The 72,089-nt window shown below is 48.7% G+C and overlaps 2 protein-coding genes across 2 annotated transcripts; both read right to left on the bottom strand.

Moving 5' to 3' along the window:
- Positions 1 to 25,141: 25,141 nt before the first annotated feature.
- LOC103626653 (uncharacterized) lies at positions 25,142 to 26,252 on the bottom strand. Its single transcript, XM_008647053.2, has 2 exons — positions 26,039 to 26,252; positions 25,142 to 25,949 (listed from the first exon to the last, which is right to left on the bottom strand). Exons 1-2 carry the CDS (start codon positions 26,168 to 26,170, stop codon positions 25,611 to 25,613), a joined length of 471 nt encoding a protein of 156 aa, XP_008645275.1. The 5' UTR covers positions 26,171 to 26,252; the 3' UTR covers positions 25,142 to 25,610.
- A 16,284-nt stretch (positions 26,253 to 42,536) lies between these two features.
- On the bottom strand, positions 42,537 to 44,246 carry LOC100274801 (uncharacterized). Its single transcript, NM_001149077.1, is given in 1 exon segment — positions 42,537 to 44,246. A coding segment is annotated over 1 exon segment (1,275 nt). The 5' UTR covers positions 44,115 to 44,246; the 3' UTR covers positions 42,537 to 42,839.
- Positions 44,247 to 72,089: the final 27,843 nt, after the last annotated feature.

Below are 72,089 nucleotides of genomic sequence, written 5' to 3'. Positions count from 1 at the left end.
AACGGGTCCGGCAGATCACCCGCAGGTACTTTTGGAGTGCGCCTCCGGGCCTCTAGCCGACCCCTAACAAATGGGGCACGAGCGTCCACTCGGATTACCCGCCAGCAGCTCACCGGAGACACCATGTTCGGCACCCTCCGAGGGCAACATGGCGCTTTCCCCCCTCCTCCTTGCGGAAAGGCGACGCAGGGGCGTATATAAAAAAGTCGAGTCTGTCCTTGACCGTCCTCTCGCCCTGTGCAGAGGCTCGGGGGCTGCTCTCGCAAACCCGGCTCTGGCCAAACCGTTGACAGCGTCAACATACCAGCCCGAGAACTTGGGACCCGACCGTGCACCCGGGCTACGGCCAGCTCGCATGAGGGAACAACCAGACCAGCCGAAGCATTGCGCGAGGCATTAAGACCTCGGAGGAGTCAAACCACTCCTCCGAGGCCTCGGGGGCTACACCCGGCGGGTGCGCTCGCGCGCACCCACTGGAACAAAACGCAACCGAGAAAGGCTGGTCCCCTTGCAAAAAAGTGCGACAAAAGCCTCCAAGCGAATATTAACACTCCCTTCGAGGCTCGGGGGCTACTGTCAGGGACCATAATTAGGGGTACCCTCAAGACTCCTTAATCTCAGCTGGTAACCCCCATCAGCACAAAGCTGCAAAGGCCTGATGGGTGCGACTAAGTCAAGGATCAGTCCATTCGAGGGACGCGATCACGCCTCGCCCGAGCCCAGCCTCGGGCAAGAGCACCCGACCCCGGAGGATCTACGTCTCGCCCGAGGCCCCCCTCCAGCAACAGGCACACTTTCGGCTCGCCCGAGGCCCAGTCTTCACCAAGAAGCAACTTAGGCCAAATCGCCACGCCAACCGACCAAATCGCAGGGGCATTCAATGCAAAGGTGGCCTGACACCTTTATCCTGACGCACGCCCTCCAGTCGACAGAGCCGAAGTGACCGCAGTCACTTCGCCGCTCCACTGACCGGTCTGACAAGAGGACAGCGCCGCCTGCGCCGCCCCGACTGCTGTGCCGCTCGACAGAGTGAGGCTGACAGCAGCCAAGTCCGGCCCTAGGCGCCATGGGAAACTCCGCTTCGCCCAACCCCAGGGCTCGGACTCGGGCTCAGCCCCGGAAGATGACGAACTCCGCTTCACCCGACCCCAGGGCTCGGATTCGGGCTCGGCCCCGGAAGACGACGAACTCCTCTCCGCCCGACCTCAGGGCTCGGACTCGGGCTCGGCCCCGGAAGACGACGAACTCCTCTTCGCCCGACCTCAGGGCTCGGACTCGGGCTCAGCCCCGGAAGACGACGAACTCCGCTCCGCCCGACCCCAGGGCTCGGACTTGGGATCAGCCCCGAAGGACGATGAACTATGCTTCGCCCGACCCCAGGGCTCGGACTCAGCCCTGGCATCCGCCGACGGTCTCCGCCTCGTCCGACCCGGGGGCTCGGACTCGACCTCGACCTTGGAAGACAGACTCGACCTCGACCTCGGAGGAGCCTCCACCTCGCCCAACCTAGGGCACGGACCGACCACGTCAACAGGAGGCGCCATCATTACCCTGCCCCAAGCTGACTCAGGCTACGGGGAACAAGACCGGTGTCCCATCTGGCTCGCTCTGCCAGACAAGTAATGATGGCGCCCCGCACGCTCTATGACGACGGCGGCTCTCAGCCCCCTTACGGAAGCAAGAGGACGTCAGCAAGGACTCGACAGCCCCGACAGTTGTCCTTCCGCCAGGCTCCAGCACTCCTCCAACGGCCACGACACCACACGAACCGGGTGCCAAAACCTCTCCGGCTGCCACGATGGCATGTACTTAGGGCGCTAGCTCTCCTCCGCTAGACACGTTAGCACACTGCTACACCCCCCATTGTACACCTGGATCCTTTCCTTGCGCCTATAAAAGGAAAGACCAGGGCCCTCTTACAGAAGGTTGGCCGCGCGGGGAAGGACAGGACGGCGCTCGCGTGAGCCCGCTCGCTCCCTCCCGCGTGGACGCTTGTAACCCCCTACTACAAGCGCACCCGACCTGGGCGCGGGGCAAACACGAAGGCCGCGGGATTCCACCTCTCACACCCGTCTCCCTCCGGCTTCCTTCTCCCCCCTTCGCGCTCCGTCTCGCGCCGACCCATCTGGGCTAGGGCACGCGGCGACAATTTACTCGTCGGTCCAAGGACCCCCGGGTTTCGAAACGCCGACAAATGTGGTGTCTCGACTTGTAATCTGGGAAAGGTGGATGGGATAGCGGCGGAAACAAATAACAGCGACGGAGCGGTTGAACTACGATTACGATACGACCTAAACCAGCAACAAGACTCGAACACAGACACAAATTCAACAAAGCAATCTGAAACGAAATTGCAAGGCTAAACAGGATTATAGGACAGTGGAATTTTTTTTGTATGGCAATTATCTGGAGTTATAGGATAAAAAAAACCTAAACTAAACTAGGGTAAGCCTGACGGTAATACCTGAGTCTTTGAATACCACTTGATAGGAACGGGGGTGCCCGATCTTCCGTCAGGTGAAGGTAACTATCGATTTGGTGGAGATGTCACACAGACGATCCGGCTTCCAATCAACACGACTAGAACTCCGCAATCGCAGCACCACTTCTCCTCTGGTTATCAACCGTGCACTGCGCGATTGACCTCGCCACGAGGGCTAATTCCTTCCTGAGAATCGAAGACACAAGCAAGAACAAGAAAGAACACAATCTAGAATATTGCGGATGAATGATTAAGCTCACAAGTTGGGGTCTCACAAATCGATCTACAACGACTGTTCGTGACAGATCTAAACTTAAGCAAAACCCAACCATAATGTGACGGCGGCTGCTGAATAAATAGAGTATTAGGGCGTGCGTGACCCCTAATGGGCTCCGACGCGATACACGGCCCAACGGCCCAACAGACGGTGTCGCAGCACCAAAACAGAATCTGAACTCTGACTTGTTTCGACGATTCCCATTGAGTCCAGACTAAGTTTAGGATGGAACCGGTTGGGTTGGTTAGATAATCTCCTTATCTTTCCAACCATATCAAGTCCATCACAATCGGAGTCCGGATGCATCTTGGGCGTCCATTTTAATGCAGACTGGTCCTGGAACCCGAGATGGAGTCGCAGCCGAGTTGGACTTGATCTCCTTCCTGTTGTGGGCGCCCTTGCTACTCCTCCTCAACACCTAGGCCTTTCCCAAGTCCTTGCTGGTCGTTGCCAAGGTTCCTAATCATCAAAACATCCATGGCCAAAAGCGTAAGCTCTGAAACACAATTGACTAGGGCAAAACGTACCTGGAGAATTAGCTGTCGTGCACGCGATCGTGTTATCGGTCCATCCATTGTATGTGTAGAAGTGATGTCCTCATCAGATGATGAAGTTGACCTCCCCTCTGCCAACGCACCCATTATCTGGGGGTTGGTTCTTCACAGGGCGGAGGCTCGTCGATCTGCAAATGAGCCTGTCACAGATTTCACTGCCAGCGGAGGGTCCGCCCTTCTCCAGGACATCCAATTCCAAAACCCTACATTGCGTATTCGTGATGCTAGGATCGATGGTAATCGGTTCTGGACCCTCCAACATGTTGATTTTTACAATTCTGTGATTCTTCCCAAGAAGCATCAGCCCATCCTGCATCAGAGATACATCAACTAGGAAGGATGTGAAGCAATTGGTGATCCAGAGATGACACAGGCTTTGAGGGCCTGTGAAAGGAAGAGGATGAAGAACATTATGACATTCCAATATGATTGGAATGATGAAATTATTGCTCAGTTCTATTCTACCCTTTGGATCAAGCTGGCTGATGAGGAAAGTCCTTATAACTTTCCTTATCTCAATTTCTTTATCAAAGGCAGCTGGTATAAGGTGAGCTACCGGAGGTTTGCTCACATTCTTGGATTTTCTGATGGAGATATTTCTGGTGACAAGATTAAGATCCATGACTATCATCCTCCTACCAAGGATGAAGCTAGGGATCTTCATATCTCTGAGACTGACAAATACTGGGAGTCAACCAATCTGCATAAGTTCTACAGATATATTAACTCTCTCTGCAGAATGACTCTCATTCCAAAAGGAGGTAACCAGATGAATATCCTGGGAGAGAGCAAGGTCTTGCTCTCATTTATGAAGCCAAATAGTTTAGAAAGCATCAATGTATTTGACATGATTTGGCAAGAAATTATTCATGATGCCTGCTTCCCTCTCAAGGGATGTCTTCACGCACCCTTCATCATGAAGATGATTGAAGTGGTGACTCAGTTTCGCTTTGAAAAAGGAACAAGACATCTCTCGTACACTCCCTTCTGGATTGATCCAAACAATCCAGTAGGGCATCTGAGGAAAGCTCCCTCCAGCTCTCGTGGACCTGCTGCTGCCGGCCCCTCGCGTCCATCTCCTGGTCACGGATCTCCCACACCACGTGGCCGTGGTCGTGGTAGAGGTCGTGGTCGTGGGATGGGCGCTCGTCTGGCCCATGGTATTGCAGCATTCTTCTCCATGTGCAGGAACATATCTTCCGATGTGCATGAGCTGGCTAGGCGTCAGCGGGAGACTGACGACAACCTCCATCGTCAAGCTTCTTCCATGGGTATGCCATTTGCTCCCCGCTCGCCTGATGTGCCTCTTCATCCTCCGCCACCAGAAATCAATGAATGGCACCAGCAGGCCTATGGGGTGCCCTTTATGTCAGCTGAAGATGAAGAAGAAGATGAAGAATATTTTGATGATCGTGAGCAGTTTGTCCCGCCTCCCCCCCAGGGGGATCCGGGTCAATCCTCTTCATATCCTCCTCCCAGGATCCTTCAGGAAGCTATCCACCCCCAGCTCAGCCTGGGGAAGAAAACTTTGCGGCGAACTTGGCGACTCAATTCTTTGGTCCGCCTCCTCCTCAGTGGTGATGCGTGGCTGGTGGTTCTCTCCTTTTTGGTGCTAGTTGCCAAAAAGGGGGAGAAGGATTCTCATCTTAGCAGCACTTTTAGTTTATGTAATGAACACCTAGTCTGTAATAATTTTATTCGCCTGACTATTGTGATGCATGCGGTGATGGCCTAGAGCCACAAACATTTTAATGATGTGATGACCTTATTGTAATAGCCAGTATCATTTCATATCTTATGCTATACAATGGACTTGTTTGTGTAATGCTATTCGTTTTATCATCACATCTTATTTAATTATGTTGCATCCCTCAGTTTTTGTGTATTGTGTTGGTTGTTCACTCTCTCCAAATATGTTGCAAATTGACATATCGAGTCAATATGAATATCACAAAACTCATGCACATATTTAGGGGGAGCTGCACATACACAAGTACTTTTATCTCGCCAGTGTTCTTACTTTTTAATTTTTATCTCTACTCTAGTATGTTTTGGCATCAATCACCAAAAAGGGGGAGATTGTAAGTACAATCAACCCTAATTGAGGGTTTTGGTGAATAAATGACAAAACAAACAGAGATTCTAACAAGTTTGCTCTTAGCATGTACACAGTTATTCTACATACAGGAGAAGCACAGATCTTATGAGTATGCAAATATAAAGCACAACGGATTTAAATTCTACATCATATGGCGTGCTTCAAGTGCTTGGAAACAACGGCAGTATTCATTTTATAATTCTTGAGTTATAGAAATCGTCGTTCAATTAAGAGGGATCCGTAATAAGTTAAGTAAGTTATACAATGAGCTCAATTCAAATTCCTTCAAAATCATCTAAGAGAACACTTTTCTAGATCATGAATGCCCTTAGAAAAACCACTCTTACTCCCCACAAAAGTCTTCAGAATTTTCAAAACTTGCTCTTCAGCTTCAAAAACCGGTTCAACCGGACCTGAAACCGGTTCAACCGGTTTCTGGACTATTTCTCTGCCACCTCTGTTCTGACCTGTCTGACAGTCAAAAGCTATCAGAAAAGTCATGTGCAGATATTTTTCGAAAACCGGTTCAACCGGATTTGGGCCCGGCTCAACCGATTTTGAGCCCGGTCGAGTCTCCGGCTGAGTAGATCAGTGAACCGAGAACCCCCTGGTGGAAACCGGTTCAACCGGTTTTCGGTCCTTTCTCCCAACGACTGCCATCCTTTGGGGGATCCTTTAAATACCCCCCACACTCTCTCTCTTCATTCACTTCCGCCCTTCCACGAATTCTTGGTTGACCAACCTCCAAACAAAGGCATTCATTTCACCTCTCACACCCGAAATCGCATCCCCTTCAATCATTTGAAGGATCCTTGGTGTGAGGTGAAGTCGATCTAACCCACTGTTGATTTCATCTTGATTCTCCTACTCTCTTCACTTTCGAGCTCATTGCAAACTTAACCTTGTGCGGATTTGTTACTCTTGGAACCTTGTGTTCCTTGACGGTTAGAGGTTGCTTGGGAGTCTCCAAATTTGTGGACGGCCCCAAGAAGTTTGTATCACCCGCTCTTTGAGCAAATTTGAGAAGAGATTGCCTTGACCTTGGTGGTCGGCTTGTGGAGGATTAGGGTTGGAAAAGACTCGGCCCTTTGTGGGCTCCTCAACGAGGAGTAGGACACCTTTGTGGTGGTTGCCGAACCTCGGGTTAAATCATGTGTTCTTGTGTGTTCTTGCGTGTTCTTGATAAGCACTTTAATTGGTTGGTTAGTTCATATTCAGTTATATTGTGTGCAAATCGTGTGAAAACAATTCACACGATTTGTCATTTATTTGAGTGGATTTTCTCTAGGGCAAGACTTTAGCATAATCTCTAACTACTTCGTCACATTTGTTTAAACTGTTTATCTAATCTAAGTTGAGCAGGTTCAAACTTGTTCAGTTGTAAACAAAATCAACTGAACCGGTTTGCACCAGTGCAACTTGAATTTGACACTATTTCGAAGTTTTTAGTCAAAAATTTCAGGTGTAGCCTATTCACCCCCCCCCCTCTAGGCTACTTTCACATGGTAAATAACATGGATAATCATATGACATCATTAGGATATTTTTATTATATTATCATGAATAAACATGAACAATACTGAATTACATTTGTACCTTCGGCTAGACAGAAGGTAAGAATCCAAGTGTGACGAGTGAGTGAATACCAGACTGCGTGAACAGTACAGGATTACTGTTCATCTATTTATAGGCACGGGACGCAGCCCAATCGAAATTACACTCATGTCCTTGATAACTAACTATAAGCGTGACACAAATTATCAAGGATTGATCGGTCTATTCCTCTTTAAGTCGGTGTAGACCTTCGTCTCAAGGCATGTTATTATACCGAAGCTCTCTGGATTGTAGCTTCGGCTTGTACCTTCATGCTATGTCAGTTCGCATATCACACTGTCAAAGGTGTTTTTGCTTGGAGGACCTTCGGCGAGGAAGCAGGCCCCCAACATGCCCTATGGATAAGAACATACGATGAAATACAAATTTTAGACGCTGACTTATTGCAGAAACCTGTTGGAGAATATGAACATGTGCACGGCTCATATCTTAGTATATATTCATACACCTTGATAAATGTGGTGGAACCTACACTCAGTTCTATACAAATCCCTAGCGACAAGTTCCTGTAACGGTCATTGCGGGCGCCAGGCGGAACCGCTCCTGCGAGTCGCGGCTGGATCTGGGCGAGGAGGGTGCGAAGCCGACCATGGCATCCACAATGGCAAGGAGATTCGAGGGGGAGCAGGCTCCCCACGCGGTGGTTAAAGAGATTAGTTAATCTATCTATACTTGAGAGAGAGGAGGAAACCATGTCAGCTATTTATATGAGCCTAAAAGACCTATTTATATGGTCTTATTTCCCTCTGCCTGTCTACCCATAACCTTTATCTTGGGAACCATGTTGAAAGGGGTTAGGGCCACGTCCGTGCACCACACACAGCTAATGTTCGCTCTGATACATCAACAATATTCAAACTGGATTTCTATTCTTGCGCAAAAAATGAATTGGTTTATGTTCCAATTTCCAGCACCAAAATAAAGTATTAGTTGTTAAGGCTTCATAGAAAAAGGCAAGTATAATACTTACACGGACAACATCATTTTTCCTAAAGAAATACTACACATGTAGTTCATCAACAACAGTTTCTCCTTCAGTGAAAGACGGTGTGAAAAATAATGCAACAACTATCACTCTTTTTGACAATGATGCATTGGTAAAACTCATGTTTTGATAATACCCCTACACTCTGTGAAGGCAAGTGCAGTGCATGATTTCCAGAGCCAAGCAAGTGCGGTGTAAAATTGAGCCCGCTTTTGGGCAGGCGGACGATACGGCCCTGTAGGGCAGACGGTCCGAACGGTCCACGCATGCGCAGAATCAGTTAGGGTTCTGAGTTTCTTGCGGGATTTGTTGGCTAAATCTGCGGGATTAATTCGGGAACCGACTTGTAACGAGTCTAAATCTCCCTCTTTATATGGATGAAGGGCTACGACCTTTTAAACCCCCCACAATCGATCAAATCAACTTTACTTCTCGTTTTTACATTATGCATTAGGAATAGATCTAGTTTAGCCCTAGTTTAGCCTCCCGCTACCTCAAATATTCACCTCTCTTCGGCTCTACGTCGACTAGAGGCGTTTTAGGTGGCCTGCGGACGCCAAGACACACCCTAGGATCTCTCCTCCCCGACAGGGTCCCTCCTAGGAGGCGAGATCTAGGCCTGTTGCGAAGAAGACCCTCTGCGCCATCGCGTACCGTTCGAGCCCCAGGCGTGGATCGTCCGAGTCCTAGGCGCGGACCGTCTGGACGTACGTAGAGGAGGAGCCGCTCCTGCGCCAGGTCACGGACAGTCCAGCCATGTGCCGCGAACCGTCCATGCCCCCGCAGAGAGCATCGTCAGGCGGTCCTTTCTAGTGTTTGGCGCCCGTATCGGTGCCAACACATGGGACCGAGAAATTTTACTGAGGTTTTATATGATGTTAAGTTGGGTAAAGTATGAAATCTCACTTCAAGCCTATACATAAGTCAATATTCCAAACACATCAGAGCTAAAAACGCACAAAACACACATGGGATAACAAGCGTGCTACACTAAAAGACATTTGCACCAGGTTTCTTCTTAGTTTGTCTATATCAGAATTCAGAAAAAAGAGGCTATTGGTATAGCACTGAGGAAGCGAGAATTTAAGATTAGTGGATAACCTTGGTCCTTCCTTCACAAGAAAGGACACTTCACATGCTTTGTGTCTCAACAAATCTGTCTCCTTGCTGATGTAGTGGCAATAGAGACTCTTAGTGCAAGACACCTGAATTATTGTAATAAAATATGTACGACTCATGTGTACATTTCTACCTCCCTCTATGTTTAAATGCCTTTTTATAGCTGCTCAAATATCTAACTTCATTTCTTCCCTTGTTTCCCCCTATTTGATGACAGATCGTGTCTGGTGGCAATGGCACAACAACAGTTTCAACCACTATGTTCTTTGCTCACAAGGTGCCGAAAATATCGTTCATAAAATCATTATACCTGTGTTGTTTATCTTGGCTTGATCTGATAGCATTTCCATGTTAGTACCAAGCACTCTAAATAAATTAAGATCAAGCTCTTTCCAAATCCAGGTTGGTATTCCCATTTTTTGTATAGGGGGCATTGGAGGTGTGCATAGACATGGTGAACAATTTGTTGCGTACTTATTTTGCTACATATTGACACGTGTAGGAAGTCATTGTATCGTAGCTGCTATATATATCAATTCATTGCACATGGGCAATCAATTGACAAATTCTAAATCTCAAATAGTCAAACTAATCAAATATAAATATATTAACATTTAACAAATATATTAACATTTAATAGAGCCAAAAGTATACTGGCACAATGTTGAGAAAATAAGGACTTAAGATTAGCGTTGGCGTCAGCTTGTGGACCGAAGAACTAATGGTCATGGAGTTTAGCGTTGGAAGACTGAAAATCATCCACACTATTGCTTCCAAGTAGTAGGGAGTAGTACGCCACCTCATCACCAGGAGCCCTACCAAATTCAGATTGATTAGATTATTCATTCTGCCATCCATTCATCCATATTAGTATATTAACAAGCTAACAGATCAAGGGGAACACTATTAGCATAGGCTCTGGCTCGGCTCGTCAACTGAACATTAGGTCACACCAACTTGTGTAAAAACTAATCTTTTTTTTAAATTTTTGCTTAGATTTTACCTCATGCTTCTTAGAAGACCCAGTCCTGTAGGCATTTACAACAAGAGGGGTTTTTAGAAATCTAGTAGCAAAGCCCAGAGAACAAAACATTTGGATCAAACAGAATGTTCTCATCAGCATTTCAACATATATTAAGACATTGATAAAGATAAACAGAAGATTAAACGTAAAAGCATACCAGTTAAGCATTCGATTCACAACATTGCAGGCCTAACGAAGAAAACATAAGTGTTGGCACACTAAAATATTCGACATAAAATTTACACAACATAACTAAAAAAACAAGACAGTCAGACCAAGCTACAATAGTGCCTTGTAAAATTTGATGCCCCAATTTTTACTGGTTTCTAAATCAATATGTTTTTAAATTAGTTTTTTATGTACAAAACTTTGCAAAATGTGTATTAGAGTTATTTCTTACTAAGATAAGACACCCCTTCTATACATATGACACGAGAGGATCGTGATCAATTAAGGGCCCAACATCCAATCGCAAAAATATATCTATTGTCCTTTTGATCGTCTTTTTCGTATCTATCTTGTTGTTCATCGTGTCTCCTAATGATATTTGAGGGTGTTTTAGATGGCCTTGTCGATCCTAGAACAATCTCCATGTGCTCCTTTCTATTGGGTATTCCTAAAAAGTGTTTGGGAGTCTACCCAATAAAGAATAGAATCAACATCGTCTTAATCGGTCCCCAGATTGGTTTTTCATCGGTCTGCTATGTTCAAGATCACGACTGTGTTAGCCCTTGCTGGTGTTTGATCCGGATCTCTCATCTAGTGTCAACACACTTTTTGACGACTCCACTGGGAAAAAAGAATAAGACTATCAAGATCCATTCTGCTAGCAACATATTGAGTAGGTATAGCTCTAAAGATGAAGAGGATCACACTAATCCCTTTGATTCTAAGAATATCAACCACCCAACATTGTTTGAAGAGCTTTCCGATGGGATCCGTCAGAAAATCCAAGCTAAGCTTGAGGCCAATCTGACCGACGGCTTTCCTACAGAGTTGTACTAAAAATCGGCGGGACAAAGTGCCTCAATTTCGTGAGCCTAAACTTTAGTTATCATGTTGCTTCTACATCTGTCACACCAGAGGTAAAGCCCGATGAAGAGGTAACTGATACTTATCTCAACCATGCTAGCTATTCTAATATGTTGTAATATTATAAAATTATTGTTGATAATAATATTACAATTCTTTCTAGTATAATTACGACACATTTTGATAAATTAGAGGGCAATTATGTTGATCTATCTATTGAAGAATATGCTCTTAAACAACCGTAAAATGGCATACCTTCTAATTATTATAAAAATCAAGGGCCTTATACGTCAACTAAACAAATCCGAACTAGTCTCTTCGGCATTTGAAACCGAAGCTTTAGACTGACTCCAACAGAGCAGCTAAATGGATAGGCAAAGCTAAAATAGCTGTACATGAGCTACTGTAGCAGTACAAAACACCTTCCAACAGGGCAGCCAAACGAGCCAGGCAAAAAGGATGGAAAGAGAGAAGAAAGTCATAATAGCTTGTACTGTGGCTAGTAGCCATTTCCTTTTTCTATGTCTGAGAACATGTCCCCACCATCTGCTTCATTTGTTGGACTATACTACCGCTGCCTTTTTGACTGTGCTGTTGAAAGCGTGTGTCATATGCCTGGACTGACAAACCAGATACGCTAGCCAAAGGCTTGAATGGCTGCTCGATTTACATGACCTCTGTTGGAGTCGGTCTTAGTGGGGTAATAATACGGTTCTTCTTAACCCAACGAAATCAATTAGTCAAAAGTCCATATTTAATGTATCCATAGCTCATGCTTCCGATTTTAACGAAGCTTTGAATCCGTTTTAAAATGAGATGTCTTAATTCCATTAAAAATAGCTTAGGTGTATATGTGGAGAAGAGAAGTGAGACGACTTTCAAAAGTCAGCAGGTTGACAAATGAGGAATGGGAACGCAACAGGTTGACAAATGAGGAATGGGAACGCACGCGGAGGAAAAAGGGAAGAAAGCGGTCGCACACCGGGCATCACAGCGCCAGCCCAGCAATTGACGCAAGGCGCAGTAACAACAAAGCAGCTTTTATTTGATTTGATTTGGTTGATGAATTCCCGATGGAATTTGAGGCTAATAATTAATAAACCAGTGATTTGACAAGAAAATCGGACAAGCTGCGGGTCTGGCGGGCCGGATCTGGACTGCTGGAGTCTCGTTACCTTAACGAGCCAGCTTGAGTCGAATCAAGTTGAGCCGAGTCAGCACGATATCCACCCCTAATCGTGTGTTTCCCGATAGAACCATATTATATCCCTACCTAATTCTATATACTATGTCTCATATGTTTTTGTTGTGTTTCTAGGAAGAAAAACATGATCTACACCTTCTTCATGTCTAATCTGCTCACGGAGGGAAAAGACTGTATCTGGTGATCCGTGATAACGTAGTTCTCAACAACCACCACGCAAAATGAAGGAACGTGGTATGCCTTTATGCTCCATAAAAGAGATATAGTGTTTTTGACTGAATACAAAAAAAGATGTGCTAAGCTGATCGGATATTTGATTGGATAGCAGTCAGATATATCCGATAAACTTCTCGGATATTCGATATTCGACGGATATTATGTATATTGTATTTGTATCTGACGTCCAAAAATAGTATCCGTATTTCTATCCGATATGCGACAAAATCACCGGATATCTAAAAATTGTGTACGAACCATTGTTCACTTTCTTCGAAATCGGCCGGATATTTTTTGAACCATTTTACATCCATAATTCACCCTGTCCAACTCTCCTTATATACTATATTTCTGTCGGCGTTTGGACCCCGAAGGGTCCCTAGACCGACGAGTAAATTGTCGCCGCGTGTCCCAGCCCAGATGGGTCGGCGCGAGACGGAGCACAAAGGGGGGAAAAAGGAGACAGGCGTAAAAGGGAAACCCGCGGCCTTCGTGTTGTCCTGCGCCCAGGTCAGGTGCGCTTGCAGTAGGGGGTTACAAGCGTCCGCGTGGGAGGGAGCGAGAGGCTTGCACGCGCCGTCCCGTCCTCTCCGCGCGGCCAACCTCCCGTATGAGAGCCCTGGACCTTCCTTTTATAGGCGTAAGGAGAGGGCCCAGGTGTACAATGGAAGATGTAGCAGTGTGCTAACGTGTCTAGCAGAGAGGAGCTAGTGCCCTAAGTACATGCCGTCGTGGCAGCCGGGGAGGTTTTGCCACCTTGTTCATGTGATGTCGTGGTCGTTGGAGGAGTGCCAGAGCCTTGCGGAAGGACAGCTGTCGGGGCTGTCGAGTCCTTGCTGACGTCTCCTTGCTTCCGTAAGGGGTTGAGAGCCGCCATCGTCATGGCGCACGCGGGGCGCCATCATTATTTGTTTACTAGGACGAGCCAGATGGGACGCCGGTCTTGCCCCCCGTAGCCTGAGCTAGCTAGGGGTAGGGTAATGATGGCCCCCCTGTGGCGTGGTCGGTCCGAGCCCTAGGTCGGGCGAGGCGGTGGCTCCTCCGAGGTCGAGGTCGAGTCCGAGCCCTGGGTCGGGCGAGGCGGAGACCATTGTCTGAGGCCAAGGCTGAGTCCGAGCCCTGGGGTCGGGCGAGGCGGAGTTCGTTGTCTTCCGGAGCCGAGACTGAGTCCAAGCCCTGGGGTCGGGCGAGGCAGAGTTCGTCGTCTTCCGGAGGCGAGGCCGAGTCCGAGCCCTAGGGTCAGGCGAGGCGGAGTTCGTCGTCTTCCGGAGCCGAGGCCGAGTCCGAGCCCTGGGTCGGGTGAGGCGGAGTTCGTCGTCCGAGGCCGAGACGGGGGCCGAGCCCTGGGGTCGGGCGAGGCGGAGCTTCCTATGGCGCCCGAAGCCAGACTTGGCTGCAGTCAGCCTCACTCTGTCGAGCGGCACAGCAGTCGGAGCAACGCAAGCGGCGCTGTCCTCTTGTCAGGCCGGTCAGTGGAGCGGCGAAGTGACTGCGGTCACTTCGGCTCTGTCGACTGAAGGGCGCGCGTCAGGATAAGGTGTCAGGCCATCCTTGCATTAAATGCTTCTGCGATACGGTCGGTCGGTGTGGCGATCTAGCCAAGGTTGCTTCTTGGCGAAGACTGGGCCTCGGGCGAGCCGAAGGTGTGTCCGTTGCTTGAGGGGGCCCTCGGGCAAGACGTAAATCCTCCGGGGTCGGCTGGGCTCGGGCGAGGCGAGATCATGTCCCTTGAGTGGACCGAGCCTTGACTTAATCGCACCCATCAGGCCTTTGCAGCTTTGTGCTGATGGGGGTTACCAGCTGAGATTAGGAGTCTTGGGGGTACCCCTAATTATGGTCCCCGACAGTAGCCCCCGAGCCTCGAAGGGAGTGTTAATACTCGCTTGGAGGCTTTTGTCGCACTTTTTTGCAAGGGGAGCGGCCTTTCTCGGTTGCATTTCGTTCCGGTGGGTGCGCGTGAGCGCACCCGCCGGGTGTAGCCCCCGAGGCCTCGGAGGAGTGGTTTGACTCCTTCGAGGTCTTAGCGCGTTTCGTAATGCCTCGGCCGGTCTCGTTGTTCTCTCATGCGAGCTGGCCGTAGCCCGGGTGCACAGTCGGGTCCCAAGCTCTCGGGCTGGTATGTTGACGCTGTCAATGGTTTGGCCGGAGCCGGGTTTGCGAGATCAGCCCCCGAGCCTCCGCACAGAGCGAGAGGACGGTCAAGGACATACTTGACTTTTTTACATACGCCCCTGCGTCGCCTTTCCGCAAGGAGGAGGGGGGAAAGCGCCATGCTGCCCTCGGAGGGCGTCGAACATGGTGTCTCCAGTGAGTTGCTAACAGGTAATCCGAGTGGACGCCTGTGCCCCCATTCGTTAGGGGTCGGCTAGTGGCCCGGAGGCGCGCTCCAAAAGTACCTGCGGGTGATTTGCCGGACCCGGTCCCCTTTTGACGGGGTCCGAGGGCTCGATGCCTCCCTCTGTGGGATTCCGTTACAAAATCATTCCCGTCGGTCTCGGAAATGTCCTAGGGTACCTCGGGAGCGTAGCCCAAGCCTTGGTTATGTATCGAACGTACCCAGGGTCATCCCTCGCTCTGCGTCTGAGGCGGCTGTCGAACCCTTCGGGGGCCAGCCTTCGAACCCCTGATCAGTAGTGGGCGTGGAGCCCGAGTGGCCTGAGGCAGCCGTTGAACCCTTCCGAGGGGCCAGCCTTCGAACCTCTGACCAGTAGTGGGCGCGGAGCCCGAGTGCTCTGAGGCGGTTGTTGAACCCTTCCGAGGGGCCAGCCTTCGAACCTCTGATCAGTAGGGGGGCTCGGGGCCCGCTTCCTTCGTGGAGAAGGATCCCTTTCGGAATATCCCCTTTCCCGGTCCCTGTTGTAAGAGAGAGAAAGAGGAAGAGGAAAAGGACACGAAATCGAACGACGTGGTGCACCTTTTTTGACGCGGTCATTATGGCGGAGGTGAAGCGTCGCCTGCTTCGCCTGCCAAAGGTGCCGCCTGTCCTACCGCAGAGTTAATGCGACGGAACGAGTGGTTCGCGGGGCAGCCGTTGCGCGTGTGCGAGCCGTTCGAGGAACAGGCGTCCCGCTTTGAGTTTTGAATCTCGGCGGGTGTAGCCCCCGGGTGCCTTCTGCAAGGGACCAACGAGGTCCAGACCCCAGACAGCAAACGGCCAGGTGATGGGTATTGTTTGTAGAGCCTGAGCGGGCAGGTGTGTCTGCCTTGCGTAGAATTGACACCCTTGGCAGGTGCGGACAATTCTAGTGGCGTCGTCCACCGTGGTCGACTAGTAGAAACCTTGTCGGAAGGCGTTTCCAACAAGGGCTTGAGGCGCTGGGTGATGACCGCAAGCCCCCGAGTGTATTTCTTGTAAGAGCTCCTGGCCTTCGGCGATGGATATGCATCGCTGGAGGACGCCTGAGGGGCTGCGGTGGTAGAGCTCCTTCCCGTCCCCCAGCAAGACGAACGACTTGGCGCGCTGCGCCAGTCGCCGAGCTTCGGCTCGGTCGAGGGGCAGCTCTCCTCAGTGGAGATACTGCAGGTATGGGGTCTACCAGTTTCGATTAGGCGCGACCCCGCTCCGCTCTTCCTCGACGCGCAGTGCCTCACCCTCGGGGGCCGAGGGTGCCTCGGGCTGAGTCGAGGGCGCCCCGGGCTGAGGTGAGGGTGCCTCGGGTTGGGCCGAGGCCTTCTTGGGCTCGGGCGTGTCGCCGATCTTGACTGAGGGTTGATGTAGGTCTCGGGAGAAGACGTCCGGGGGAACCATTGTTCGCCCCGAGGCTATCTTAGCCAGCTCGTCCGCAGTCTCGTTGTATCGTCGGGCGATGTGGTTGAGCTTGAGCCCGTATAACTTGTCCTCCAGGCGCCGAACCTCATCGCAGTAGGCTTCCATCTTCGGGTCGCGACAGTGGGAGTTCTTCATGACTTGGTCAATGACAAGCTGCGAGTCACCGCGAGCGTCGAGGCGGCGGACCCCTAGCTCGATGGTGATGCACAACCCGTTAACCAGAGCCTCGTACTCGGCCACGTTGTTGGACGCCGGGAAATGGAGGCGCAGCACGTAGCGGAGGTGTTTCCCGAGGGGTGAGATGAAGAGTAGGCTCGCGCCCGCTCCTGTTTTCATCAGCGACCCGTCGAAAAACATGGTCCAGAGTTCTGGTTGGATCGGAGCCGCTGGAAACTGGGTGTCGACCCATTCAGCCACAAAGTCCGCCAAGACTTGGGACTTGATGGCCTTCCGAGGAGCGAACGAGTTTGTCTCGCCCATGATTTCCACCGCCCACTTTGCAATCTACCTGAGGCCTCTCGGCACTGGATGATCTCCCCCAGGGGGGAAGGATGACACCACAGTCATCGGATGAGACTCGAAGTAGTGTCGCAACTTCTGCCGCGTCAGGATCACCTCGTACAGCAGCTTCTGAATTTGTGGATAGCGGATCTTGGTCTCGGACGGTACCTCACTGATGAAGTAGACCGGCCTCTGGACGGGCAATGCATGCCCCTCTTCTCATCTCTCAACCACGATCGCGGCGCTGACCACCTGAGTGGTAGCGACGACGTAGATCAAGAGGGCTTCTCCGGCAGCGGGGGGCACCAATATGGGCGCGTTCGTGAGGAGCGCCTTCAGGTTCCCGAGGGCTTCCTCGGCCTCAGGGGTCCAAGTGAAGCACTCGGCCTTTCTTAAGAGGCGGTACAGGGGTAGGCCTCTTTCGCCGAGGCGCAAGATGAAGCGGCTCAGAGCCGCAAGGCATCCCATGACCCTCTGTACGCCTTTCAAGTCCTTGATGGGCCCCATGTTGGTGATGGCTGCGATTTTCTCCGGGTTGGCCTCGATGCCCCGCTCGGAGACGATGAACCCAAAGAGCATGCCTCGGGGTACTCCGAAGACGCACTTCTCGGGATTGAGTTTTACGTCTTTCGCCTTGAGACACTGGAATGTCGTTTCAAGGTCGGAAAGGAGGTCGGAGGCTTTCCTCGTCTTGACTACGGTGTCATCGACGTAAGCCTCGACCGTTCGACCGATGTGTTGGCCGAACACGTGGTTCATGCACCTTTGGTATGTCGCACCCGCATTCCTCAAACCAAAAGGCATAGTAACATAGCAGTACATGCCAAAAGGTGTGATGAAAGAAGTCGCGAGCTGGTCGGACTCTTTCATCCTGATTTGGTGATACCCTGAGTAGGCATCGAGGAAAGACAGGGTTTCGCACCTAGCAGTGGAATCCACGATTTGATCGATGCGAGGCAGAGGATAGGGAACTTTCGGACATGCTTTGTTCAGACCAGTGTAGTCTACACACATCCGCCATTTCCCTCCTTTCTTTCTCACAAGCACAGGGTTGGCAAGCCATTCGGGATGGAATACCTCTTTGATGAATCCCGCTGCCATCAGCTTGTGGATCTCCTCGCCTATGGCTCTGCGCTTTTCTTCGTCAAATCGGCACAGAGGCTGCTTCACGGGTCGGGCTCCAGGTCGGATATCCAGTGAGTGCTCGGCGACCTCCCTCGATATGCCAGGCATGTCTGAGGGACTCCACGCAAAGACTTCGGCATTTGCGCGGAGAAAGTCGATGAGCATCGCTTCCTATTTGGGGTCGAGCTCGAAGCCGAACCGGATCTGCTTGGAGGCGTTGTTGCTGGGGTCGAGAGGGACGGATTTGACCGTCTCTGCTGGCTCGAAATTGCCGGCATGGCGCTTCACGTCTGGCGCCTCCTTGGAGAGGTTCTCCAGGTCGGCGATGAGGGCCTCGGATTCGGCGAGGGCCTCGGCGTACTCCACGCACTCCACGTCGCATTCGTACGCGTGCCGGTACGTGGGGCCGACGGTGATGACCCCGTTGGGGCCCGACATCTTGAGCTTAAGGTAGGTGTAGTTGGGACGGCCATGAACTTGGCGTAGCATGACCTCCCTAGCACTGCGTGGAAGGTTCCTCGGAACCTGACCACCTCGAACGTGAGAGTTTCCCTTCGGAAGTTGGAGGGAGTCCCGAAGCAGACGGGTAGATCGAGTTGTCCGAGGGGCTGGACGCGTTTCTCGGGGATGATCCCGTGAAAAGGCGCCGCGCCCGCCCGGACCGAGGACAGATCAATCCGCAGGAGCCCGAGGGTCTCGGCGTAGATGATGTTGAGGCTGCTGCCTCCGTCCATGAGGACCTTGGTGAGCCTGACGTTGCCGATGACGGGGTCGACAACGAGCGGATATTTCCCTGGGCTCGGCACACGGTCGGGGTGGTCGCCCTGGTCGAAAGTGATGGGCTTGTTGGACCAGTCTAGGTGGACTGGCGCCGCCACCTTTACCGAGCAGACCTCCCGACGCTCTTTCTTGCGGTGCCGAGCCGAGGCATTCGCCACTTGCCCACCGTAGATCATGAAGCAGTCGTGGACCTCGGAGAACTCCCCTGCCTTGTGATCCTCCTTCTTATCGTTGTTGTGGGCCCTGCCACCTTCCGCAGGTGGCCCGACCTTGTGAAAGTGGCGCCGAAGCATGGCGCACTCCTCAAGGGTGTGCTTGACGGGCCCCTGATGATAGGGGCACGGCTCCTTGAGCATCTTGTCGAAGAGATTGGCGCCTCCGGGAGGTTTCCGAGGGTTCTTGTACTCAGCGGCGGCGACAAGGTCCGCGTCGGTGGTGTCGCGTTTCGCTTGCGACTTCTTCTTGCCTTTCTTCTTGGTGCCGCGCTGAGTGGACGCCTCGGGGACATCTTCCGGCTGGCGGCCCTGGGGCTGCTTGTCCTTCCGGAAGATGGCCTCAACCGCCTCCTGGCCAGAGGCGAACTTGGTGGCGATGTCCATCAGCTCGCTCGCCCTGGTGGGGGTCTTGCGACCCAGCTTGCTCACCAGGTCGCGGCAGGTGGTGCCGGCGAGGAATGCGCCGATGACATCCGAGTCGGTGACGTTGGGCAGCTCGGTGCGCTGCTTCGAGAATCACCGGGTGTAGTCCCGGAGAGACTCTCCCGGCTGCTGGCGGCAGCTTCAGAGATCCCAGGAGTTCCCAGGGCGCACGTACGTGCCCTGGAAGTTGCCGGCGAAGGCTTGGACCAGGTCGTCCTAGTTGGAGATCTGCCCCGGAGGCAGATGCTCCAGCCAGGCTCGAGCGGTGTCGGAGAGGAACAGGGGGAGGTTGCGGATGATAAGGTTGTCATCGTCCGTTCCACCCAGTTGGCAGGCCAGCCGGTAGTCCGCAAGCCACAGTTCCGGCCTCGTCTCCCCCGAGTACTTTGTGATAGTAGTTGGGGTTCGGAACCGGGTCGGGAACGGCGCCCGTCGTATGGCCCGGCTGAAAGCCTGCAGACCGGGTGGTTCGGGCGAGGGACTCCGATCCTCCCCGCTGTCGTAGCGTCCCCCATGCCTGGGGTGGTAGCCTCGGCGCACCCTCTCGTCGAGGTGGGTTCGACGGTTGCGGTGGTGGTGCTCGTTGCCGGGGCGACCCGGGGCCGCAGGCGCCGTGTTGCGCGTGCGCCCGGTGTGGACCGAGGCTTCCCGCATGAATCGGGAAGTCGCGGCGCGATGCTCCGAGGGGTACCCCTGCCTTCGGGAGGCAGAGCTTTCGGCCCGTCGGACCGCGGCATCCTCCAGGAGATTCTTGAGCTCTCCCTGGATACGTCGTCCTTCGGTGGTTGATGGCTCCGGCATCGCGCGGAGAAGTATCGCTGCTGCAGCCAGGTTCTGGCCGACCCCACTAGAAGCCGGTGGTGCCCTTGCCCTGACGTCGTCGGCAATGCGGTGTTGGATGCCCTGGGGTAGATGACGCGCTTCTCCGGCCGGAGCTTGGTCTGCCCATTCCTGCCCGATGTTCCGCCGGAACGGCTCAAGTGTTCCTGCTCCCTCGTCGAGCCTGGCCTGCATCTCGCGGATTTGCTCGAGCTGTGAGTCCTGACCCCCCGCAGGGACTGGGACCACAGCTAGCTCCCGAAGGATGTCAACGCGAGGCGCAGGCCCACGGGGATCACTATTTTCCGGTATACCAAGATGGTTGCCTTCGCCGGGACCCCCTAGATCGACGTGGAAGCATTCACGATTTGGGCCGCAGTCCTCGTCGCCGAAGCTGCGGCTACCGTCGGAACAATCGGAAAGGCAGTAGTCGCATGCGGTCATGAAGTCCCGCATGGCACTGGGGTTACCGAGTCCGGAGAAATCCCAACAAAAGTCGGGCTCGTCATCTTCCTCGGAACCCGAGGGTCTGTAGGTCGAGACGGCCGTCAGCCGGTCCCAGGGTGACCACATACCGTACCCCGGAGGGTTTGGACATGCCTCTATGAAGGCTTCCACCAAAGCGAAGTCGCTTGGTGGGTCGAGGCTGAATCCAAAAGGCACGAGAAATCGGTCGGTACCTCTTGGTCGACGGGCGGTGACGGAGTCGCGTCAGGGGCAAACTGCACCGTCGTCTCAGGTACGAGGGTGACGCCCAGCAAGTCCCTTGCGAGCGTGCTGGCGTCGTCCGTCCGCTTGGAGTCGGCGTGTTGCGGGGAAACGACGCTCGTCTTCGTCTCAGACGCGAGGTCGACGCCCGACGTGTCCCCCATTGGGGCGCCGGCGCCGTCGACTCGCTCGACAGCCGACGAGGTGCCGCCTCCTGCTTGGCCTTGGTTGCCCCGCCTCCTTCTCCGTCGGCGGGGGAGGCGACGGGACAAACCCGAATGTTGTTCTTCCGCCACGTGGGGAAGACATCGTCGATTCCGTCGCCGGCGGGCGGGTTGTCGGCCGCCATTGTCGCTGTCGCGCGGCGGAGGAAGGAGTATCATGTCGTAGCTGCCGTCGAGGGACATGAACTCAAGACTCCTGAAACAAAGCACCGTCCCGGGCTGGAAAGGTTGCTGGAGACTACCCATCTGGAGCTTGACGGGAAGCTATTCGTCAACACGCAGCAGGCCCCTACCTGGCGCGCCAACTGTCGGTGTTTCGACCCCAGGGGGTCCCTGAACCGACGAGTAAATTGTCGCCGCGTGTCCCAGCCCAGATGGGTCGGCGCGAGATGGAGCACGAAGGGGGGAAAAAGGAGACAGGAGTAAAGGGGAAACTCGCGGCCTTCGTGTTGTCCTGCGCCCAGGTCGGGTGCGCTTGCAGTAGGGGGTTACAAGCGCCCGCATGGGGGGGAGCGAGAGGCTTGCACGCGTCGTCCCGTCCTCTCCGCGCGGCCAACCTCCCGTATGAGAGCCATGGACCTTCCTTTTATAGGCGTAAGGAGAGGGCCCAGGTGTACAATAGGAGATGTAGCAGTGTGTTAACGTGTCTAGCAGAGAGGAGCTAGTGCCCTAAGTACATGCCGTCGTGGCAGCCGGGGAGGTTTTGGCACCTTGTTCATGTGATGTCGTGGCCGTCGGAGGAGTGCCAGAGCCTTGCGGAAGGACAGCTGTCGGGGCTGTCGAGTCCTTGCTGACGTCTCCTTGCTTCCGTAAGGGGTTGAGAGCCGCCGTCGTCATGGAGCACGCGGGGCGCCATCATTATTTGTTTACCAGAACGAGCCAGATGGGACGCCGGTCTTGCCCCCCGTAGCCTGAGCTAGCTAGGGGTAGGGTAATGATGGCCCCCCTGTGGCGTGGTCGGTCCGAGCCCTGGGTCGGGCGAGGCGGTGGCTCCTCCGAGGTCGAGGTCGAGTCTGTCTTCCGAGGTCAAGGTCGAGTCCGAGCCCCGGGTCGGGCGAGGCGGAGACCATTGTCTGAGGCTAAGGCTGAGTCCGAGCCCTGGGGTCGGACGAGGCGGAGTTCGTCGTCTTCCGGAGCCGAGGCTGAGTCCGAGCCCTGGGGTCGGGCGAGGCGGAGTTCGTCGTCTTCCGGAGCCGAGGCCGAGTCCGAGCCCTGGGGTCGGGCGAGGCGGAGTTCGTCGTCTTCCGGAGCCGAGGCCGAGTCCGAGCCCTGGGTCGGGCGAGACGGAGTTCGTCGTCCGAGGCCGAGACGGGGGCCGATCCCTGGGGTCGGGCGAGGCGGAGCTTCCTATGGCGCCCGAAGCTGGACTTGGCTGCAGTCAGCCTCACTCTGTCGAGCGGCACAGCAGTCGGAGCGACGCAGGCGGCGCTGTCCTCTTGTCAGGCCGGTCAGTGGAGCGGCGAAGTGACTGCGGTCACTTCGGCTCTGTCGACTGAAGGGCGCGCGTCAGGATAAGGTGTCAGGCCATCCTTGCATTAAATGCTTCTGCGATACGGTCGGTCGGTGTGGCGATCTGGACAAGGTTGCTTCTTGGCGAAGACTGGGCCTCGGGCGAGCCGAAGGTGTGTCCGTTGCTTGAGGGGGCCCTCGGGCGAGACGTGAATCCTCCGGGGTCGGCTGCCCTTGCCCGAGGTTGGGCTCGGGCGAGGCGAGATCGTATCCCTTGAGTGGAGTGAGCCTTGACTTAATCGCACCCATCAGGCCTTTGCAGCTTTGTGCTGATGGAGGTTACCAGCTGAGATTAGGAGTCTTGGGGGTACCCCTAATTATGGTCCCCGACAATTTCAGTTACATTTTTCATCAGTTTTTGAAGTTTAAAAAAATCATACACTATTTATACTACCATAATACATATTATTTTCATGTTACCATATTTAAAAAGTATTAATATCACAAAGAAATTAAGTGATTAAAGTAGAGGGAGAGATTAGAACTCTCCCCACACCCTATATGCGAGGAGTGTTTCTTCTCTGCCCCCATATAGGGTGGACGGTGGGGAAGGAGGGCTTGCTCCCCTAGTCCCCCTAAGATCTAGTTTGGATACTCTAGTTGCTAAACAAAGTCTAAATGGCATCTATGTGGGGGTGGTGGGGGTTGGGGCGGTGGTTGAAGGTGGCTTGAGCAGAACGAGTGTGCAGCCCTTGCCTCCACGTGACACTATGGCGACATGCCGCATGTGAGAGAAGTCGTCGTGTACCTGTCATGACCATGGTTTACAAAACCGGTTGGTTTACCAAAACCGCCAGAGTACATTTTCGGTTAACCACCGATTTTTTTCAAAATTCGTTTTGAAATTCAAAAAAAATGATAAATTCATAAAAACCGAAAACCACCGGTAAACCGTATTTTGGACCGGTAAACCGCCATTTTTTGCCGAAAAACCGGATTTAATGCCAAGATTGAGTTTCAGTTTAGGCATTTAGTGGTCAATTTAGGCATATTAGTCTTGTTTACTGTTATATGCTATATGTGATGATGAAATCCGTAGCTCAAGTCCAATTTAGACATTTAGTGATCAATTTCGATTTTATTTCCTGTCCAAGATGGAATCTGTAGCTTAAGTCGACCTATGTGTCGTTGCCTCGTTGGAGAGTTGTAAAAAACTTATATTTGACTATTGTGAAGTTCGCTGGTTGTTGGTTGCATTAGAACTGAAGTTTGTGGTTGCATATGTATATGTTGTATGTTATTTTGATGAACACATATCGTGTGGATCAATTAATATTTATTGTGCAATGTGAATTGAGCAAATTACAAATAAATCCTGTCAAAATTTTCCATTTTTCTGTAAAAACCAACAAAAACTAGTTGGTTTCGTGGTAAACTAGTGGTTTAGAGCGGTTTTCCGCCGATTTTTCACCTGTAAACCAGTTCAAATTTAAATTGATTAAACCGGCAGGTTTTAATCCATTTACTAGTGGTAAACCGTTATCGGTGGGTAACGGTTTTCCCACCCGAAACGGTTTTGTAAACCGTTGTCATGACACGGCAGACGGTACGAAGCTCCAAGCCGGTGAAGACGACCATGGGTCACGCGTCTCCCGCGTCCATGCTAAAGTTCGCAGGCCCGCTTGTTTTCGATAATGACGAGAAGACAACGCCGTGTTTTTTAAAAAGAATTTGAAGTCATATTCTTTTAAAGAATTTAAAGCGTAACGGAAGGAAAGATGTCTAAGAAGTGTGAACTGAATTTTTTATAATTGTTTTATAAATTAAAATCTAAAGTCAAGTCTAATGTTACTCTTCGTATTCATTAATGCACTTAAGGGTGTGTTGAGTTGAGAAGTCAACTGAAATAGAACGAAATTATTTCTGATCGTGAGAATAGAGTCATTTCATTCTATGTTTGGCAAGCAGAATAGAGTCGCTCAAGTTTTTGTTTGGTTTAGAATAGAGCAGAACCACTCCATTCTTTGTTTGGATTGCAAGTCATATGAGTGTGGAGAGGGAGGCAGAAGAGTGCTCGCGTCCAGGAGAGCGCTCGCATCCGGTCGTTTTGGTGGAGCGGAAGCATCTCAACTATTTATGGTATATATTTTCATATGAAGACTCTAGGAGCCGCTTCGCTCCACTTTCATTAAAAACCAAACATCCAAAAGAAATAGTAATAGAGCTGCTCTATTCTCTTTCACTACTCAACCAAACACACCCTAAAAATGTTGTGCTCTAGTTGTAGGTCTAGCATGTCAATTCAAGAAATATAAATACTTAAAATAAATATAAATGCTTAATTAAAAACATTAGAAACGCCTCAATATTTTGACAAGGTACTAAAGAGTTGGCACTTCCAACCTATCCGTGTTGGAGCAACTACGCAAGGTCACTTTCTCTTAGCCCGTGTAAATATCATGTGCTCTCTACGAGTTGTTCTATATGTCAGAACTTCTGAAAAAGAAATTGTGTAGTGGTATGTAATGTAACCATAGAGTCCACTGTCTTATTGTAGTTACAGTAAAATGAGACTAAAGTATTTGAATAATCCACTAGCTTGGTGAATTATCTTAACATCCATGGTCTGTGTGAAAGCCTGAATGTTCACAACTCCAGCTCTTTCTTCAATTGCCTTTTGGGCTACTTACGAAGGAAAGCATGGGTTCCGCACTATTTTCTTAAATTATGTGCGGGCTTACTGTGACTTTGGGGCTTACTGTGACTTTTGCTAACAAATGACAACTCGAGCACACCAACTATTTTGGCTAACGGCGTCCGTGCCAACTTAAGCATTAGAAAAGAAAGGCTAATAAATTGGTGCAACAGGGCCGTGACCAAACTACAGCTTCCCTATTCCCATTTCGTTAGGCCCATCTTAGCTTAATTTGTCGGCCCGGCCCGGGCTAGAGAACCGAGTCCGCAACACCAGGCGACCGCACGGCGCAACCCTTTACGCGTCCAGCTCCACCAACAGCAGGACGAGGACTGTGCCGGCCGACGCCACGAACAGCGCCGCCGCGGAAGCCACCAAGAGGACCCGCCGGCGCGCCGCGGACACGACGTGCGGAGCGAGCACGGTGCCGGCGGCGGAAAGGAGAGCCGCGAACGCGAACAGCACGCAGATTCCCCCGGTCCAGCCCCAGCGCCGTCGCCGCTCGGCGTCGGTGTCGGTGTCGCCGCGGAGGAGGAAGAACAGGTTGGTCAGGTCGACGGCGGCTGTTGCGGCCACGGCCAGCGCCGTCTTCTCCGTGGAGTCCGTCTGCTGCGTGGCTGCGGTGCTGCTGCTGGTCTGCAGTAACCGGAGTGTGGCTGCTGAGCTGCTAATAGCCTAGCTAGGGCAACGAACGTGGATGCAGCTCGGGTGGTCGGTCTACCTACCTCCAAGTCAGCGGTGTCTGGCGCCAGCCGCGTTCCTTCGACCACGGCGACGATGACCTGCCACGTCGCCATGGGAACGCCTCCGCTGTCGTCGTCACTTTCTCGGAACGGAACTCCGTGTCTTCCAACCATCACCAAGGAGCAAGAAATGCATGCAGGGGCGAGCACAGCTGATACTCCTATAAATGGCGACGGCGTTGCGGAGCGCGGTGAGCATCAGAGTGTGGTGGTGCCGGTGGTCAAGTCAATTGGAAATGCGCAGTCGTCAAGTCAATTAGAAATGCGCAAAACGCTGCAAGTGGCAAGTCAACGGTCCACGGTCTACAAGCTAGCTAGTGCCATCTCAACAGTAAACAACTCCTTGAGTATCTGTCGGTCCCAAGCTCCGCACTCTCGTTTGATTTGGCGCGCGCGGTCTCGTTAATTTTTAGATTTTTACACATTTATAGGAGCAGCTTTGACAAAACGTACGCATCTGGAATGCTTGTTAGCGGTGCGTCACTTGGTTTTATTCTGGGAGAAAAAAGAATGTTGGTGTGACGTGGACCATGGTTTCACTTCTCGGTCGACGAGTAACGGTTTTCGGTAAAAACAATTTACCGTTTTCTCGCTTTGATCCGGTATAAAAAAACCAGTCCGATTTTTTGTGTAGTTTTAGTTCAGAATTTGAAAATAGAAAGGTCAAAATTTGGTTAATAAAACGGTTTTTAAAAATTATAAAACGAAGTAAAAGTTATAGAAAGGTCAAACGAAGTATAAACGGTTTAAAAATGACAAAACAAAGCATAAAAATAAATTTAATATTAGGTGAACATATGGTCCACGTATCTCTACTATTTATTAAGGCTGCAAGAGTAGTCTGTCATTCCCGTGTTCTGCCACCATTCTTGTTCTGTCATTCCCGTTCTGCCACCATTCTCATGTCTGTCATTCTCATTCTTTGTTCTGTCTTTCTCATTTCCTCCTCCCCGCAAAGCCCATTCACATTCCCCCGTACAGCCCCACATCTAGCTAAAATTAAAAAAACACACATGTCCTCAAGGGGGGATTTGAACCCGTGACCAAACCGTGACCTCTCAAGCAAAGGCCAAGAGTAGCTACCGCTACACCACATGTGTGTTTATGTCTACATCTATGACAGGAAACACATCTACTACATCTCTCACCAAGCTCACTTGCTACCCTTGCACAATGCGTAGTAGTAGATAAGTATCACCGAGATTCTTGAATTATATTTTTTGATGTAGGTAATATTATTTAAAGAAGAGCTTTACATACAATTTCTTTTGTTTGAATAATGTGTTATACTTAAATTCCCTTTTTTGCATGCGTGACATTTTTTCTTCATAATATTTTTTCCCATGGATCAGACTTGTGAGTCATTTTCATAAACCAACGCCAAGCATGAATCCATGTTTCTTACTTGAAACCCCGAACAAACACCATTAGCAAGAGACACTCGCATTGGCGTCGCTTATCGATGACGAGAAGAAGCTTGGCGACTGTCAGTTCGACCTCTAGAAGCAGTCCTACGTGGTCGCATGTGTCGCTGTGTATGACAAGCTCCCGCGAAGCCGCCGCTTGGACGTGGTCCAGAGCAGCTGCACCACGCTGTCCATCGTTAAGCAGGGGGCCTCATGGTTGTCGCCAACGTGAAAGGGAATTAGGCTTACACCTATTTCCTAATTGATTTTGGTGGTTGAATTGCCCAACACAAATAATTGGACTAACTAGTTTGCTCTAGTGTATAAGTTATACAGGTGCCAAAGGTTCACATTTAGCCAATAAAAAGACCAAGAATTGGGTTCAACAAAAGAGCAAAGGAACAATTGAAGTGTGCCCTGGTCTGGCGCACCGGACTGTCCGGTGCACCAGGGGACTTCACGCTGAAGTCCTCACCTTCGGGAAAATCCAGAGGCGCTCCACTATAATTCACCGGACAGTGTCCGGTGCTCCAGGAATGAAGCGACTCTGAACTCGCCAGCTTCGGGAATTCGCTCCGCTATAATTCACCGGACATGTCCGGTGTGCACCGGACTGTCCGGTGAGCCAGCGGAGCAACGGCTACTTCGCGCCAACGGTCACCTGCAGAAGCATTAAATGCGCGCCAGAGCGCGCAGAAGTCAGGCATGCGCGAAGTGGCGCACCGGACACTCTACAGTACATGTCCGGTGTGCCACCGGACATCCAGGCGGGCCCAGCAGTCAGAGCTCCAACGGTCGGAACCCAACGGCCTGGTGACGTGGCTGGCGCACCGGACAGTGTCCGGTGGTGCACCGGACTGTCCGGTGCGCCATGCGACAGCAGCCTCCACCAAACGGCTAGTTTGCTGGTTGGGGTTATAAATACCCCCAACCACCCCACATTCAAGTCATCCAAGTTTTCCTACTTCAACCACTTACAAGAGCTCTAGCATTCAATTCTAGACACACCCAAGTGATCAAATCCTCTCCAAATTCCACACAACGCCTTAGTGACTAGTGAGGGAGATTTGCTTGTGTTCTTTAGAGCTCTTGCGCTTGGATTGCTTTCTTCTTTCTCATTCTTTCTTGTGATCAATACTCACTTGTAACCGAGGCAAGAGACACCAATTGTGTGGTGGTCCTTGCGGGGAAGTTTTGTTCCCGGTTGATTTGAGAAGAGAAAGCTCACTCGGTCTGAGGGACCGTTTGAGAGAGGGAAGGGGTTGAAAAAAACCCGGCCTTTGTGGCCTCCTCAACGGGGAGTAGGTTTGCGAGAACCGAACCTCGGTAAAACAAATCCGCGTGTCACACTTCCTATTTGCTTGCGATTTGTTTTTTCACCCTCTCTCGCGGACTCGATTATATTTCTAACGCTAACCCGGTTTGTAGTTGTGATTATTTTTGAGAATTTTAGTTTCGCCCTATTCACCCCCTCTAGGCGACTTTCAATTGGTATCAGAGCCCGGTGCTTCATTAGAGCCTAACCACTCGAAGTGATGTTGGGAGATCACGCCAAGAAGGAGATGGAGACCGGCGAAAAGCCCACTACAAGCCACGGGAAGGCTTCATCGGAAGAGTCCCGCAAAAAGGGAAAGGGGAAGGAGAAGAAGGCTTCTTCCCGCAAGTCGCATCGGAGTGGCGACAAGATAAAGAAGATGAGGAAGGTGGTCTACTACGAGACCGACACTTCATCACCTTCCACCTCCGGCTCCGACGCGCCCTCCATAACTTCTAAGCGCCATGAGCGCAAGAAGTTTAGTAAGATTCCCTTACACTATCCTCGCACCTCTAGACATACTCCATTACTTTCTGTTTCATTAGGCAAACCGCCAACCTTTGATGGTGAAGATTATGCTAGGTGGAGTGATTTAATGAAATTTCATCTAACCTCACTCCACAAAAGTATATGGAATGTTGTTGAGTTTGGAGCACAGGTACCATCCGTAGGAGATGAGGATTATGATGAGGACGAGGTGGCCCAAATCGAGCACTTCAACTCCCAAGCAACAACCATACTCCTTGCCTCTCTAAGTAGGGAGGAGTACAACAAGGTGCAAGGATTAAAGAGCGCCAAGGAAGTTTGAGACGTGCTCAAGACCGCGCACGAGGGTGATGAACTCACCAAGATCACCAAGCGGGAAACGATCGAGGGGGAGCTCGGTCGCTTCCGTCTTTGCCAAGGGGAGGAGCCACAAGACATGTACAACCGGCTCAAAACCTTAGTGAATCAAGTGCGCAACCTCGGGAGCAAGAAATGGGATGACCACGAGGTGGTTAAGGTTATTTTGAGATCACTTATTTTCCTTAACCCTACTCAAGTACAATTAATTCGTGGCAATCCTAGATATACACTAATGACTCCCGAGGAAGTAATCGGGAATTTTGTGAGCTTTGAGTTTATGATCAAGGGCTCACGGAAGATCAACGAGCTTGACGGTCCCTCCACGTCCGAAGCACAACCGGTCGCATTTAAAGCAACGGAGGAGAAGAAGGAGGAGTCTACACCGAGTAGACAACCAATCGACGCCTCAAAGCTCGACAACGAGGAAATGGCGCTCGTCATCAAGAGCTTCCGCCAAATCCTCAAGCAAAGGAGGGGGAAAGATTACAAGCCCCGCTCCAAGAAGGTTTGCTACAAGTGTGGTAAGCCCGGTCACTTTATTGCAAAATGTCCTATTTCTAGTGACAGTGACAGGGGCGACGACAAGAAGGGGAGAAGAAAGGAGAAGAAGAGGTACTACAAGAAGAAGGGCGGCGATGCCCATGTTTGTCGTGAGTGGGACTCCGACGAAAGCTCTAGCGACTCCTCCGACGACGAGGACGCCGCCAACATCGCCGTCACCAAGGGACTTCTCTTCCCCAACGTCGGCCACAAGTGCCTCATGGCAAAGGACGGCAAAAAGAAGAAGGTTAAATCTAAATCCTCCACTAGATATGAGTCCTCTAGTGATGATAATGCTAGTGATGAGGAAGATAATTTACGTACTCTTTTTGCCAACTTAAACATGCAACAAAAGGAGAAATTAAACGAATTAATTAGTGCCATCCATAAGAAGGATGATCTCTTGGACTCCCAACATGATTTCCTAATCAAGGAAAACAAAAAGCATGTTAAAATTAAAATACTTATGCTCTATAAGTTGAAAAATGTGAAAAATTATCTAGTGAGCTAAGCACTTGCCATGAGACTATAGACAACCTTAGAAATGAGAATGCTAATTTGTTAGCTAAGGTTGATTCCATTACTTGTAATGTTTCAATTCCCAATCTTAGAAATAATAATGATGATTTGCTTGCTAAGATTGAAGAATTGAACATTTCTCTTGCTAGCCTTAGAGATGAAAATGAAAAATTGCTTGCTAAGGCTAAAGAACTAGATGTTTGCAATGTTACAATTTCAGACCTTAGAACTAAAAATGATATATTACATGCTAAGGTTGTAGAATTGAAATCTTGCAAACCCTCTACATCTACCGTTGAGCACACTTCTATTTGTACTAGATGTAGAAATGTTGATATCAATGCTATACATGATCACATGGCTTTAATTAAAAAACAAAATAATCATATAGCAAAATTAAATGCTAAAATTGCCGAGCATGACTTAGAAAACGAAAAATTTAAATTTGCTAGAAGCATGCTCTATAGAGGGAGACGCCCTGGCATTAAGGATGGCATTGGCTTCCAACAGGGAGGCAATGTCAAACTTAATGTCCCTCCTAAGAAATTGTCTAATTTTGTTAAGGGCAAGGCTCCCATGCCTCAGGATAACGAGGGTTACATTTTGTACCCTGCCGGTTATCCTGAGAGCAAAATTAGGAGAATTCATTCTAGGAAGTCTCACTCTGGTCCTAACCATGCTTTTATGTATAAGGGTGAGACATCTAGCTCTAGGCAACCAACCCGTGCTAAGTTGCCTAAGAAGAAAACTCCTAGTGCATCAAATGATCATGACATTTCATTTAAAACCTTTGATGCATCATATGTCTTAACTAATAAATCCGGCAAGGTAGTTGCCAAATATGTTGGGGGCAAGCACAAGGGGTCAAAGACTTGTGTTTGGGTACCCAAAGTTCTTGTGTCTAATGCTAAAGAACCCAAAACCATTTGGGTACCTAAAGTCAAGAACTAAACATGTTTTGTAGGTTTATGCATCCGGGGGCTCAAGTTGGATCATCAACAGCGGGTGCACAAACCACATCACAGGGGAGAAGAAGATGTTCTCCTCCTATGAGAAAAACCAAGATCCCCAACGAGCTATCACATTCGGGGATGGAAATCAAGGTTTGGTCAAAGGATTGGGTAAAATTGCTATATCTCCTGACCACTCTATTTCCAATGTTTTTCTTGTAGATTCATTATATTACAATTTGCTTTTCGTTTCTCAATTATGTCAAATGGGCTACAACTGTCTATTCACTGATGTAGGTGTTACTGTCTTTAGAAGAAGTGATGATTCAATAGCATTTAAGGGAGTGTTGGAGGGTCAGCTATACTTAGTAGATTTTGATAGAGCTGAACTCGACATTTGCTTAATTGCTAAGACTAACATGGGTTGGCTCTGGCACCGCCGACTAGCCCATGTTGGGATGAAGAATCTTCATAAGCTTCTAAAGGGGGAACACATTTTAGGATTAACAAATGTTCATTTTGAGAAAGATAGGATTTGTAGCGCATGCCAAGCAGGGAAGCAAGTTGGTGCCCATCATCCACACAAGAACATCATGACGACCGACAGGCCACTGGAGCTCCTACACATGGACCTATTCGGCCCGATTGCTTACATAAGCATCAGCGGGAGTAAGTACTGTCTAGTTATTGTGGATGATTATTCTCGCTTCACTTGGGTATTCTTTTTGCAGGAAAAATCCCATACCCAAGAGACCTTAAAGGGATTCTTGAGACGGGCTCAAAACGAGTTCGGCTTAAGGATCAAGAAAATTAGAAGCAACAACGGGACGGAGTTCAAGAACTCTCAAATTGAAGGCTTTCTTGAGGAGGAGGGCATCAAGCATGAGTTCTCCTCTCCCTACACGCCACAACAAAATGGTGTAGTGGAGAGGAAGAATCGAACTCTATTGGACATGGCAAGAACCATGCTTGATGAGTACAAGACATCGGATCGGTTTTGGGCCGAGGCAATCAACACCGCCTGCTACGCCATCAACCGGTTATATCTACACCGAATCCTCAAGAAGACATCATACGAACTCCTAACCGGTAAAAAGCCCAATATTTCATATTTTAGAGTCTTTGGTAGCAAATGCTTTATACTTGTTAAAAGAGGTAGAAAATCTAAATTTGCTCCTAAGACTGTAGAAGGCTTTTTACTAGGATATGATTCAAACACAAGGGCATATAGAGTCTTTAACAAGTCCTCTGGACAAGTTGAAGTTTCTTGTGACGTTGTGTTTGATGAAACTAACGGCTCTCAAGTAGAGCAAGTTGATCTTGATGAGATAGGTGATGAAGAAGCTCCATGCATCGCGCTAAGAAACATGTCCATTGGGGATGTGTGTCCTAAGGATTCCGAAGAGCCTCCAAATGCACAAGATCAACCATCCCCCTCCACACAAGCATCTCCACCAACTCAAAATGAGGATGAGGCTCAAGTTGATGAAGGACAAGATCAAGAAGATGAGCCACCTCAAGATGACGGCAATGATCAAGGGGGAGATGCAAATGATCAAGATAAGGAGGATGAGGAACCAAGGCCGCCACACCCAAGAGTCCACCAAGCAATCCAACGAGATCACCCCGTCGACACCATCCTTGGCGACATTCATAAGGGGGTAACCACTCGATCTCGTGTTGCGCATTTTTGTGAGTATTACTCTTTTGTTTCCTCTATTGAGCCACACAAGGTAGAGGACGCACTACAAGATTTGGATTGGGTGGTGGCAATGCAAGAGGAGCTCAACAACTTCACTAGGAATGAGGTATGGCATTTAGTTCCACGTCCTAACCAAAATGTTGTAGGAACCAAATGGGTTTTCCGCAACAAGCAAGATGAGCATGGTGTGGTGACAAGAAACAAAGCTCGACTTGTGGCCAAAGGATACTCCCAAGTCGAAGGTTTGGATTTTGGTGAAACCTATGCACCCGTAGCTAGGCTTGAGTCAATTCGTATATTATTGGCCTATGCTACTTACCATGGCTTCAAGCTTTATCAAATGGACGTGAAGAGTGTCTTCCTCAATGGACCAATCAAGGAAGAGGTCTATGTTGAGCAACCTCCCGGCTTTGAAGATAGTAAGTACCCTAACCATGTTTATAAACTCTCTAAGGCGCTTTATGGGCTCAAGCAAGCCCCAAGAGCATGGTATGAATGCCTTAGAGATTTCCTTATCACTAATGGATTCAAAGTCGGAAAGGCCGATCCTACACTCTTCACTAAAACTCTTGAAAATGACTTGTTTGTATGCTAAATTTATGTTGATGATATTATATTTGGGTCTACTAACGAGTCTACATGTGAAGAATTTAGTAGGATCATGACACAAAAGTTCGAGATGTCTATGATGGGGGAGTTGAAATATTTCTTAGGATTTCAAGTAAAACAACTCCAAGAGGGCACCTTCCTAAGCCAAACGAAGTATACTCAAGATATTCTAAGCAAGTTTGGGATGAAGGATGCTAAACCCATCAAGACACCCATGGGAACCAATGGGCATCTCGACCTCGACGAAGGAGGTAAATCCGTCGATCAAAAGGTATATCGGTCGATGATAGGATCTTTACTCTATTTATGTGCATCTCGACCGGATATTATGCTTTCCGTATGCATGTGTACAAGATTCCAAGCCGACCCTAAGGAAGCTCACCTTACGGCCGTAAAACGAATCTTGAGATATTTAGTTTATACTCCTAAGTTTGGGCTTTGGTATCCTAGGGGATCCACTTTTGATTTAATTGGTTATTCCGATGCCGATTGGGCGGGTTGTAAAATTAATAGAAAGAGCACATCGGGGACTTGCCAGTTCTTGGGAAGATCCTTGGTGTCCTGGGCTTCAAAGAAGCAAAATTCCGTAGCTCTTTCTACCGTCGAAGCCGAGTACATTGCCGCAGGTCATTGTTGCGCACAACTACTTTGGATGAGGCAAACCCTCAGGGACTATGGTTACAAATTAACCAAAGTTCCTCTTCTATGTGATAATGAGAGTGCAATCCGCATGGCGGATAATCCCGTTGAGCATAGCCACACTAAACACATAGCCATTCGGTATCACTTTTTAAGGGATCACCAACAAAAGGGAGATATCGAAATTTCGTACATTAACACTAAAGATCAATTAGCCGATATCTTTACCAAGCCTCTTGATGAACAAACTTTTAACAAACTTAGGCATGAGCTAAATATTCTTGATTCTAGGAACTTCTTTTGTTGATTTGCACACATAGCTCATTCATATACCTTTGGTCATGTCTCTTTCATATGCTATGACTAATGTGTTTTCAAGTCTATTTCAAACCAAGTCATAGGTATATTGAAAGGAAATTGGAGTCTTCGGCGAAGACAAAGGCTTCCACTCCGTAACTCATCCTTCGTCGTCGCTCTGAGCCACTCTCCATCTTTGGGGGAGAGAAAGGACTCCGTCTTTGGTATAATCTTCACTCATTTATTTATGACCAAAGGGGGAGAAAGTAATTGTAAGGGCTCTAATGACTCCGTTTTTGGCGATTCATGCCAAAGGGGGAGAAAGTATTAGCCCAAAGCAAAAGGACCGCACCACCACCTTAAAATGATTTTCAATTGGAAATTTCAAATTGGTATCCTATTATGTTCAAAAGGGAGAAAGTAGTATTTCAAAATCTATATCAAAACCCTCTTGAACACTAAGAGGAGGATTTCATTTAGGGGGAGTTTTGTTTAGTCAAAGAAAAACCATTTGAAACAGGGGGAGAAAATTTCAAAATCTTGAAAATGCTTCGCAAATTCTTATTCATTTACCTTTGACTATTTGCAAAAGAACTTCGAAAAGGATTTACAAAAGAATTTGCAAAAACAAAACATGTGGTGCAAGCGTGGTCCAAAATGTTAAAAATAAAGAAACAATCCATGCATATCTTATAAGTATTTATAATTGGCTCAATTCCAAGCAACCTTTGCACTTACATTATGCAAGCTAGTTCAATTATGCACTTCTATACTTGCTTTGGTTTGTGTTGGCATCAATCACCAAAAAGGGGGAGATTGAAAGGGAATTAGGCTTACACCTATTTCCTAATTGATTTTGGTGGTTGAATTGCCCAACACAAATAATTGGACTAACTAGTTTGCTCTAGTGTATAAGTTATACAGGTGCCAAAGGTTCACATTTAGCCAATAAAAAGACCAAGAATTGGGTTCAACAAAAGAGCAAAGGGACAACTGAAGTGTGCCCTGGTCTAGCGCACCGGACTGTCTGGTGTGCCACCGGACAGTGTCCGGTGCACCAGGGGACTTCACGCTGAAGTCCTCACCTTCGGGAAAATCCAGAGGCGCTCCACTATAATTCACCGGACTGTCCGGTGTACACCAGACAGTGTTCGGTGCTCCAGGAATGAAGTGACTCTGAACTCGCCAGCTTCGGGAATTCGCTCCACTATAATTCACCGGACATGTTCGGTGTGCACCGGACTGTCTGGTGAGCCAGCAGAGCAACGGCTACTTCGCGCCAACGGTCACCTTTAGAAGCATTAAATGCGCGCCAGAGCGCGCAGAAGTCAGGCACGCGCGAAGTGGCCCATCGGACACTCTACAGTACATGTCCGGTGTGCCACCGGACATCCAGGCCGGCCTAGCAGTCAGAGCTCCAACGGTCGGAACCCAACGGCCTGGTGACGTGGCTGGCGCACCGGACAGTGTCCGGTGCGCCATGCGACAGCAGCCTCCACCAAACGGCTAGTTTGCTGGTTGGGGTTATAAATACCCCCAACCACCCCACATTCAAGTCATCCAAGTTTTCCTACTTCAACCACTTACAAGAGCTCTAACATTCAATTCTAGACACACCCAAGTGATCAAATCCTCTCCAAATTCCACACAACGCCTTAGTGACTAGTGAGGGAGATTTGCTTGTGTTCTTTAGAGCTCTTGCGCTTGGATTGCTTTCTTCTTTCTCATTCTTTCTTGTGATCAATACTCACTTGTAACCGAGGCAAGAGACACCAATTGTGTGATGGTCCTTGCGGGGAAGTTTTGTTCCCGGTTGATTTGAGAAGAGAAAGCTCACTCGGTCTGAGGGACCGTTTGAGAGAGGGAAGGGGTTGAAAAAGACCCGGCCTTTGTGGCCTCCTCAACGGGGAGTAGGTTTGCGAGAACCGAACCTCGGTAAAACAAATCTGCGTGTCACACTTCCTATTTGCTTGCGATTTATTTTTTTCACCCTCTCTCGCGAACTCGATTATATTTCTAACGCTAACCCGGTTTTTAGTTGTGATTATTTTTGAGAATTTCAGTTTCTCCCTATTCACCCCCCCCCTCTAGGCAACTTTCACAACGTTGACGACTCTCGGGTTGTTCTGGACACCGCATCTGACGACGACGCCATCACGCCGTCTAGCTCATCGTCCACCTGAAGCCCAACCTGCCACGTAAGTCGCTACTGACCGGACATGAATTCTTGTGCGCTGGGACGATGGACGTTGCTGACGTTGTGTGAGTGTCCTCGAACATGATGTATGTAGTGGAGTAGCATATCTGGTGGTGCAACAGCCAGGGGTACTACCTCGCTGATGAGCCCGGGGTGCACTTCGTTTGGCAGCCCAACCAAGAGTCATCGGTACTCGTCATGTCGCGCGCGTTCGACGACTACTATATCGAGGATTGTGGCGTCATCTTGACGCCGGAGGTGACGTAGAGGAGGATCGACAATAGTGATCAGTTCGTCATCCTCGCCACCGTCAGGGTAGCTTTTGTGCCGGTCTGCCTTTAATTCTCTTCACAAACACACACACTTATCTTTTTGTTTAAGCAAGAGCGTATGGTGGTGTGTGTCTGATGACTTACGATATACGAGGAAAATTCTTCCGGCATGTGTGGAACGTGTTCTCTAATGATGAGACCATACAAATCGTGGCATATATCGAAGTCTGCATGATACTGATAGTTGCAATATAGTGGTGAAACAACTAGATTAAAATAACATAATTTATGTATGGCTAGGATCACAAATTGATTATGAAACATTTTCTCATAACAATATAACACACATTTTGTATATAAGTTATCGTAGTATACTGGTATTATATATTTCCGTTTCAACGCACGGGCACTCAGCTAGTTAAATATTAAAGTGATAAAATAAAAATTACATTTTATCTTAGCAAAAACAATTAACTGCGCTCGATCTTTTTTTATAGCTCGCTCGGTTGTCTGCACCCTTCAGCTAGCAAGATGATAATATACGAGAGCGTTGCGTTACGTGTGGCTTCATATTATATTGACCTTAGGCGAGTTTATTGGGACCATTTGTTAAGCGAGTGAAGAAGACAAGAGAGACATAACTACGCACATGACGAACGTATGAAACTAGTATTTAAAAATAGCAGAGAATATCTTACGATATCTTTTTATTTTTATTTTAAAACATATTCTAAATTTTAATTATATATCAGGGTTCTTAAATTTTTTTTACAAATCTCGGTGTCTCTCGCCCCGAGGGGAGCGGCAGGATCTATAATCTATATGTATCTTTTTCACCGTTTGGTCGTTGCCGCTCGATGGCTAATAAGCACGAGGCCCGCGAGCTCGACACGAAGTCCACTGTTTAAGCCTGGTCCGAGCCCGGCACGGTCCGGTTCCATGCGTGCCCGGGCTGGTCCGACACGAATAAGCGGGCCGGGCTCGAACAGGAAACTAGGCACGGTGGGCTAGTCCGGCACGGTCCGTTTATCCCTAAGCCCGTTAAATCCGCTTTTTTACACTAAAACGTGCTTACCGGCCCGTTTAGGCCCGCTGCGGGCTGGGCTCGGACATGAAATCGAGCCCGCGTGCTTAGACGACCCGGCCCGGTTTTATAACCGTGCCTGGCGGGCCGGGCCAAAAACGGGCTGGGCTTCACCGGGTCCGGGCCAGGCGGCCCGTTTGGCCATCTCTACTTGGAGGACGCCAAATACTCATACTTGTTTCTCTTCATCTCATCGTACTCTTTGATAACAGCGAGGTACACATGTCGAAAATAGGTCGGCCTGGCAGGGGCACGAAAATAGGTCGACCTGGCAGGGGCATGTGGTCCAGCATGGTCGTGGTCAGCAAGACCTAGTTCGGCTAGAAGCGTGCTCGGGCTGGCCCGGTCCGATTGTCATGCTAGCTTGGACCGCTAATTTGACCCGCGATGCAGGCACGAGCTCGAGCTTGAGTCGTTAAAGGAATATTTTACATGTTTTTTAGCTATAATACTAATACTCCTGTTGTTATGAAGGAGTATTCTAAAATTTGATATGCATTTATGTATATTTTAAAATTTGTGTTTAAGTATGTATCCAAAATTCTAGATGTAATTTGTTGAATTTGAAATAAATTTAAATATTTGCTTTAAATTTTGAATTTTATAGTGATTTTTTATATGAGCTTGAGTCGGACTGACCTGACCTGGCACGGCCATTTAGACATGTAAAAACTGTTGCTTCTTCCATACCAACTCTTTTGTTGCTAATTTGCCCAGATGGTTTGGGGCTGCATACAAGTAGCTCAACCTTATAGTACTTTACGTTTGTCTAGGAGTAACCGTTTGCGACCTTGGAAGGATATAAAACATTTAGGGCCCGTTTGGCAAAGCTCCAGCTCCTGCTTCTTTAGCTCTAGATCCTGATCCTCGTGAGGAGCTGATCCTCCTGATTCTCCTAGAAAATCAGAATCATTTTTAAAACCGTTTGGCAAGTAAACTGATTCTTGTCTTCTGAGAGTTGGTGGTCTGTGGCGATGGTCTGTTTTACTCTTTGCAGTTCAACTTTATTACAAACCAATAAGTAGGATGCATATACGGGAAAAAGATATGAAACAATAACATATAGATTATTCCCATCCTAGTAGTGCATAAAATGGTCTCAAATGTTTAATCCATAAATTGGCTCGTTATGTTTTTGTCCAATGGCAATTGCGGGTAATTTCGATCAAACTTTAAGGGGAGGTCCATATTTGGTTGGTTGAGGAGCTGTTTTAAGGGAGGGTGGAGCAGGTTTTTTTAGATCCCACCTTTCTTCACAAAAACGACTCCCGATCTTTCGGCTCCACACGAGAATCAGTTTAAAAAAATACCCGTTTGGCACGGCTCCTCCAGATCCTCGCTTAGAATCAGGAGCTGGAGCTGTGCCAAACGGGCCCTTACTCTAGCACGGTAGTGGAGTACCTTAAATGTCGTTCCTTTTAGTTACGTATGGATGATTTGTTTTTGCAAAAAAAAAAAAAAATCTTACTCTTCTTTGCAAGTTTTACATCCTGCAATTCATCGGCTAGGACACTGGCTTTGATCATGGTGACACCGTAGACACAAGGATCGTCTGGTCTGAAGATTTATAGTCATCATTAGAGTGACAGAGTCCTTTATTTTATATTGACTGTGCTTTTGGTCCTGTTGTTACCGGCTCAGGCTCATCTAAAAATGACTCCGACTTGTTTCACTTCAGAGCAAGTCCTCTATAAGATCGAGTATATTTTTAACAAATCGTTTAACAGAATGATCCTTTTTGACGCGAGAGAAGAGTAAGATATAGAGTAAGAGAAAATAAGGTTGTACATGCTCTAAGAAGCAAGAAAAAACTTTGCAGCACTGCTGGTGCTGGGGAATATGAAAGCGCAATAAAGTCGCAAAACCAGCGTGGGTACCCCCAGCAAGGAAACATGCGGCCCAGGCCCACGAAGACCCGGTTGATCAAGCACAGCAACTGATAACCGGCCCAGGCTCCACCTGCGCGAGGTATCCGTCTGTCAAAAGTAGCCCATACCAAAGTTTCGTGGCCCAAATCTTAGCTTGCCTGGCACCGTTTCGCGGTATCCGCCTCAAACTGTCGCGGACGGCGGATCGCTGGATGCATTGAGCAGACAAAGGAAGCTGAACGTACTAGTCCACATCTCTCCGGAGTACGGGATCGAGATGCTACAAAAGAAAAAGGTTGCGTCGCCCGGACGGTGTAGACTACGGCGGGGTGCCGCCGTGGTTTTGCTGGCGGCGCAGATGCAAACGTGGAGGCGGGCGGAGTGTGTTTTATGGCAGGGGAAGCTGCCTCCCGGACGAGGGGCAGGAATTCGCGGTGGCCGGGGGGGACGGACGGCAGAGCCCGGCGCTCCCACCACCAGCCGTCGGATCCCTGCCCGCCCGCGCCAACCGCTATCCCATCGCATCATGGCTCGCCCTGCCGCGGCGCGCGCACCGATCAACGAGCCACTCATCACGCGCGCCAGAGACCGTCTCTACTCTATGGCCAAAAGGCTGCGCGGCTGGCCAGCGCTGGTGCAGAGCAGAGCAGAGCGGAGGACACCACGGCCGCGTACCGCAGGTGCCCTGCTCCCTCTGTAGTACACTAGTACCACACTGTACGCCCCCGCCCGGTGACCAGCGTCCCCGCACGGATCTCCTCCTCTTGGCCGCCGGCGCCGCTGATGTTTCCGTCCCTCGGCGACCGCCACCACCACCACCGTTGCTGCCGCCTGCCGGCCCACTGTCCGGCTCGCTACTCGCCACGCCACCACTAGCCTTTTCGGCTTTTCAGAGCCCGGTTTCACTCACCGACGCTGACAGGAGCGCTTTCTTTCCAGCTGCTGCTCTGCTCGAGCAGTAACTATCTCGCTGGCCGGAACCGGAAGTGGAGGCACTGTAGTGTCAGCGCACCCTGGCGGGCAGACGAGACGACCGTGGTCAAATCTTGCCTCAAGGACCGCGGTCAAAGCCGCACTCGCTGCACGAGGCCGGCCTTCCCGCTCTGGCGCTGCCCATGCCATGCCATGCTGCGTTCGTCGTCCCAAGCCCGATGCCGATGCCATCCTGCGCATAATCGTATTATACACAGACTGGGGCTACGTGCATGTATCGCTGCCTGCGGCTACTCTCTACGTCTCTATCCACAGCGCAGCGCAGGCGCGCAGCGCACCATTGGATCGGAAATTGATGAGTACTTTGGACTAGGAGCCCAGTGGGCGTAGCATCGATCGAGCAACAACGGACAAGCACACTTTGCGCAGGTGCCTATGCTCGCCGGTGCAGGAGCCGAAGCCGTAGGCTGGCACCAGTCCAAAAGACGCGGCAGCGCAAACGAAAGCCCATGCACCAACAGCGCAAACCTAGAACGAAACTTATATTGAATTTCACCGGCGTAAGTATGGCGCTCCAAACTTTCTTGGGTGTCTGTCCCACGCGCCAGACTCGTTCTCCTGCTACGTTTTCCGTGGCCGAAACAGTTTATCGAAAATGACATACGGTTAAGTTCAGACACCCAAACAGACCCACATGCATGGGCGCAGGACGCGGCACGGCGTACGGATCACCATCGGCCGCCGGGGGAGCCACGGCGGCCGGTTGCCGCCAGAGGCCAGGGCAAGGGAGCCGGAAAGTTTTTTTACTGCTTTCCCGGCAGTTTTTCTACGCGGGCCGCCATGGATAGCTGCACATGGCGCACAGTTCCCGATCAGCACCACACATGGAGGCGCTCCAGGCGGCTCCGGCTCCCCTGTTCGGACGGGCATCTCCATCAATTCACAGCAGCAGGGAGCGCAGGGAGCGACGGTCGGGCGGGCGCATGCGGGCGAGGTACTCGTCGTATACAGTAGAAAGTGAAACCGGAACCGAACAAAAAGTTACCGCTGCCCAAGTGCGTGCACCGAGCATGGCATGGCATGGCCGCATGGCTGCCTGAGTAACAGCGACACATGACGCCATGATTAACACCATCAACTTCCTCTTTATTTCGCTTTTCAGTTCGCAAGCCACGGAAGAACAGGTAATCGCAGAGCATCAATCTGCCATGATAAAAGAACAGGCGAAGCATGCACCCAAAGCTTTTACAGCACCTTTTCTTCTCACTCGGGAGTCGGGATCTGAACGACTGAGAGCATGAGATCAACAAATGTGCCAGTACAGTGGATTAATACGGAGCAAAAAAAAAACCACGCGGCGGACAGAATTTACAGGACCAAAGCGGACGGGTTTGTTGATCGCAAAAAAACTCTCTGGCCTCACGAAGCGAAAATCAGCTCACCAAACTATCCTCCCACCCAATCGTGTCCCAAACTCCAAACGCAGGATACCTCCCAAACTGTTTTTTCGATCTATTTTCTTTTTTTTCGGACTGAAGAACTCCAAATGCCGTCTACTTCTAGTGCTAATGATACTAGACCGCTTGGTCCACCAAAATGACGGATGTCAGTTACCACTGCCAAGATCTCTGGCGCTCGCTACGCCGGCTGGCGGGGCGGTGCGCGCAGCCGTCTTCCGGCCCAGCGCCGACCGCGCCCGCGCCGAGGCGGCGTCCCTGGCCGCGGCCTCTTTCTTCTCCTTGAAGAACCCGAACACCGGGCGCGAGCACACCGGGACGTTGAGCACGACGGGCGTGGCGCGGACGCCGGCCGAGTAGGACCGGTCCATGACGCGGGACCGCGACCGGGACCGCATGGACGAGTGCGCGCTGCCGGCGGGGGAGCTGGAGCTGCGCTCCAGGCCCTGGAACACGATCTTGCCTGACGCGTTCATGCGGGGGGAGTCCACGGAGACCACGCTCGGCGGCGGCGGGGGCGACGGAGACTGAGACTGGCGGCGGCGGGCGGGGCTGTGGGCTGCGCGCACTGGAGCGGAGGCGGCGGCGGGCGGGTGTGGCTGCGGCTGCGGCTGCGGCGGCTGGTGGTGGTGGGAGCGGACGAGGCGGATGCGGGGGCGTGGGGTGAGGTCGACGGAGTCGAGGGAGTGGCGCGGGAAGTCGTCGTGGTCGTGGCCGGACGAGGACGACGACGACGAGAGCGAGAAGCGGGAGGACGCGAGGGACAGCGACGTCTCGGAGTCGGAGCTGTCGCGCAGGAGCGGCGCGGCGGGGAGGTCCGACGCGCGGCCGCCGTTCCGCTGGAGGAGGAGCAGCTTCAGCGACCTGGCCGCCGAGGAGCTGGACGCCCTCGACGGGGTCACCGCGGGCGACGCGGACGCGGACGGCGACGGGGACGGGGTCGGCTTGTGCGGCGTCTGGACCTTCCTCAGCCGGAGCAGCTCCCGCCAGCGGCTGGAGCACGTGGGCGCCTTGGGAGAGAACACGTACGGGTCCAGCGCCGCCTCGGCCGCGGCGGGGTGCAGCGCCCGGACAGGGCCCGGCGTGGCCTCCGCCACAAGCGCGGTGTCCCGCCGCAGCACTCTCTCCCGCTCCCGCTCGGCCTCCGCCTTCCCTGCGGTAGCCTGCGGGCGGAGCGGGAGCAGCTTCCCGTCCGCGAAGAGCTCGTCCGCGGGGAGCATGGTGGCGGACCCGCCGAGGCTGAACTCGAAGTCGATTAAGTCCTTGCAGATCGCCGCCGGCTCCGCCTTGGCCGCCGCGGCGGGCTCCTCCGCCTCCGCAGCGGCGTCCCGGGCGCCGAACGGCAGGCCCGGGCCGAGCCAGCCGAACGACATGGCCGCGGCGGCGGGTCCCGCGTGCACGTTGCTAGCGACGGCGGAGGCCATGGCCGGCTGCGGCGAGGCGCATCCAAGGGCGGATGCTTATTGCAGACAGCGCACTGTACTTGGCTGTTTGGGTGGGTGGGTTCGCGAGGCGATGAAACGTAAGGAGGCGACAGGGACAGGTGCGTGCGGTATAGCCCGGTAAAGGGCAGCGCGTTTATATAGCCGGGCATGGTAAATTTGCTGACGCGCGGGCCCGGTCTACCCAGCCAGCCAGTGGCAGACGGCCACGTGGCCGTCTCGCGGTTGAGGGAGTGGGGTGGTAATCCGTGGTTAATATTTTTGACAGAGGGGTAGGTGGTGGGCAATGGTACTCAACCTCCTCTACAGTAGTAGTAGATTTTTGGCGTGGCGCGCGTCTCGCAGGCAACCTCCCTATACAGTACTACTAGTATTATTCTCTCTACACCACTAGCCCTGCGGCCAAATGCTGCCCTGTGCTTGTTAACAATTGCCGCCGGTTCACGATGAGACTGCAGTTGTAACGTTTGCCAGCTTTACGCGTGCCACGACAAAGCAGGATCAGTGTGCAGTGACCAGACCAGCAGTGCCCCCAATGCTGAGGACTATCACCGCACACAAGCCGCCGTATGCGCGCACCTCCCGCGACACCTTTCGTGCCCGAATCCGCTTTTGAATCCGCACGCTGCGGATAACGGGAACATTTCGCTGTAATAACTGGCTGGGCAAGCAATGGGCATGACCGGAGATTTTTTGTTCTCCCGTTCCCGTCCCGTCCATGCGGATGCGGCGTGGGCGCTCACTGGTGGGCAGACAGGCGTCCCGCTCCAACAAGTCTCGTCGGCCGTCACCTCTCTGGGACGGTTGGTTGGCCCGCAACAGGCAGCAGCCAGCAGCCAGCAGCGGGTTGGGCTCCGATCGCCACGACGCATGCCGACCCATAACAGTGCCGACACGAGCCACACCGCGATGCGAGGTGTGATCCGTGACTGAATGCCGTCGTTTGCCCGGGACCGACGGACGGACGAGTCCCCGCGGCAGTGGCACCCCCACACCGGCAAGTACAGCGCCGACGTGACGGGGCGGCGGTCCTCCGCCGCGCGCCGGCGCCGTGGTGTGACCGAGTGGCTGACCGCCCGCCCGCCCGTCACGGCGAGACGCTAGGCCATCATTCGGGGGAGGTCTTGAGCTTGAAGTTGCTGCAATGCAAAGTCGCTCGTTAATTTAAGAAGAGAAGACAAGACTCGATGGGGGCCGGGCAAAGCGCAGTCAGTTGGGAGCCCACCTCTCACGTGACGCGCCACTAGCACCACCAGCTCTGCCCCCACGCCACCAGTACGGCTCAGGCTCTGCAGTCTGCACTGCACTCTTGCGCCCCAAAAAGAGAAGTCGCTGGGCGTAGCGTTACCCCTTTCGGGCAGGGCGGATCCGGTTCCGTCGGACGCATCGGACGGCTGCCCTGCACGACTCCCCCCCGCGCTGACGGCCAGCTGTCCAGCTCCGCCCTACGGACGGGCCGCCACGTTGCGGCCGGAGGTAACTCGGACAGGCCCGGAAGTAAAGTGAAGTGACTAGTGAGTGAGGGAGGCTTTTACGGTTATGCCCTTTTGCATTTTGCCGCGCCACCGTGGGTGGTCTTGAAAAAATGGAGTCGCGGTCGTCGGTGGCCGTCGGTTGTCGGTCCGGCCGCCTGTACGCCGCCGATGGAGGGTGTGGATGCGGGTCCCGTGGCCGTGCTGTAGTACGGTACGTGTACGACGGACGACGACGGGCATGTTTTGGGATGCGATGAGACGTGCACGTGCCTCGCGGTGCTGTGCCTGGTTTGGTGTTTTGTAGCAGACGACGGCGGCGATGTAGACCTGTACGTAGTACGTGGTACATTTTCCTCATGGGCGGAGCAAGGGGGCCAGCAGTGGCCATGGCACCTCCCAAGTCTGAGACATCTACAAGAAAATTATAATATATAGTCTAAATTTTATATATCTAAATATATATACTCTAAATTTTATGCAGCAGGATTAATCAAAGGTTTAATAAATTGGTTGGTAATACATGATTCATAACTCTATTATAGTATGCCAACCAATATATAAAAGAGACAAAGAATATAAGATAAAATATTCATTGAATATATAAGATAAAATATTCATTGAATGATCAATCGATACATGTAACGTCAATCATAATTCGCTTGCAGATGCTGATATCTGGACCTCACCCATTTATGATTCATCTTATCATCTGGGTAGGCAATTGTCGATTGCCACTGACCACTTGACTTGTCTATATCATAGCCCCAAAACCAATGTCCAAAGAAGGTGATCACACGAAGCAGCATAATGAGTGCCAACAACTTATATACATACTACATTAGATCTTGTGGATAATAAAATCTATAAATTTCAACTAAATTTGTCACCTGATAGTTTGTGTGTACATGACAAATTTGACATGTACCGACGTAGTGTGACGAATTTTCGGCCCTGTTTGTTTCGGCTTCTGACAGCTTTTGGCCACCAAAAGCTGCTGCGGACTGCCAAACGCTCAGCTTTTTAGCCAGCTTCTATAAAATTCGTTGGGGGCAAAAACCATCCAAAATCAACATAAACGCATAATCGGTTGAGTCGTTGTAATAGTAGGAATCCGTCACTTTCTAGATCATGAGTCTTATGAACAACTTTATCTTCCTCCACACATAATCGTAATGATACCCAGATTCTCCCCACAGTCAGATTCCCTCCACAGCCAGATTTTCAGAAAAGTTGGTCAGAAAAAAACTGAACCAAACATGCCCTTCATGGATCCTCGAGGCTAGTTAGATTTTTGAATTCTCTCAAAAATTTGTTAGCTGCCTCATGAATACAAGAGTCATTATATAAAAGTTAAATCTCATTAGTCAGATATTCATCATTATGTCGTCTTTATTATTTTGGTATTGATCTTGCGTCACAACTTTAGTTCAATATATCAATTAGCTAGAAAATGGGCTCATGAACTAAAATAATTCATAAAGATTTAGAATTCTTATTCCACGCCGATTGCTTAAACTTGATAACGTTATACAATATTTTTTATCGTATAGTATTGATGAATTGATCGATCTCTCTTATATCGTAATCATGTCTCCGCACCCCCGATTTTCCTTCCGACGCGACGCAGGTCTCGCCCGCTGTCGTCTAGCGATTCGGATCGGAAAGGCCAGCAGCACTTCGGGTTTTTGTAATGGCGTTCGAGCAGGCGTTGTGTCCCGTTTCGCACACAGTACGAGTACGTAGTACTTCAATGGTAGGAGCATGTCGACGACCGACCCCGTGGGTTTGGTTCGTTCATTTACCCATGCGGCGGCAGGCGGGGCGGGGCAGGCGGCGGCGCACGACGCGACACGCGCCATGCCACGCCGCCTCGTGAGTCGGCGCGAGTGGCGCCCTCCGCCGATGATCCGAACCCGAGAGCTCGGTGCTGTAACCGTTGCTGTACTAGGCTAGGCTGTAGCGGTAGCGCCGCTGCCCGCTGGGTCGGCGACGGACCGACGGTACAGGCACGGACGACGTACGGACGGCGCCTGGCGGGCGTTGGACTTGGACCGGCTCCAATGCGTGGGAACCCGTGAGCTAGCTGCGCGTGGAAGAAGGCGCCGCGCCGCGTCCGTTTCGTGGGCCGTACCGGGAACGGACGCGGCTGCCGCGAACCCCACCCCATCCCACCTCCCCGCGGTGCCGCCGTCGCCCGCCAGGTCGACAAGATCGATCGGAGCCGTTATGCCTATGCCTAGAGGCAGCTGCTACTGCTAGCTAGCTAGCCTTTCCGCAGGCCTAGGTCGCCGGCGCGGTACTAGTACTACAAGGCTGCCTGAGGCTCCTAGCCCGTACTAGGCCTCTGGTTCCGGCCCCACGTAAACCGGGCGAGGGGACGCATCATCGCATGCACCCACAGGCCACAGCCCGTAGACTGTTGTAGCCCGGCGAATATTTTCGTGCTCACGTCCACGTGGACTCATGTACTGCTACTGCACTACTACTACGTACTAGGGCTCGGTGTCGACTGTCCATCGAGCGGTAAACGGGGGATGCTCCTGCGCGTCTTGTCTCTATCTGCGGCCTGCGCTGCGCTGCGGCATGGACCCCGCCGTGCACCTGCTGCGCGCTCCTCTCAAAAGGTGCGGCCAGGCTTTCACAGTCTTGGCGCCATCGTGCGGCGCCACACCACGCACGCTGGCGCACCGCGGTTAATAGTCCAGACCAGTACGTGGACGTGGACGTGGACGGACCACGGCCCACCGGTCATTTTTTTTCATTCTTGCCTGGTCAGTGGCCACTGCAAATTGCACATTGTGGAATAGTGTGCTCCATCCGTGAACGCCCTCGCACTGCAAATTATTTTAGTATGATTTTTTTTATTGCTGTTGTTATTAATATTATTACATTATAATTAGTACTACTACTATTATTGGGGACTATGCTCTGTCCATCTTAATTAGTGAGGGAAAGATGTCTTTTGCTTATCTTTTTAAAGAATCTCTAGGATACCTTATCCTTATACTCCGTTCCATCCGTCCCAAAATATAATTCATTTTAAATTAATTACACGTTTATTAAGTCACATATGACTGTTGTAGGTTACATGTATGTCTTTATTCATTACTAGCACGTAGTAGTATTTTATTTCAGGAAAGGGGCATTTAAGTACTTGAAAATCTATGGGTCGAGACCCATAGATTGTTAGATCACGGCAAAAAAGAGACAAGAGGGACCAAGACATGTTCACCATAGGCACGAGCAATCGACATGCCTCCAGATCGAGACAAAACCAACTATGAGCTAGAGTGCGGCAAATCTGACGGCGCGTCTCACATATATATGAATGGGTGGCGACACGCTCTTGATTAGAGGCGGATCGCACGGATCCTACTACCCTCACGGTGCACCTAGGATTTATTAGTGCCACAGTTTCGCCCTGCAGACACAACACATTTAATAGTGACTGTTGGGGACTTGTTCTTAACTGCTATGAATCAAGAACAAGACAACACAGAAATTGTTAAATGTTATGGTCCTTCGTCCTCCGAAGCATTATTTCCTTTAGGATATAATGAATTCTGGACGAAGGTTATGAAGGCCATACCTTCATAATCGCAACAAATAATGAAGAAGGATTTATAAAATATGAGAAAACAATATAAACACATTGTTATTAACTCATTTCTATTTTATTATTATAGAAATGATAACAAATTACAAATGTACCTTCGTCTTGAAGGAAAGCAAAAATACCAGCGTAAAGCAAAAGCAAATGCCCAATGCGTGATTACAGGAGCGCGTGAACAGTACAGGGGTACTGTTCACCTATTTATAGGCACAGGGCGCAGCCTATGTATAATTACATTTATGCCCTTTACAATGAACTACAATAATGACACAAAATATCATGGGTCTTTAAGTCATTTCATCTTTAAGTCGGTTCACCACTTCGTCTTGAGACATGTCACTTTGCCGAAGCTTTATAGTTGATAGCTTCGGCGCTGCTTTGGAGAGGATCTGCCGAATGTGTTTATTTCTTTAGGATCTTCGGCTACGAAGCATACCCCCAACAGTGATGCAGACACGACACTATTGATAGTGACGTGGCCCCGTGTGCCGATTCAAAATAGACCCATATCGGTCTAGTCCGAGAACTATGTCGTATATGGGTCGCCTTCTTGGACAGCAGCGCTGCCCTGACGAGACAAAATTATATATTTTTGTTTTAAATTATTAGTGTGTATATTAATATTATATGGAATATATTTGTTTAGTAACGTAGATATGATTGTTATGTCTTTTTTAATAAAGTTAGGGGATGTTTGAATGCACTAGACCTAATAGTTAGTTGGCTAAAGATTAGTAGTGAAATTAGCTAGCTAATAAAAGCTAGCCAGTTATTAGCTAATATACTAAAAGTAGTAAATAGTTGAACTATTAACTAGAGTGTTTGGTTGTCTTTAACTAATTTTAGCTGCTAACTATTAGTTCTAGTGCATTCAAACACTCCCTTAGTCAAACTCTACATAATTTAATTTAAGGTTATCTTATGAATCGATGAACTTTATTGTGATACTCTAGAATGGCCGTAAGTCGCTTACTTGTTTCAGTGCATTCAAACACTCCCTTAGTCAAACTCTACGTAGTTTAATTTAAGGTTATCTTATGAATCGATGAACTTTATTGTGATACTCCAGAATGGCCGTAAGCCGCTTACTTGTTTCGATCGGACAGTTAAAATCACCTACAATATTCCTAGTTGAATGGTGAAACCCTAATCCTAACAGGGGTTGGGTGATCTATTAATAGACTGGAGTAACTGGGCCAGGCCCATTACAGAGGGGTGAGACAGTAATTACACGGGGAAAACCCCAAACCCTAATCGGGTATTCTAACACCCCCAGTCACAACTCTATCCTATACAGATGTTGAGACTGGAGCGAAGTCTAAAAATACACTCGACGGTAACCCCTTGGTGAAGATGTCGGCGAACTGCAGCGTGGTGGGGACGCTGAGAACCCGAACATCACCGGCGGCGACATGCTCCCAGATGAAGTGCAGGTCGATCTCCACGTGCTTCGTGCGCTGATGCTGCATGGGATTGGTGGAGAGGTAGACTGCGCTGACGTCGCAGTAGACGAGGGTGGTGCGCTGGAGGGGACTGTGGAGCTCGTGGAGGAGCTGTCGCATCCAGGAGGCCTCTGTCACGCCATTGGCCACGACACGGTACACAGCCTCAGCACTGGAGCGAGAGACGACGGGCTGCCGCTTGGCGGCCCCGGAGACGAGGTTGGCGCCCAGGAACACGACGTAACCGGAGGTGGATCAACGTGTGTCTAGACAGCCAGTCCAGTCGGCATCGGTGTAGACCACGAGTTCTGACGTCGGGGATGGTCGGAGTATGAAAGGGAAATAGGCTCACACCTTTTCCTAAATTGATTTTGGTGGTTGAATTGCCCAACACAAATAATTGGACTAACTAGTTTGCTCTAGATTATGAGTTCTACAGCCGACAAAGGCTCACAACAAACCAATAAAAAGACCGAGAAAGGATTCAAATATAAAGAGCTAAAGTCAGCCGAAGACAGCCCTGGTCTGGCGCACCGGACTGTCTGGTGTGCCACCGGACAGTGTCCGGTGCACCAGGGACTCCAACTCCGAACTGCTCACCTTTGGGAATTCTGGGGGCAGCTCCGCTATAATTCACCGGACTGTCCGGTGTAGCACTGGACAGTGTCCGGTGGCGCACCGGACTGTCCGGTGTGCCAGCGGAGCCAATTTCAATTCAATTAAGCCCATAATAAGCACACGAGAAGATGATGAAGCGAGGAGAGCAGCAATCCAATTTCTCCATTTGGCACCGAAGCCAAGAATCGCAAGGACTTCTAACAAGTAAGCCCAGCTGACAGAATCAAACGCCTTGGAAATATCAAGCTTGATGAAAAGTGCTTCGCATTTATTCTTGTGCAATTTTTGGATGACTCTGTGTACATATAGAAAGTTTTCATGTATACTCCTCCCTTTGATGAAGGCATTCTGCGATCTGGACACCAGCTGCTCAAGCCTAGGTGCTAATCTTTCTGCTAGTAGCTTTGTTAGAACCTTCGCTAAGCTGTTTATCAAAGTAATCGGCCTGAAATCAGCAAGGCGGAGTGCCCCCTCTTTTTTTGGAAGGAGAACAATGTTTGCTTCATTCGCAAGATGGAGCTTAGAAGTGCGGTGATTATAGAATCCAATGAGAGCATTGACCAAATCTGTCTTAACAATACTCCAACATTTTTTATAGAACAATCCAATGTAGCCATCAGGACCTGGAGCTTTCTAGGAAGGTATTGCCCGAATAACTTTGTTTATTTCATCCTCAGAAAAGGGGGTTTCTAAGTCACTCAAGTCTGAAGCCTCATAACCAAGAAAAGACCAGTTCAACGCCTGCTCCCTAGCTGAGTGAGATCCTAACAGATTTTTAAAATACTGAAAAGCCACCTCCTCCTTATCTGTATGGGTCAAAGCGATACCAGCGTTAGAATGCAGGTCCCCGATGAAATTCTTTTTCCGCCTAATATTCGCATGAAGATGAAAAAACCTAGTGTTAGCGTCCCCCAAACACATCCATTTTAAGCAAGAATGTTGCTTTGCTCTAGACTTTTGCATGGCGGCCAGGCCCAACGATTTATTTTTCAAGAAACGAAGAAGCTCCAACTCTAGCGGAATAAGCTATCTAAATTCTTGTGCCTTCTCTAAACACAATAAGGCAACTTGAACAATGGCCAGTCGCAGTTGCAGATTACCACAATGTTGGGACTTCCAAATTTTGATGGCTACTGCAAGACGTCGCATCTTAATATGCATTCTCAAAATAGCATCACTGGTGTGAACCGGCTGTTGGGGACTTGTTCTCAAATACTAAGAGTTAAGAACAAGGCAACATAAAAAGTGTTAAATGCTAAAGTCCTTCGTCCTTCGAAGCATTATTCCCCTTAGGATATAATGAGTTTCGGACGAAGGTTGCGAAGGAAATACCTTCATAAACACAACGAATGATGAAGAGGAATTCATATAAAGTATGAGATATAACATAAACACTTAAACATTATTATTAACTCATTTCTATATAGTTATCATGGGAAAATAGAAATGATAATAAATTACAAATGTACCTTCGGCTTGAGAGAAGGTGAAAGTATAAGCGTGACGCAAAAGCAAATGCCAATTCAGCGTGAACAGTACAGGAGCACTGTTCATCTATTTATAGGCACGGGACGCAGCCCATGTAAAATTACACCCATACCCTTTACATTTGTTAATAACTCTATAGCAATCCATCGAGGTCTAAATAGCCTTTTCATCTTTAAGTCGGTTTCTTTTTCTGCTATCATACCGAAGCTCCCCTGCGCATAGCTTCGGCTCTGCGCCATCCTTCATATTCTTTGTGCATCCTCACGCTGTGGTTTTGATTTAAGTCCGAAGGTACCTGTTTACACATTATACTCCAGAAACATTGTTAAATCATGTTTTTGAGGACCTTCGGAAGCCGAAGGCACCCAACAATAGCCCCTCGCAATATGAATTTGTTAGAGTAATAAATTCAAATTGCAACATGGACGAAGGCCTTAAGCCGAAGGTCCGAAAAAACACCTTCCCTTTGCTAGAATAGCAACAGTCATTGACAAGCGGGACCCTCTAGTTTTCAACGCACTAGGCGTATAAATAAGGGCTCACCATGTGTTCATTTGGCACGCTTTCTTGCCATCTGCTCTTGCTCACCCAACTTTTAGCTCTTGCGCACCAACACTTGCTTGGCTTTTTAAATTTTTAAGCTTCGGTTTCGAGAGCACTTTCTCAGCATTTTCGAAGATGTCTGAAGAGAAGAAAGCTGTCGCTGAATCGAAGCTGAGCCTTTCTGAGGAGATGAATCTTGGCTTTCTTGAATTAATAGCAAAAACAAATACAGAGAAGATTACCAAGGAGATTTTAGAGGGTTTATCTGAAGACACTGGTGACAGTGACAGCTATGATGCGGAAAGTGGTGGTGAAGATTCCGAAGATCAACCTTGGCGACCCAGCCATGCAGTTTTTGGAAAATCAAGTATTAAACAAAGCCATCTTGTTAACATGAGGGGTAGATATTTTCGGGATTTGTCTATTGTGAGGGCTGACGAAGGAGAGAAAACTTGTCCGACTCCCGAGGAGAATGAAGTCGTGATATTCCGAAGTTTCTTCAAGGCTGGACTTCGGTTTCCTTTAAGCAGTTTCGTGGTAGAAGTTTTGAAGATATTTGAAATCTTCCTCCATCAAATTACTCCTGAAGCAATCATAAGGATGGGAATCTTCGTATGGGCCGTGAAGAGCCAAGGTTTGGAGCCGAATGCAAAAAGTTTCTGCAGCATGCATGAGTTACTATATGAGACGAAACCATGGGGTAAAGAGCAATATCACAACAATTTTGGTTGTTATAGCTTCGGTGCCCGCTCTGGGTCAAGCTGTCCCGTGCCAGCTTTTCGGAAGAGATGGCCCGGGGACTGGATGAAGGAATGGTTCTATGTGAAAAACGACTTGAAGACACGAGAAGATATTAAAGATATCATCATGCGCCCCATCTGGCAGCGTTTTGGCCTTCGGAAACCGAAGGTGGATATTGACGAAGCAGCCGAAGAATGCCAGAGGGCCTTCGGCGTACTTTGCTCTTTCATCAGGACAAGGGATTTGATCCAGGAACATATTGCCTTCAGAGTATGGCCACTTGTAGAAAAGTGGGAAATGCCAAAGGAAACCATCAGCAAACCAGACGAAGGTGGACTAGTTAGATTAAAATATACCTTCAGATATGGAGATAAGTTTGTCGAGCCAGATGATGACTGGCTAAAATGTATTGAGGCCACAAGCGATGAACTGCTTGGGCCATATTCGAAGACAGAAGATATTGCACTGTCCGCGGCCTTCGGAGGCCGGAAGAAGAAAAGATTCAACCGAGTGTTTGATGCCATTGGGTTCGTCTATCTTGACTACCGTTACCCAACACGGGGTCGAAAAAGGAAGGATACGACTTCTGTGAAGGAAGTTGCTTCGGCCGCTCCTAGTGAGCCAGCGCCGAAGAGGAAAAAGATGAAGGTTCTTACGCACCGGCCACGCTACATTGAACCGGCCACAATGCCTAAGTTTGTCGGTGAGACCTCTTCGGCCACTGAAGCCAAGGAGACGACTCCCTTGGCGAATATTGAAGAGCCGGCCAAAATGCCGGAGATGGAAAAAATAGAAGGACCGAGGGCTGAGAAGACAAAGACAGCGGAAATTCTAAGTCCTCCAGCAAGAGTTGAGGTGCCAGTGCCAATGCCGATGGCACAAAAAGACCTTACGACAACTCCCAAGAGGAAAAGAATGGTTAACGTGCTAGATGTACTAGAAACGATAAAATCTTCAAGCTCTACTCCGAAGATAGCTACCGAAGTTCCAAAGACACAAACTGAGGCCGAAGCTGCCAAAAGTCAAGCGGAAACTGAAACTGAGCTTTCAGAGCCTAACAAGAGGGAATTCTTGAAAATTGAAAAAGAAAAGGAAAAAGAATCTGCAGAAGAAACTTTTTCTGAGGAAATCGTCACACCTATTCCCGAAGCATCTTCTAAAGCTTCTGACTATGTATTGCGTCATGCTTCGGGTAAAAATCTGAGCGAAAAAGAAAAAAGAGAAGCTCAATTCTATGCAAAAAATTGAAATATCCGAAAGGGGCGCTGATATTCAACGGCAGCGGAGAAGAAGACTTATTGTATTGTCTCCCTGACAGCAAGGAGATTTCTGTCTGTCGGGAGATGAGCAAAAGCTTCGGATTCCCAACATTAGAAGACGGGCTCTCGGTGTTGTCAAAGGACGAGCTGGCCGACAGCTTAGCGTACAATAGTTTAAAGGTGAAAAAATAAGATCTTTGTATTATTTCTTGAAACCAAAAATTTTCATTTGCTTAAACTTATTAACGCATTTTTTCTTTACATGGTCTTATACTTAGCAATGCCCTCAGGGCACAAAAGGATCCCGAAGACGAAGGATGTGCCATAGCCCTGAGCAACCTTCGTTCCGAAGTAATTGAACTAAGGAACGAAGGTCTCGAAAAAGATAAAATATTACATTCGTTGGTGAATAAAATTAAAGAAGACGAAGCTGCTTTCAAAGCTCAAGCTGAGGCTCAGAAGCACGAAATTGAGAATCTTCGGAAACAGCTAGCCAGAGCTAAAGAAGAATACACAGTTGAAGAAACAAAACGAGAAATTAGTGAGCAATGGGCAAATCATTTAGAAAAAAACGTTGAAGAGCTTCGTGCATTCAAGAAAAGGTGTTATGAAAAATCTATAGAATGTGTTAAGAAAATAAAAACCAGCTTCGCCAACGTTGGCGCATTTTCAAGTGAAGAAAATTTCACGAGGGGCAACCCTGAAGGCCCAATTGGATGGATCAGCCACGAAGCTGAAGCTTTTGAAGAAGTTTTGAATAGCCGTGGAGACATATGTGCCTTCTCGGGTGCTAGGGGGATTGCCACTGTTTTGGAGAAGAAAGGCCGCGATCACGTGAAATCCCTGGCACAGGCCGAAGCCGACTTATCCTCTGAAGATATAAAAGAGCCTTCGGCCGAGGCAAGTTTGGTTGGTGGAAAATTTTTCACCAACATCTTGGAAAACGTTGGCCGGGAGATGGCTCAAGAAATTATACGGAGAAGCGAGAAAGGTATACATGACGCTAGAAAAGTAGCAGAGGCCGCTGAGAGAAGTGCAGATCTCGAAGGGAGAATAGGTATTAACTAGTAATTTTTGGCTTTTTGTTGTATCCTTTTGATTTTGAACTTTTTTACACTTTGTAACATAGTCGCACCTTCTCCTCCCTCAGAGCCTGCCGAGCCATCGGCAGACCCCTACGTAAAGGGGGATGACAAGATTAGAAGAATGGCCGAAGCTATCATGGACAAAGTTGTTGATCAATTACTAAACGAAGCTGCAGAAGTAGTTCTAAGGGAAGATTAGATGTTATTGTAAAAACATTTGGAATGTAATATTTGTTGAACAATATGTGTAATATTTTGTAACTTCGAATGTAATATATAAGCTATTTATGGTTCAATTCTTTACGATGCATAAAACTTTACATACATACCGTTTTTGAGCCTTCGGCGAAAAAACACCTTCCCTTCTTTTCATGCTTCGTAAATAATATCCGTATTTTCATAAAAACATCCAATCTTCGTAAAATCAATAACGAATAGATCTTTTCATTTCAGAGTTTGACGAAGGCATGCTTCTTCAATAATTATTTTTGTGCCTTGGCACTGTTTTTTCGAAACAATCTCCGAATATCAATATTGAAACCCCCTTCTTACGTCATTGATGCAATATGATGTATGATGTTATGTTATGCAAATGATGTTATGATGTGATGTTATATAAAATGATATTTGCCGAAGATCGATGTTTATTTTCACTGCATGCCTCCCTTAGGAGCTTCTTCGTCTTTACTTCAGCGGAATCAACGTTTATTTTTCGCTGTAAGCCTCCCTTAGGAGCTTCTTCGCCTTTTACTTTCAGCGGAATCAGCGTTTATTTTTCGCTGTAAGCCTCCCCTAGGAGCTTCTTCGCCTTTTACTTTCAGCGGAATCAACGTTTATTTTTCGCTGTAAGCTCTGCATTCCCTTCGGAACGACTTTTGAGCAGGAAACTTACGCTGCGCTCCCTTAGGGACGACTTTTTGTTATTTTGGGGATTCTTCTTGTAACCATAAATTCTTATGCTTCGGCAACTCCGTTATGCTGTGGAGAAGGTATATTTTTACTGTGGCGAAAATGAAGCTATTACAAGAAATTGACAACAACAAAAAGCAATTAGGCTTTCAATAATTGTTCCTTATTAAAAAGAAAATGATACTGAATGTAAAAACTACTGCCGAGGTAGGATATTTGTTAGTAAATGTGCTTCGATTCTGGCACAGTACTATTGACTGTGCGAGCTTCGGACTCTTCTCTGAAGTCCCGTTGAAGGTGAGTATGCTGACTCCCTTCTAGCTGCTGGCCTCGTTGCATTGGTGGTGGAGGTGGAGGCTGCTGCCAAGATGCCTGAGGTTGGCTTGCCGAAGCAACAAAAACTGCAGGGTGGTTGCCTATATACTCTAAAATGTAAGGCGAATGGTACGAAGCGGTGTGCATAACTTGCTTCAGCTGGCTCTGTTGGGCTGCAGCTTCTGCTATCTCCTTTTTTTCTGGATGGTAACATGGCACATCCTGGTGGTGTGGCCCTTGTCCTCACCACAGAATAGGCAATAAATTTTCCTGGGCTGGTCCCCAAACCTTCCTCCGAAGCCCCTGGCGCCTCTGCCTCTTGGAGCTAGGGGCCGAGGATAACTCTGTTGCTGGCCCGAATTCTGGGAGGAGTATTGCAGCCTCTGCTGCTGGCTTCCTCTGTCATCATTCTGAGTAGAATGAATTGATCTGACATGTCTAGGATGAATTCTCCCTCTGAAGCCCCTGGCTATTTCGGAGAACCTGTAAGCTTCCTCCCTCCTCTGTCGGAATTTATTGTCAGCGCGAATGTATTCGTCCATCTTCTGAAGCAGTTTCTCCAGAGTCTGAGGGGGCTTCCTGGCAAAGTACTGGGCTGAAGGTCCTGGCCGAAGCCCCTTAATCATGGCCTCAATGACAATTTCATTGGGCACTGTTGGCGCTTGTGCCCTCAGGCGTAAGAACCTTCGGACATACGCCTGAAGATATTCTTCGTGGTCTTGGGTGCACTGGAATAAGGCTTGAGCGGTGACCGGCTTCGTTTGAAACCCTTGGAAACTGGTGATCAGCATATCCTTCAGCTTCTGCCATGATGTGATTGTTCCTGGCCGAAGGGAGGAGTACCAGGTTTGTGCAACATTCTTGACGGCCATGACAAAAGACTTTGCCATGACTACAGTATTGCCACCATAGGAAGATATCATTGCTTCGTAGCTCATCAGAAACTGCTTCGGATCTGAATGTCCGTCGTACATGAAGAGTTGAGGTGGCTTGTAAGACGGAGGCCAGGGTGTAGCCTGCAGTTCTGGTGACAGAGGAGAAGCAACGTCAAAAGCAAAATTTCCATGATGGAAATCCTCATACCAGTCATCCTCGTTGACGAAGCCCTCTTGGTGGAGCTCTCTGTACTGGGGCCTCCGGTTCTGTTCATCTTGCGTAAGATGACGAACCTCTTCAGAGGCTTCGTCTATCTGCCTTTGTAGGTCAGCTAGCCGGACCATCTTTTCTTTCTTCTTTTGCACTTGTTGATGCAGCATTTCCATGTTCCTAATTTCTTGGTCCAAATCGTCCTCCAAAGGCGTTGGACTGATGGCCTTCCTCTTCTGGCTTTGGGCTTCCCGAAGAGAGAGAGAGTCTCCTGGTTCGTGTCCAGCGGCTGCAGAGCCGCAGCCCCTGTTGCTAAAGCTTTCTTTGGCGGCATGACGAAGGTTGATGCTTGCCGAAGGTGTTCGAAACTCAAAATGTGGAAGTGAGTTCAACGGAGGTGGGCGCCAATGTTGGGGACTTGTTCTCAAATACTAAGAGTTAAGAACAAGGCAACATAAAAAGTGTTAAATGCTAAAGTCCTTCGTCCTTCGAAGCATTATTCCCCTTAGGATATAATGAGTTTCGGACGAAGGTTGTGAAGGAAATACCTTCATAAACACAACGAATGATGAAGAGGAATTCATATAAAGTATGAGATATAACATAAACACTTAAACATTATAATTAACTCATTTCTATATAGTTATCATGGGAAAATATAAATGATAATAAATTACAAATGTACCTTCGGCTTGAGAGAAGGTGAAAGTACAAGCGTGACGCAAAATCAAATGCCAATTCAGCATGAACAGTATAGGAGCACTGTTCATCTATTTATAGGCACGGGACGCAGCCCATGTAAAATTACACCCATGCCCTTTACATTTGTTAATAACTCTATAGCAATCCATCGAGGTCTAAATAGCCTTTTCATCTTTAAGTCGGTTTCTTTTTCTGCTATCATGCCGAAGCTCCCCTGCGCATAGCTTCGGCTCTGCACCATCCTTCATATTCTTTGTGCATCCTCACGCTGTGGTTTTGATTTAAGTCCGAAGGTACTTGTTTACACATTATACTCCAGAAACATTGTTAAATCATGTTTTTGAGGACCTTCGGAAGCCGAAGGCCCCCAACACCGGTTGATTCCAGTTGTGCTCCACCTGATCAAGGAACCCCGTCATTGTTGTCCAAAAAGCCTCAAACCTGAAACCCCGATAGCATCCCAAAAATTCAAATCCTGAAATTTTCTCAAACTCCCTCTAAATTCAAAATGAATTTCAAATTTCGTTTCAAAATGTTTGTTTGCAAGTTGATATCAACAAATAAATTATAGTGGTCTATGTTCTCTCCAAAATCCTCCTCAAAATATCCTACAAATATTTCTCCAGTGATCCCCCTCAAATTCGTCCAGAAATACCGCCCAGATATTTCCCGAGTGATCCCCTTCAAGTTCTTTCCAGAAATACTGTCCAAATATTCCACCGATATATCTCCAAGTATTTTCTTCCTAAGAAATACCTTCATAATCAATTTTCAAGTCCCTACAAATACTTTCTTCATAACTTTTCTCATGCTCATACGTATATGTATGCCTCCAGTGTCATACGGTGAGCTCTACAAGCTAATCTCACTTATACAAGACAAATCCATGCTAATCTCCCACTAATCCTCTCATCCCTCCCCCTCATCCCCCCACCATGGCTATAAATAGAGGGGCAAGGGCCTCCTCTCATCCCACCCCAAGCCATTTCATGGCAACTCTCTTCCCCCCCCACACACACCCACTCCATGTTCAACACAAGCACACACTAGCACAAGGATCGTTCGGTCGTTCTTCGATCGTTCGTCCCCCTGTTCTTAGTTTGTTCGTTCGTTCGTCTGATCGTTCGATCGTTCGTCCGGTCGTTCATGGTTCGTTCGTCCGTTCGTCCGATCGTCCGATCGTTCGATCGTTCGATCGTTCGTCCGTTCGTTCGTCCAAATAATCTTTTTCCTACCGTTATGCTGCCGAAATTCCGATCGTTCGTTCGTTCGATCATTCGATCGTTCATCGTTCGTTCATAGTTCCTATTCATCATTCATCGTTCGTTCATGGTCCCTATTCATCGTTCTTCCAGATAATCCTTGGCCTGCCGTTATGCTGCCGAAATTCCGATCGTTCGTCCGTTCGTTCATAGTTCCTATTCATCGTTCATCGTTCGTTCGTACGACTATTCACATCACTATTCACTGTTATTATTCATCATTACTATTCACTAACACTATTCACCATCGTTACTATTCAGTGTTACTATTCATCGTCGTTACTACTCATCGATGATATCTAGTAACTTTTTCGTCGTCACTATTCATCGTTACTATTCATCGTTACTACTAATCGATTAGCCGATCACCCCAAATTTCAACTACTCATACATCATGTTGTCCAGTCCACCTAAGACCAGCCAGACCCATATTCCAGTCATACGAACTCCGGTGACTGTGATTTTCCTCCAGTGGGAACTTCTCATCTGGTCACCCATCCTAGGTTTCTCCAAGTTGAGCATGCTTTACTTTGAGATTCCTTTGAACCAGGCTTCCAAACTCAGATTCCAATAATTCTTGTTTCTAAATTCTTATAAAACTATTCCTTATCCAACCATGTCATCCCTTAAGCATGGTCCATATTCCAGAAAACTCCCAAAATACGCTTGTCCCATATTCTGCCTATAACTCTCCTGTTCATACTAAGTCAGACGATTCATTCGTCACTATTCTCACCAACAGTGAACTTCACTATGCTACACCACATCCACCCAGCTATAAATACACCCAGCTACCCTCTCCCTCTCCACACACACTCAACACCCTCAGCCAAGGCAAACACCCCACCCACTCAGTTACTCCGCTCTACCATCTACACGCATAGTGTCGCTTCGCCTCCAGTCCACCCTACTGGTAAGCACCTCCGCTCCACCACTAGTAGTATCTCAACACCACATGACACAGATTCTGCTCAAGACTCTACCCATCCATATATCGCTATTCTGACCACTATACTAAATATTTGTTGGTATACTTGCTTGTTTGTATGTTTGCTTATTCATGTTGCATAGTTATCAAAGCGTTCGTGCCATCTCATGGAGGTCAGATCTGCAAGTCTACGCCAGGCGGTGGAGCTAGAAGCCAGTTCCGCGAGCTCCCCTTCCCCCTTCGCCGAATAAGCACGACAAGCTCACTGGATCCCTTTGATGCATAAATTACATATGATTTTTCAACCACAACCCTCAGCCTGTTATTTTATGCATGATATGATTTTGAGACAAGTTATTATGGCCACCCAGCCGCTTGCCGTAATCAATCCCTGATATATATGTTCCGAATGATTTGAGAACAGGTGTGAGTTTTCAAAAGAAAATGCTTTTCAAAATGTGTGTGATGAAGGGTTTTCACCCTTATCACCTTGTGAGTGGGATAATCAGGGACTCCCTGGTTTAGGGGAGGTCCTAAGGTGTTAGCTCAACTGGTTTAGGCGTGAGCAGAAGGATTGTCCCCTCATATAAGGACCAGTTTGTCATCTTCACTACCTGTACTCTTTAATAGTACAACCACTCGAGACTGTGTGGGCAGTCACTCAATCTGAACTCGTACGGTCCAACCCCAGGGTTATGAAGGCTGGGGAGCACCGGGAGGATAAGGAGGGGGAAAGTTTTGTCCGGTTTGGACATGGTGGTGGCCTGACTCCTTCCGGATAACCGTTAAGGTTAGGACGTGCGGGGAAAGAAAGAGAGTCGGATTCGGGTCTCATTGGCCATGGGATCGCAGAGCCGAACTAGTGGGTAAAGTGTACACCTCTGCGCAGAGTTTGAAAACCTATTCGAATAGTCTGTGTCCACAGGAATGGACGAGTCTGGTATGGTATGGCAATTAATGTTTTGTTTTTCAAAAAAGAGATGGTTTTGAGAAAAGTGGTTTTAAAAAGGTTCGGCGGTTGAGCCGTGAGCTATGGTGGACGGGAAGTCCAGTAGCTGTTTTTGAAAATGAAAACCAGTGAGAACTGCTGAGATACCTGGATGGTTTAGTCCAGGGGATTTTGTTATAATACTGAAAAACTTCCTGCTCCTTTTGGAGAGGATGCGCTTTGCAAAAATACAAAATGTTTTTCAAAACAACTCTGCATAAAATATTGTTGTTTCTGCAAAATATCCTGAGCTCCACATATTCCATGCATTATATCTGATTTCCCCATTCCGCGGGTGAAGGTGGGCTGTTGAGTACGTTTGTACTCACCCTTGCTTATTTGTTGTTTTTCAGAAAAAGGAGATCGGGTAAGAGTTACTACTGTTCCCAACCTTGCCTGTGGCTGTTGGACCGCTGAATTGCTTCACTGCGTATATCGGGCTGCTTCAGCCCCACTCTGATGATATGTCCCGAGTTGTGGACCAACTCTTAAAGTTGGTCGCCACCTTTATAGGTTTGTCTCATTTAAGCAGATCCGGAATCATCTGATGTATAAATGTGTTTACTAGCCTCCTGGGACTAGTAATTGTATCACATTTGAGTCCCAGAGGATCGGGACGCTTCAGGTGGTATCAGAGCTGTTAGGTTGGCCGCAGGACGTAACCCTTAGCCTGATCAAAAGTTTTTGAGTCCAAACTATTTTCTTAAAAAAAATCTTGCTCTCATCCCTTCATTTCAAAAATGCTTTCCCCTTTCCTTCTCTTAGAAGTCAGATGGAGGTCCGTTGCCAAACCAGCTTTTGCCAGAATGAAGATGGTTTCCCCAAGTTGTTGAGAGCATGCACAGTTCGCCTCGGAATCAAAAGCCAGCTAGAGTATGATTGTCGTGAATTCGTCGAGCATGGCACAGAGAAGTGTGTCGTGACTGTATACATTGGATCCAGTCCGCACCATGTGGAATGGAGTGTCACTGCTGCTGGGCACAGATTCAAAGACACCTGCCAAGTCGTCGCTCGCAAGGCATTGAGGGCCCTGTGTCAGATCTATGAAGAAGAAGTGGCCGACACCCCGCTCAGATTCTTTCCGCCCTTTCAGAGAAACCGTCCTGTTTGGATGACCAGGATGCGTGCATTGGAAGGGCAGCAGCTGCTTGAGGACGACCCCACAGTCGTATACCTCACTGCATACCTGCTCACCCTGGATGCGCAGTATGATTTCTTGGCTCGACACCACCGTCAGATGATTGCCCGAGCAGAAGATGCAGAGAAGCGCAACCGTCAACTCCGTGTGGATCTCACCACAGCTCAAGCCCGTGCAACTGCCTTGGAAAGTCGTGAAGTCATTGCTGTTGAAGCCCTGAAGCAAGCCAAGGATGAGCATGTCCAGAAGTTGATGGAGGCCTACTTGGTAACCCATAACCAACGTAGAGACCTGCGGATCCAAGAGCCCGCTCCATCCAACCCTGTTCAACCCATCAAAGCTGAAGACCCCCATATTCTTGAAGGTCACCCGGTCTCTATCAGAGGAGAGAAGAAGGCTTGGGAACTACCAGAAGGAGCCATAGTCTTGGAAGGAATTCCAGTCTTCCCTTAGGCTATGGATAAGAAAGAGCACCATGAGTCCTCCCAAGATCCCCCGCCAGAGTTGTTTGAGCCCCTCACCATGAAGAAGATTCCAGCATCGTCCCTTGAGGTCAAGGAAGAAGCTGCAAGCACCCCGCCAGCACCACCGCCCTCTGAGGAGCTACAAGAGCCAGTCCAGCTTGAAGAAGAGTTCGACCCCGTCTTGCCATCTCAGTTGTCGCCAGAAGAAGTCATCAACATCAGCTCCCTCTTGACCCATCTAGGAGATGTCTCAGATTGAAGTTGTGTGCCAGCCCTGCCAGAAGAGAAGCTGCCTGGTCTGAGTTAGTTATGCCCAGTCCTCTGCATGCATTGGGTAGTGAAGTTTTTCTTCACTTTGGCTACAGCCCTGCATGTATGAGAGGTAATCGTGTAGCCTCGTGTTTTGAAAAACTCTAATTGTGTTGCCCCCTAGGGCATTTCAAAATGAATTTCGCTTGATGTTTTCCTCCCTTTTGAGTGCATATGTGATGCTTTAACGTTAGTGCTCATAAGTTGCATTTAGCATAGTTCTCAATTCAGGAGCCAAGCAATAGTAGTTATGCTTAGCCCCCGAATCTGAGTAGTTCGTGCTTTGGAAAAAAACTCTATTCTTCCCCTATTCAAAAATATTTGATTTGTTTGTGCTTATCATTGCTGAACTTATGTGTTTTCTTTCTTTTTAAGAAAGGTTTTCTCTAAAAACATAGATCACAAATTAGATCTAATCCTCACCTTATGCTTCCATTCTCATCTTAACCCATCTCAAGAGAAAAGTGCTTTACCCAAGAAGATACCGAGAAGCTTACCCTTGAAGCCTGGAATAAGCTACAGAAGGAACCAGTCCAGCCGCTCAGTCAAAAGGACCGACCGTGAGAATCAAAGCACTGCCCCTGAGTCAAAGTAAACAAGAAAAGAGGACATAAGGAGTTATTACCATACAGAGAGGCAAAGATTCTTGGAACCAGAGACCACAAACATCAGGGTCATCGACCCCACCACTCACCCGTGCCCCCCCGCATGCGTGCCCGCCTCCATGCGCACTAGCACCGCCGCCCACCCTTTGCAGCGCACTACCGCCGCCCACCCCCCTTTGCAGCGCACCCACCGCCGCCATCATCGCCGGCAACACCAGGCCCCCTCCCCTTATCGCACCTGCTACCGCGTAGCACCTACTCCATCACCACTACTCCGCAACCGAGCACCCCCGCTCGCCTATAACCCCCCACCAGTTCCCTCAACTCCCATCTCGCTCAAAGCAAAGCACACTCCAGATAAACCCCCCTGCCAAATAGCAAGCAACTCCATTTTCCACTCCCTCGCCCCTAAGATCACAATGCTCGGTGATTCTTGGGTTGAAGACTGTTGCACATGGTTCACAGTCTTTGGTTTCCTCCAGTGTATGATAGTAATACTCTTTGATAGAATCCTTGAGTGGGAAGAGCAAAGAGAAAGAAAGAGGCAGTGAAAAGTGAAAAGTGAGAAGAGAAAAGAAGATAGTGAAGAGAAGATAAGAAGAAGGTTCTCCCAGAATCAACCCTGTGCCAGTCATCCCTCCGCAGCCTGCTCAAGCAGCAACAGCATCAGAAGGACCCGTAACACCCTTGTTATGTGGTACTTCAAGGAGTTCAAATCCCCAAGATTCAAGAGTTCTACCCTCATTCTTTTTAAGTGGGGTAGTGTTCCAGCAAGGTTCCTGCTATGGAGAAAAAGAAGAAGGCCTGTAGCAAGCTTGTGGAGGACCAGATCATCGAAGCTTATAAGTTTCTGGATGAGAAGTGGTCACCCAAGTTCCAGTGATGAAGCACTAGAAGAGCAATCAAGGAAGGGACCCATGGATAAGTTCGTAAGAGAAAGGTTTGCGTGTTGGGATCGTTGCTTCCTCAATAAGCTAGCTGCCAAGCGAAACCTAGAAGCTTGAAGATGATCCTTGAGTAGCCAGAATCAGCGTTTGCAATCAGCAACCAGATGCCCCTCAAAGGCCAGATTTTGTTGAAGTTCCATCTCCTTGAAGAGTCTGCAAAGTGAAGATATGTAGCTGAAGTAAAGCTATACCCGTAACCCTTCTAAGCCGAATCTCGAGGACGAGATTCATTTTAAGTGGGGTAGATTTGTAGCATCCCAAAAATTCAAATCCTAAAATTTTCTCAAACTCCCTCTAAATTCAAAATGAATTTCAAATTTCGTTTCAAAATGTTTGTTTGCAAGTTGATATCAACAAATAAATTATAGTGGTCTATGTTCTCTCCAAAATCCTCCTCAAAATATCCTACAAATATTTCTCCAGTGATCCCCCTCAAATTCTTCCAGAAATACCGCCCAGATATTTCCCGAGTGATCCCCTTCAAGTTCTTTCCAGAAATACTGTCCAAATATTCCACCGATATATCTCCAAGTATTTTCTTCCTAAGAAATACCTTCATAATCATTTTCAAGTCCCTACAAATATTTTCTTCATAACTTTTCTCATGCTCATACGTATATGTATGCCTCCAGTGTCATACGGTGAGCTCTACAAGCTAATCTCACTTATACAAGACAAATCCATGCTAATCTCCCACTAATCCTCTCATCCTCCCACTAATCCTCTCATCCCTCCCCCTAATCCCCCCACCATGGCTATAAATAGAGGGGCAAGGGCCTCCTCTCATCCCACCCCAAGCCATTTCATGGTAACTCTCTTCCCCCCACACACCCACTCCATGTTCCACACAAGCACACACTAGCACAAGGATCGTTCGGTCGTTCTTCGATCGTTCGTCCCCCTGTTCTTAGTTTGTTCATTCGTTCGTCTGATCGTTCGATCGTTCGTCCGATTGTTCATGGTTCGTTCGTCCGTTCGTCCGATCGTTCGATCGTTCGTCCAAATAATCTTTTTCCTACCGTTATGCTGCCGAAATTCCGATCGTTCGTTCATTCGATCATTCGATCGTTCATCGTTCCTATTCATCATTCATCGTTCGTTCATGGTCCCTATTCATCGTTCTTCCAGATAATCCTTGTCCTGCCGTTATGCTGCCGAAATTCCGATCGTTCGTCCGTTCGTTCATAGTTCCTATTCATCGTTCATCGTTCGTTCATAGTTCCTATTCATCGTTCATCGTTCGTTCATACGACTATTCACCATCACTATTTACTTATTCATCATTACTATTCACTGACACTATTCACCATCGTTACTATTTAGTGTTACTATTCATCATCGTTACTACTCATCGATGATATCTAGTAACTTTTTCGTCGTCACTATTCATCGTTACTATTCATCGTTACTACTCATCGATTAGTCGATCACCCCAAATTTCAACTACTCATACATCATGGTGTCCAGTCCACCTAAGACCAGCCAGACCCATATTCCAGTCATACGAACTCCGGTGACTGTGATTTTCCTCCAGTGGGAACTTCCCATCTGGTCACCCATCCTAGGTTTCTCCAAGTTGAGCATGCTTTACTTTGAGATTCCTTTGAACCAGGCTTCCAAACTCAGATTCCAATAATTCTTATTTCTAAATTCGTATCAAACTATTCCTTATCCAACCATGTCATCCCTTAAGCATGGTCCATATTCCAGAAAACTCCCAAAATACTTTTGCCCCATATTCTGCCTATAACTCTCATGTTCATACTAAGTCAGACGATTCATTCATCACTATTCTCACCAACAGTGAACTTCACTGTGCTACACCACATCCACCCAGCTATAAATACACCCAGCTACCCTCTCCCTCTCCACACACACCCAACACCCTCAGCCAAGGCAAACACCCCACCCACTCAGTTACTCCGCTCTGCCACCTACACACATAGTGTCGCTTCGCCTCCAGTCCACCCTACTGGTAAGCACCTCCGCTCCACCACTAGTAGTATCTCAACACCACATGACACAGATTCTACTCAAGACTCTACCTATCCATATATCGCTATTCTGACCACTATAATAATTATTTGTTGGTATACTTGCTTGTTTGTATGTTTGCTTATTCATGTTGCATAGTTATCAGAGCGTTTGTGCCGTCTCGTGGAGGCCAGATCTGCAAGTCTACGCCAGGCGGTGGAGCCAGAAGCCAGTTCCGCGAGCTCCCCTTCCCCCTTCGCCGAATAAGCACGACAAGCTCACTGGATCCCTTTGATGCATAAATTACCTATGATTTTTCAACCCAACCCTCAGCCTGTTATTTTATGCTTGATATGATTTTGAGACAAGTTATTATGGCCACCCAGCCGCTTGCCGCAATCAATCCCTGATATATATGTTCTGAATGATTTGAGAACAGGTGTGAGTTTTCAAAAGAAAATGCTTTTCAAAATGTGTGTGATGAAGGGTTTTCACCCTTATCACCTTGTGAGTGGGATAATCAGGGACTCCCTGGTTTAGGGGAGGGCCTAAGGTGTTGGCTCAGCTGGTTTAGGCGTGAGCAGAAGGATTGTCCCCTCATATAAGGACCGGTTTGTCATCTTCACTACTTGTACTCTTTAATAGTATAACCACTCGAGACTGTGTGGGTAGTCACTCAATCTGAACTCGTACGGTCCAACCCCAGGGTTATGAAGGCTGGGGAGCACCGGGAGGATAAGGAGGGGGAAAGTTTTGTCCGGTTTGGACATGGTGGTGGCCTGACTCCTTTCGGATAACCGTTAAGGTTAGGACGTGCGAGGAAAGAAAGAGAGTCGGATTCAGGTCTCATTGGCCATGGGATCGTAGAGCCGAACTAGTGGGTAAAGTGTACACCTCTGCGCAGAGTTTGAAAACCTATTCGAATAGTCTGTGTCCACATGAATGAACGAGTCTGGTATGGTATGGCAATTAATGTTTTGTTTTTCAAAAAAAAGAGATGGTTTTGAGAAAAGTGGTTTTAAAAAGGTTCGGTGGTTGAGACGTGAGCTATGGTGGACGGGAAGTCCAGTAGTTGTTTTTGAAAATGAAAACCAGTGGGAACTGCTGAGATACCTGGATGGTTTAGTCCATGGGATTTTGTTATAATACTGAAAAACTTCCTGCTCCTTTTGGAGAGGATGCGCTTTGCAAAAAATACATAATGTTTTTCAAAACAACTCTGCATAAAATATTGCTATTTCTGCAAAATATCCTGAGCTCCACATATTCCATGCATTATATCTGATTTCCCCATTCCGTGGGTGAAGGTGGGCTACTGAGTACGTTTGTACTCACCCTTGCTTATTTGTTGTTTTTCAGAAAAAGGAGATCGGGTAAGAGTTACGACTGTTCCCAACCTTGCCTGTGGCTGTTGGACCGCTGAATTGCTTCACTGCGTATATCGGGCTGCTTCAGCCCCACTCTGATGATATGTCCCGAGTTGTGGACCAACTCTTAAAGTTGTTCGCCACCTTTATAGGTTTGTCTCGTTTAAGCAGATCCGGAATCATCTGATGTATAAATATGTTTACTAGCCTCCCGGGACTAGTAATTGTATCACATTTGAGTCCCAGAGGATCGGGACGCTTCATCTAAATAGTCTTTTCATCTTTAAGTCAGTTTCTTTTTCTGCTATCATGCCGAAGCTCCCCTGCGCATAGCTTCGGCTCTGCACCATCCTTCATATTCTTTGTGCATGCTCACGCTGTGGTTTTGATTTAAGTCCGAAGGTACTTGTTTACACATTATACTCCAGAAACATTGTTAAATCATGTTTTTGAGGACCTTCGGAAGCCGAAGGCCCCCAACACCGGTTGATTCCAGTTGTGCTCCACCAGATCAAGGAACCCCGACATTGTTGTCGAAAAAGCCTCAAACCTAAAACCCCGATAGAAATCAAAATTGACGTCCCCTTGAAGGAATAGTGGTGAATAGTCTGAGATAAGGGAGGTGATCGCTTGCAGGTCGGAACGTGGGAACAGATCCAACCATTCAAGAGTGGCAAAGCAGTGGTCGATCTTAGACATAGTGGGGGTGTCATGGCCATTGCTCCAAGTGAAACGTTTCCCATTGAGTGAAAGTTCAATTAATTGTAGATCATCCAGAGTGCGATTAAACCGTTGGATCATCCTATGATTTATCCTCCCCATATTCTTATCACCTACTGAGCAAATCAAATTAAAATCCCCTAAGGCAATCCACGAGGGGTTGGTAAGCAGCTTGATGGAAGCAAATTCTGCAAGAAAATTCACTTTGTCCTCGTTGGATTGGAGGCCATACACGCCCGTGATGGACCATTTTGTATTATCTGCTAAGGAGAAAATATTTGCAGTAATAGTGTTTTCTGTAGTGTACAGGTGATTAAGTGAGAAGTGCTGGTCAGAGGCTGCAATCAGGACGCCCCCAGCAGTCCCGTTGGCCGGAAGGCACACTGTCTGAGAGGCAAGAGCTTGACCAAGGGTTTCCTTCAGAAGGAAGTCATTCCATTGTGAGATTTTTGTTTCTTGCAAACACACCACAGATGCCCCGAAGGAAGAAATAAGATTACGCACACTGGCACGTCTTGCAGCACCATTCAACCCACGCACATTCCAGCATAAAATCTTGCAGTCTGATCTATTCATTGAAAATAAAATACCAGCTGCGCTGCCATACAAAGAAGGGAGAGGAGGGGCGTGCCGGGCTGGGGAGTGAAAGTCGCCTAGAGGGGGTGAATAGGGCGAATCTGAAATTTACAAACTTAATCACAACTACAAGCCGGGTTAGCGTTAGAAATATAAACGAGTCCGAGAGAGAGGGTGCAAAACAAATCATGGGCGAATAAAGAGCTACGGAATTTTGCTTCTTTGAAGCCCAAGACACCAGAGACCTTCCCAAGAACTGGCAAGTCCCCGATGTGCTCTTTCTATTAATTTTACACCCTGCCCAATCGGCATCCGAATAACCAATTAAATCAAATGTGGATCCCCTAGGATACCAAAGCCCAAACTTAGGAGTATGAACTAAATATCTCAAGATTAGTTTTACGGCCATAAGGTGAGCTTCCTTAGGGTCGGCTTGGAATCTTGCACACATGCATACGGAAAGCATAATATCCGGTCGAGATGCACATAAATAGAGTAAAGAACCTATCATCGACCGGTATACCTTTTGATCTACGGATTTACCTCCCGTGTCGAGGTCGAGATGCCCATTAGTTCCCATTGGTGTCTTGATGGGCTTGGCATCATTCATCCCAAACTTTGCAAGAATGTCTTGAATGTACTTCGTTTGGCTAATGAAGGTGCCCTCTTGGAGTTGCTTCACTTGAAATCCCAAGAAGTACTTTAACTCCCCCATCATAGACATCTCGAATTTCTGTGTCATGATCCTACTAAATTCCTCACATGTAGATTCGTTAGTAGACCCAAATATGATATCATCAACATAAATTTGGCATACAAACAAATCATTTTCAAGAGTTTTAGTAAATAAAGTAGGATCGGCCTTTCCAACTTTGAAGCCATTATCTATAAGGAAATCTCTTAGGCATTCATACCATGCTCTTGGGGCTTGCTTGAGCCCATAAAGCGCCTTAGAGAGCCTATAAACATGGTTAGGATACTCACTATCTTCAAAGCCGGGAGGTTGCTCAACATAGACCTCTTCCTTGATTGGTCCATTGAGGAAAGCACTTTTCACGTCCATTTGATAAAGCTTAAAGCCATGGTAAGTAGCATAGGCAAGTAATATTCGAATTGACTCAAGCCGAGCTACGGGTGCATAGGTTTCACCGAAATCCAAACCTTCGACTTGTGAATACCCCTTGGCCACAAGTCGGGCTTTGTTCCTTGTCACCACACCATGCTCATCTTGCTTGTTGCGGAAGACCCACTTGGTTCCTACAACATTTTGATTAGGACGTGGAACCAAATGCCATACCTCATTTCTTGTGAAATTGTTGAGCTCCTCTTGCATTGCCACCACCCAATCCAAATCTTGAAGTGCTTCCTCTACCCTGTGTGGCTCAATAGAGGAAAAAAAATAG

The sequence above is a fragment of the Zea mays genome, chromosome 5 (genome assembly GCF_902167145.1).
Source record: "Zea mays cultivar B73 chromosome 5, Zm-B73-REFERENCE-NAM-5.0, whole genome shotgun sequence".
In the NCBI taxonomy this organism is placed as follows: domain Eukaryota; kingdom Viridiplantae; phylum Streptophyta; class Magnoliopsida; order Poales; family Poaceae; genus Zea; species Zea mays.
The sequence above is the reverse complement of the archived record's forward strand: the minus strand, read 5'-3'. Positions and strand labels throughout refer to the sequence as shown.

What these genes read in the sequence shown, in the direction of transcription:
- LOC103626653 (XM_008647053.2), bottom strand. Translation starts at nt 26,170, where the DNA reads ATGGTTGGAAGACACGGAGTTCCGTTCCGAGAAAGTGACGACGACAGC. An exon ending in CAGACACCGCTGACTTGGAG is followed by an intron (nt 25,950 to 26,038) that starts GTAGGTAGACCG and finishes CGGTTACTGCAG; the next exon opens with ACCAGCAGCAGCACCGCAGC.